This window comes from Ctenopharyngodon idella, chromosome 5 (assembly GCF_019924925.1).
Source record: "Ctenopharyngodon idella isolate HZGC_01 chromosome 5, HZGC01, whole genome shotgun sequence".
In the NCBI taxonomy this organism is placed as follows: domain Eukaryota; kingdom Metazoa; phylum Chordata; class Actinopteri; order Cypriniformes; family Xenocyprididae; genus Ctenopharyngodon; species Ctenopharyngodon idella.
In genome coordinates, this window is record NC_067224.1 from 22857501 (window position 1) to 22920858 (window position 63358).

The window sequence follows — 63358 nt, forward strand, 5'->3', positions numbered from 1 at the left end:
CTTGCTTAATAAAAGTATTTATTTCTTTCAAAAAATAAATCTTGCTGACCCCAAACTTTTGAACTCCAGTGTATAATGTTACAAAAGCTCAGATAAATGCTGTTCTTTTGCACTTTCTATTTGTCAAAGAATCCTTTTTTTTTTTTTTTTATAAACACAACTGTTGTCAACATTGATAATATATGTGTGCCACAGAGTGTATTTTCAGTGCAACAACAGTCCAACCCATTCCTGAAGTTACTGGTGTTGATGCTATTGAAGTTCATCAAGAACTAAAAACTGATAATCACACTTTAAATTGTTTGTTTGGTTGGTTTGTTTGTTTTTTTAACTTTTTAATCTGATGTATAATGATGAAATCAAGCACATTTTTATCTTAAAACTCGGCAAAATTCATTTCTTTTATATAGGTAATCAAGATCTGGTCCAGACAATTAGATTTTGTTGCAGTCCTACAGTGCTTTTTTTGTCTGTTAATGTTTGTTTAATGTTTGTCTGTCTCTAAACATATACATATTATTGGAGAAATACACATCTCTTTCCGTTCTAAACAACATTCACAAGCGATGTTTTCTCTTCTGTTACCGGGAATTATTTAAGAACAAAAATACCGACAGAAGGTCCACCTGGAACCTAGACAGTAAATAACCAAATTGGTCAGTTAAATTTAGGTGAGGGGTGCAAGTAGTCATTTTTCTGACGCACATGCCTTGTTCAAGGGTACAACGGTAATGGCTCATGATTGATGGAACTAAAGAGTTTGAACCTAGAACCTTTTGGTTCCCAGCCCAGATCTTTAACCACCACACCAGAGGAACTCTGCTCAGAAATAATGCAAAGCAGGGATGCTGAAACACAATCACAGGGGTCACTGTGTGCTACACAACAGCACCTTCCTCCCTCTCCCTTCCTCCCTCACTCTCTCTCACTTTCCCTCCTGCTCTCTCTTAATATTAAGAGGCTGTGTTCAAATTGTATGAGGAATTCTTAAATACATAATGTTAACATGTTGATAGGGTTTACTACTATTTACCATTTTTAACATGTTTGCAGATTGTGTAGAATTTGTTGGTACTTTTTTAATCCCATGAGAAACTTTGCAGAAAGTGAGTGTGTGTAGTGTTTGAGTAGTGTGTAAGTTCTGAGAAACTCAGGAAAATATTGTGACACATCTGGATGGGAGCTTCCATTACATGAACTTAAAAACTGCTAACGTCTTCAAAGAACACACACATGCACACATACATATGCTGTTAATGCACTCCGCTCACCGGAATACTGAACAATGAAAATGCAACAAGGCAAAGTCATTTAAGACAGACCTGATGAAGGCGGTTTAAACAGGTTTCAGCTATGGTTACATTTAAGCAGGACACATGGTGGACTATGGACATGCTTAGTGACATGATGACACAATATACAAGAAAATCTTGCAAATTGGAATGAATTATAACTTGGATGCATTTAACAAATAATTAAAAATGTAATACATTAAAATGTAAATACATTTCATTTAAAATATCAATTAAAATTGGAGTTACTTCTGCAGATGTGTGACAAACTGTTTGAAAAAACCTGTAATGTGAGATCTTTAGAATATATAATGCAAATGTATTTCAGTGAAATCAGAAATTTTAAGCAGATATTTAATTCTGACCCATACGATGTCCATTTTGTCTTCTAGTTAACCAGTGCCAGAATGCCCATCCTCAAGAGGCTGCCCAGGAGGTTCAAGAGTAACCACAGCAATAGTGATCTCCAAAAGAGTAACCTATCTAACGGAGAACTCATCCTGAAGAGCAACCATAGCAACGGGGAACTCATTCTGCTACCATCCGATCTGAATCCGTTTGAAGGGGCGTGGGCAGGCATGGGGTGGAATAATGAAGAGGATGGGGTCTGGAAGAATGGACAGGACTACCAAATGTCATCTCAGGTGAGCGAAGCACTAGAGAATGAGGCAAACGCAGAGCAGCATGGAGGGTCAAAGGTCACTGAGGGATCAAAAGAAAAAAGAGGAACTTTGGAACGAATCTGTGGCTCATCACCACTGAAGACCCTTGGCAAATTAGGCAAGGGGCTGCGTATGACTGGAAGAAATGTGTGGGGTGCCACTCCTTCACTACGGAGTGCCACTCTCCCGGCAACACCCTCCTCAGGAAAGAAAAAAAAGAACTATCGACGAGCCTCTGAGGAGATCATGACATTACTGAGGTGAGAATACGAATGTGATGTGTATTAGGATGTGCATATTATATAGCAGTGGATCTCAAACAAAATTAAATTCAAATATGATTAAAATCATAGCAGATCTGATTTTAAGAAAGTTGGAGGGTTTAAGTGGACTACATGATTTGAGAAGTCCAATCAGCAGTAGGCCTATACTAATACAAAATACTGAGTGTGATTGGTTGCGCAGCCCTTGACATCAACAACAAAAAATGGACATTTACTGTAATTTTTTATTGTATTTATGCAGTTATTGCAAAAATATCATTTGCACGCCATTTTTTTGCCTTTTTTCAGATCAGACCTGCAACCCAGCAGATGAGAATCACTGTTATATAGATCATTATTTCTGAGACTAGATATTTTCTACAGCTGTTGTTGTAAAGGTATTTAAAGGGAGTGTTTCTTAACACATTTTTAACCCTCAGGTTTGCAGGCCGTCGTAAGGAAAGTGAGCGCAGAGATAGTCTACCTACAGGTGATCTGACCACTGAAAACGATGAAGACAGTCGCAGACGTCCTTCATTCCTACGCATGGTCAGTCTTAGCAAACTCAGAGGAGACTCGCTAACAAACCGCAGCTCGCAGGAAGATGAGCAAGAGTTAGTAGAAGAAGAACCGCCGGTTAAACGCAGGGAGCCATTATCAGGTACAACCGTGTTTTTATCTGTACTTGTTTGTACACTTTACGGGATGTACAAAGTGTAACTATTATGTTCACAGTCAGTCAGAGGTCTCCATGATTGACCTATAACACCTTCTTTTTAATGAGAAGTAACAAGGTCCAAAAGTCCCTGTGAGTCATTGGCCAATTAACAAACACTTTCACAGAGACAGGAAATGACATACTTTCTTTGTGCAGAAGATCCTACCTGATAAGCTCACCACAAGGAGAAAAAATCTGAACTGTGTCAATGTACAGCCTGTTCCAAAGGCAACAACACACCAAGTGAATAAACACATGGCTGTAAATGAAAATTAACACTACTCAATCTTTCTCTCTCACTCAGTGTTGGAAATCCTACAATTAGTTAATCAGAGAGACCTTCTGCTTGCTGACACGCACATCCAAGAGCTTGAGAGGGAGTGTGAACTTGACCCCTCCCTCTGGACACAAACCACACCACTCCAACCACGCCCAGCAATATTACTTCTCACACACTCACCTCGCCTTCATGGCTCCCCTTTTTGGGTGGTTCGGGCAATGAGGATTCTGGCCCAAGCATGTGGGATGCTGGGCTGCGCAAAGTGAAAGATGTAGAGCTGCTTTATGAGGCTCTTCAGAGAGAAATGTGGGATGTGGTGAGGGAGTCGCTACGCCAGCCCTGCAGCGGGCCTCAGCTTGGCCTGGTGGTGCTGGTCATTCAACAGGAAGAGCAGGCTGACAAGGTTTGGGCCCTACGACAAGAGGCCCAGTCCAACGCCCAAGCCAGTGACCAATCTGAAGACCATTCCCGGCCCTCCAAGCGTCCAAGGAGACTGCGTCAAAGGTGGGTGGAGGCTGTGGGAGAGGCAGCTGACTGGTGTCTTCCACAACCAGGGGGCATCGCTGCAGGGCAGATGGGCATGTACTTGGAGCGTTTGAGAGGCAGGGTGGTGGAGGATATGGATGCGGCACGTCGGAATGTGGTGGCGGTTTATCCGGAGGAGTTTGCTGTGTTTCAGGTCTACATGCAGAGTTATCACAGGGCTGTTGCCAAACGACTGAAGACTGTCACTTGTGGCCCTATTCAGATCACAGATACATACTCTCTGCTTGACTGGATCTACAACATTTACAACAGGTATATGCACATGCATACATACACTGAGGTGTGTTTTCTATTTTTTCACACACCTTTCCTGCAATCACATTCCACAATGTTTTAATGACCCAGTGGAAGAATGAGCTCAGGTCTATTAATAACAGATGCATTGTTTATTAAAATGAACAACACCGGTACTAAATACCTGGGAGGATTACTGTACACATGCATTAGTCTGGTGGACTAAAAATAGCCACACTACCAACTTGATTTTTCAGTAGCATGACAGTAGTTGAGCTCTTAAAGTTGGTATAAAAACTCACCTTTTTTTTTTTTCTAAATGCTTGTTATAGATCATATTGTGAACGATTTATGCATTTCTCCATTTCTCCACTTTCAAAAAAATTTGACTTCATATTTTTTAATCAGAATGTAATAACTGGACCTTCTGATGAAAACTACAGAGTTCTTTCTGATGATGTATGCAGGACTTCTCCAATCATTTAGTCTGCTTAAACCCCACCCCTGCAAGCATGAGTGCAACACCCACATCTCAAAATCCAGTCAACAGCTAATGGATTGAACCCAGCCCTACATTTTTTTTTTTAATTTTTTGATAATCCATTACACTCTGATGTACGTCACAATATGCCATGAAAGTTGCTGGATCCGTTTCATCGTGACTTTAAGTAATTTATCCTTTAGAATTACTTTTCCTAATTAGTAACTGTATAGCATAACCATACAGTAAACTGCCATTTTTAATAATGTCTGAGTTGAGAGAATAATCAAATAGGCCCAACTAAAGGGTCATGCCTCTATCTTACGGAGCCCCTAAACCCCTGGTGGAAAAAAATATAGGATCGGTGGAAAAATAAGTCAATGCTTTTACGTTCTCTCACAAATGTTTTGTGTTCCCCTAAGAGACTTTGCGTTCGCTCATAAAATGTTTGCGTTCCCCTGAGAAACTTTGCATTCGCTCACAAAACCTTTGCGTTCCCTCGCAAAACATTTGTGTTCTTTGCGAGTGAACACAAAGTTTCTTGGGGGAACGCTAACATTTTGCGAGCTAAAGCAAAGTTTCTTGGGGGAATGCAAAACATTTGCAAGAGAACACAAAAGAATTGCCAAATAATTTTTCCTCTGATCTCATATTTTTTTTTCTTCACCATGTCTCTTTATGGGCTCCATACTGTCACTCATATGTAGCATAAAGATGCGATACATGGGGCAACTTTCTGAGCAATGTTCCTGGGCACTTTCCCAGTGAGAATGGGCAACAAATTTCTATCTGGATACTTTAGATCGAAATTGGTTGCCCATTCTCAATGGGAAAGTGCCCAAGCAATATCGCTCAGCAACGTTGCTCAAAAAGTTGCCACGTGTATCATCATCTCAAAAGTTAATTGTATGAAGAGCAAAATATATGAAAAGATTGTTTGTGTTGAGTAAATATTGCTGGAATTAAGTAAAGAAATGATCCTGTATTTCAGTAATGGAGGCACTTCTTGAAAAAAGTAGAGTTCTGAAAATGCAGTGGGCATCGAAGAGATTTAAAAAAGAAATAAAAACAGATTAAAGTATTAAAGAGCTTCTCACAGTGTCATTCAATTTTATGTGGGGCAATAAGCCCCTTAACACCCACATATGATTGTTATACTAGTGAATCAGTTAATGACCTTGTATAGCATTGGAAAGTCATATTTATTCTAGAGAATCTGTTTGTTCTAACCATTCATGTAAATGAATCCCTGTACTATATTTTTGAGTCAGTTAAAATAGAAAGTTGTTGTTGTGTTTAGTATAAGCTTACTTTTTCTAGTTTGATACTGTCACCCTAATTGAGATTGCACAATCATTTTAGTGCCAGCAAACATACAGCTCTGATTCAATTAAATGTTATATCATTACACCGTACAAAAAAGTTGCTGCCTTAAATTAAGTACAATCAACTTGGATGTTTAAGTAATTTTAACTTAAATTACATTAAACTGACTTTAAAAAATGAGTTGAATCTTGTATAACTTAAAAAAGTTGAAAATTGCTTAACTTATTTTGATGAGTTAAAGCGATGTAAAAACATATGTTGTCATAACTTATTGATCATATAATTTTTTACAGTGTACGTAATTTTTTATTTATAAAGCAAAATCAAAGTATATATATATATATATATATATGTCCTCATGCTTTAGCTTGCTTAGCTTTTTGTTTTGTTGTTTGTAGGGACGAACTACTTAAAAAAATTTAAAACAGTAGCTTGACGGTTGTCTAGTTGATGGTTCCCCAACACTGCACAACACAAATACACTATAACTTAGACACACACACCTAGACACTTATGGACACACAAACATGCACTAGTTCTGACTGTGAGTGTCCCATAGGGATGTCTTGGCTACAGTTGGAGCAATGGGCACTATAGTGTGTGAAGCGCTAGATCCTCTCCTGCCTGAAGATGTCATAGACCGGCTGGAACAGGACTGCGTCGAAACTGTTTGGGTAACACTTGATTATCAATAATATAAAGTATGCATTAATTATTAATCTCTGGAAACAAAGAGTTAAAATAATATCCACTTTGTGTGTGTTTGTGCAGGACAAGATGACTACGGAGCTCTCGCAAGTTTTGGATGATGAAGAAAAGCGATGGGCTCAGACGCTGCACATTGAAGAGTATCAGTCTGGCCTCGCCCGTTCTGTTATACAGGTATATATACCCACAATCCTACATGTGTACAGCTATTAACCTACTGCAATCTTCTGAATATGGTCTGACTGTATGCATTCCTTCATTTGGCAATATTGGTGTGAATATCTTTTTATATGTCTTTGTCTGTTTCAGAGGCTGAAAGTAGATTTGGACAGATCGACAGCTGTCAGTCAGCCACTAGGAGCTCGTGTTGCTCGCTGCACCTTGAATGGACTTGCCGATTTCCTGCACAGGTAAGATGGTGACATGGCTCATGAGAGTATAATCATAAAGATGCTGATGATGAAAAATGTCATGGCAAAAATTATGATCATGTTTAAAAAAAGATGTTTAAATAGGCTACTCAGATGATTAATCTTATTATATAAGTAAATGTTTAAAATAATATTTACATCATAAAGCTCCTAAAATCTATTTATGTTGGAATGCCTTATAGTCAAACCATTCACAGCTATTTCAGAAGAGATAATAACTAATAAACAACTAACTTACTAGGGTTGAGCAATTGTTATTTTTTTTGTTTTTTTAAGCATTCTTGTAGCTCAAACAGTACAGCATGTTGCTTATAATGCCAAAGTCATGGGTTTGACTACCAGGAAATGCCAGAAGTGATAGAAAATGCATAAAAGAGTCTGCCAAATGCATAAATGTTTTTAAATTGTGTCTCAGTTTAAAGGGTTAGTTCACCTAAAAATGAAAATTCTTTCATCATTTACTCAACCTCATGTCATTCCAAAACTGTAAGACATTTGTTCATCTTTAAAACTGAAATGAAGACATTTTTAATGAAATCTGAGAGATTTCTGTCCCTCCATTGACAGTCCGTGCAACTACCACTTTGATGCTTCAAGAAGTTCATAAAGAGTAAAATTAATCCATATGAATTGAGCGGTTTAGTCCAAATTTTCTTTAGAGACTTGATCACTTTATATGATGAACAGATTAAATTTAGGCTTTTATTCACATATAAACATTGATCAGCGAACATAAACAGAAGCTCAACCGAACTTGCTTGACAAGCTTAACCTCATTGGTTAAGCTCAAAAGTGCTGCGTGACACATGATAATGAATCTCATTGGTTCTCGCTCGCATCAAGCAAACATGCTTGAGCTTCCGTTTACCACAACTGATGTGTGAGCTGATCAATGTTTATATGTGAATAAAAGCCTAAATTAAATCTGTTCATCATATAAAACAATTGTGTCTCTTCAGAAAATTTGGACTAAACCACTCAATTTCATTTCTGTTTTAAATAGGGGAAATCTAAAATAATGGAAATTTGTGTGTGTTTGTGTGTCTGTGTGGTATTTAGTTTCCAGAGAAAGGTTGAGATGTTCCATGACACGCAGTCAGAGTTTGGGGATCGTGGGGATGGTTATGTCTCCAGGACCATCTCTCTTGTCAACTGTGTTCCACCATTCAGGTTTTTCATCTTATTCACCATATCTATTTATTCCAACCTCCCCCAACCAGTTTTTTTTGTTTGTTTTTGAGGACTGTAAGAAAAAGAAATTGTACAATTCTTTAGAACTGTATATTTTCTACATTTTATATTTTGAAAAAATTAGGTTCTTGAGAGAAATACAGGTCTTTTGGTAGGCTAGAAATCACTGGGCTAATATCACTTCACATATCAGTTTGATTTTACCAAAATACACTGTAAGAAAAACATCCATTGAAAAACAGAAAAGGTACTGGTAATTTTCTGCCAGGACATTTTATTCAACTGTCAAACACAATGCAATGCATAATTTAAAATACAGGCAAAACATCTGGCATCTTAGTTAATTTATTGGCATTCATTGTTCGTATACAGAGTATGCTATACTAAGATATTTTATAATAATGTGTATTTTATAACAAAAATGTAAAATAAAACAATAGAACATGATTCTGTTGATAGTCAGGACAGTCATAACTCAAATGATCAGCAAACCAAATGCACGTAAAAACTCATAAAAACACTTTTGTGAAAGATTTCAGTTTGTGAAAGATATTAATGAATAATACAAATACTATAGAAAGTATAATGCAATGAAATAGAACAGAGATAAAAAAAAAAAGAGAGAGAGAGAGAGAGAGAGAGACCTACTGTAACTGTGAAGCTTTAAATCCTCTGTTGAACTGTGTAGGAATTTTGTGGAGCGCTGTTGTCTGTGTGACCCCCTTGGCAGTGAAGACGCCTCCCAACGAGCTCAATCCTCTTTGGAGCGAATTGTTAACCAGTCAGTGCGCGTTCTTTCAGACATACTGTTTGAACACATCAGGGTGAGACACATTCACAGGTTCACATCTAGTCTAGGTATGTTTCCCAGTGCATTCATTGATGATTTTCTGGCATGATTCCAGCCATTCTTCGATAAGTTGGTGAAGAGGAAGTGGCTGGATAACAATGAGGCCTATGAGAGTATTGAGATGACCATTAAACAGCACTTTAAAAGGTTCCGCAGAATGGACTGCCCTCCATATCAGGTATGATGTACACACATGCCTGCATACGCGCATGCGCACGGACTGATTGGTTGGTCGGTTGATTGATTGATTGATTATCTGATTGGCTGACAGGCATTGGTGAATGAGGTGCACAGGCGGGTCCTGGTTGAATATGTTCGTGCCATCATGAGGGGGCGGGTCATCTGTACGTCGCTCAAAATGAGGAAGAGAGTGGCTTTCCGTCTGCAGGAAGAGGCCAAACAGCTGAAGGCTCTTTTTAAAGATCTGGTCAGTGCCACTAGCTTTCATATTATGCCTTACATTATCTTAAAGTTTTCACTCTGACCCCCAAATATGATGCAAGGGACCTTCTTCTCAGAATATAATGTATAAAGACACATTTATAGTGTAAAAAATAAAAATATTATGTGTAAAATGTTGTGTGGGAAATATTTACTTTCTATTACTATATCTTTTTTCATCCCAACATTAGAGTTCTGTTTGGTAAATAAACATTAAGCATAAAACCATGGCTGTGAATTGAATAAAATAATTCGTAATTTTTTTTTTTTTTTTTTTGACAAGCCATTACGAATCAGGCAGAACTATTTCGTTTTTCTTTTCTCAGGAGTCAACTTCCTCCTGGTTGGACAGTGTGATTGTTCACCTGGCTGACATCATAGCATTGGAGGACACTCCCTCTATTATGATGGAAGTCGGACTTTTGGTGAAGGAATTTCCAGATATAAGGTAAGACAGCCAGGGTGAAAGCATCAAAACCATTTTCAAAGGCCTGTGATGAAACTGCAGGAGTTTAAGCACCAGCAGGGATACCAAGAAATGGCAAGTTTATGATTTTGGTTCTAACATACTCACCTTTTAATCAGCTCCAACTCCAGACAGGGTTTTCCATGTCCTCATTAGTGACATAAATCCATTCAAAATGAATGTGGAGTGAGAGAAAATACAGATTTCCTATTTAATTTGAACTACTTTTAACTTGAGCACTGCATTTTTCGAACACTGTCATGTGCAGTATGCTGCAAAAAATGCAAACGCATTGGTCAAACTCATCCATCTAGTAAAACCGTGTACTGTGTGAATATCCCTTTAGAAAGCTTCTTGACCAATGAAATTTGAGGACCAGAACCAAGTGTTGTTTTAAAAACTGCTATAAAACTGAAGCCGAATGTAGAACCGGATGTAGATTTTATATAGCATAAAACCGGAAGGAAAGTGTTTTATTAGAGCACTTTAATTTGTAACTTTGTCAGTATACAGTTGCATTAATACAATTTTGCTGAACACTTTTAGACCTGCGGAAGGGTAGAACCTGAACTCTGTCGTCTTAAAGTGCTTTCATTCATGAAAAATCTGACATGTTCCTCTCTTACTTCCTTGAAAACTATTTTTCACAACACCTCTCCATTTCCTGAGGTCATTCTAAGAATGTCTGACTGAAAATAGTTACCGTGGTGCTCCATCTCAGTGCCAACTTTCCTTTATGTGGACGGGAGGGAACAGCAGACAGTAAACAGGGGAATGAGTGAGATGTGACCCCACTTTAGTCCAGTGTTTTTGTTTGGATGAAGAGAAATTGTGTGTGTGTGCGCGCTCTCTGGCTGGCAGTGCTCCTGCTTGCTGACGCACGACCCTCCTCAGCAGACAGGAAGTGGCTGTGGAGTACTTCCTGTTCCTGCCAGGTCACAGGAGACTGACTGGTGCCACACTCCAATCAAATACACACACACACCAACTAAAGATCAAAAGCCAAAAAAGTGGTCGCTACTTAACTTCTCTTTGTGCTTAGCAGTGTAGTTTCCTGTTTTTTTTACACCCTGTCTATGTTAAAGTTTGTCACAGATAACAAAGTTTGTCACATTGTTATCTATAGGCAGGACATGCCATCTTCTTAGTAAAGAGCACTCTGAGTTGGCTTTTTGAGCCATAAGTGCTGTCAAGGGATAATTACAAAGAAACACATTTGAACTTCATTGCTTAAATGACCTTTCCTATGAATTTGCTTTTAGTAATATTATCACTTATGTATATTGTTAAATCTTAAAGTTTCTTTTTGCCTCTTTATCTAAATAATGGAAACTGATTGGTATGAATGATTCTTTAAAAAATGGTAATTTGTTGAAAACTACTGACAAGCCAAACTGATCTTTTTTTTTTTTTTTTTTTTTTTTTTAAATATGATATCTGTTCCATATTTATCAGCCGACATTTTTTTGTATTTGTATAAATAAAATGAAATGGAAACTGTTTAATTAAAAACGTATTAACAAACTGAAATAAGGCTGTTCTACTAAAGTACTAAAATTACTAAAACTAAAATAAAAATGAATTAAAACTATAGAAAAAAAATGACAAAAGCACATTACTAAACATTACTAAAAAAAATTAAAATAAATGTTATTAAAATATTAATAAATACTGTAATAGTTAGAAATAACACTGGTTGTGATGCCCAAACTCACTTGTAACATTTTTACTGATTTTTGTTTTACTAGTAGTATATTTTACTATATTTATTTTATAGATAATAATATCAGCCAATTATAGCTGTAACATAATGATGATTATTATTGGTATGTTTTTCTTCCATATCTTGTGAGCTATCTAATTTAACTGACACTACTATTTTTTTTTTTATTATTATTATCTAGGTTCATATACTTTGTTTTCAACCACGAATAATGCATTTCTTGTTCTGTCCAAAAGCAGGGAGAGTGATATATGCTTTTCTGATTATGAAACATGAAATATGAACCATTATGCGCTCTCACCCTCGTTCTCTCCTCTCACAGGAGAAGACATATCTCTGCTGTGTTGAATGTCCGTGGGATGGTGCATCAGACAGACCGTCAGGAGATTCTAGCTGTTGTCCGAGACTTAGAAACCAGCGACAGCTCCATCAATCTCCCCCGAGATCATGCCCTCTTCTCTGAAATCGCAGTGGCCAAAGACATGTCCTGTCTTGGGCTGGTTCTGATCCGCTTCGGTCTGACTGTGTCATCGTGGGTCGCCAGTGCCCGGCCGCGCCGTAACCGGAGTAGAAGGAGCTTGAATGAAAAACATGCAGATAACAGACCAAGCCATGCAAAGCGCTTTACAGAACCTTAAAGATAATGAAATGCAACATAACTACAATGCATAGCATCCTGATATTTATAAACAACACAATAAATGATAAATACACAGCACCACAACAGATATTACATAATCAAATCAGTATAACATTAAGCAGAGATTGAAAAGATTAAAGATTGCGTAAAATGTGCTCAGTCTATTTTCACTCAGTCAGTTGTTTCAGACTAGATGAATGTGGTCAGAACCCAGTCAAAAGGGACGATAAGATGAGTTCATGACAGCAAAGTAAAATCACAACAATACTTGTCCTTCAAAACACAGCTGGAGCGGAATAAGTCAGTGGACACTTCAAAGGACGGGAAATAGTCTATAATTCTCTCTCACTTTAAACAGGCTGTTAGTGGACTGCTGTACTGACTAGCTGGACCTCTGTCGTGTAAACAGCCACATGATTTGAGAGGAGCGCCAGGAAACTCATCATCATAGAGTGAGGACTTGACGAAAATTTATTAGTGCAGGCTGTGTTCAGAACAATGATTTAACTTGACACTAAATTACACACAGAACAAATGCATGTACATGATGTATCAAACACCAGGTACAGTTCTACAATGCATAAACTACGTTTCAGATTATGTGTTTAGAGAAATGCATATGAAAATGGTGTAAACATGGTTGTCTGTGACATTTAAAGAATGTGAATGTTAATCCCTCTGATTTTGTTCTTGTATAATGTTTAGGATTCTGTTCATCTCATTTCTTATGTCTAATCACTGTTCAAATCTGAGCTACTGAGGAAAAAACTGACAGGAATTAAATGTGTGTGATATTGTTTCAGGTAAATAAGAAATAAAGCCCCATTGACTGGGAAATGAATTATATTGTAATCAAATTGCTGTTTTTTATATACACTACCATTCAAAATTTTGTAAAACTTTTTACATGTTTTTGAATGAAGTCTCATATGCTCACCAAGGCTGCATTTATTTAACCAAAAATTCAGTAATAACACTGAACCTTCATCATCATTACTCCAGTCTTCAGTGTCACGTGAGCCTTCAGAAATCATTCCAATATGCTGATTTGCTGCATATAAGAAACATTTCTTTTTAATCAATGTCGAAAAAAATTGTGCTGCTTTATATTGTTGTTTTTTATATTTTATTTTCAGGATTCTTTTGATGAATATAAAGTTCAAAAGAACAGCATTTGTTTGAAATACAGTTTTTTTAACATTATAAATGTCTTTACTGTCACTTTTGATCAATTTATTGTATTCTTGCAGGATAAAAGTATTAATTTCTTTCAAAAAAACAAACATACTGACCCCAAACTTTTGAACGGTAGTGTACATTTTACTCTACACTATTTTAATGTTAAATGTTACATTAACACTTCTAATTAAAGACTTGTAGTGCCAGGTTGGTTCAGCACAATCACCTGCTCCTCTCAGCTTTCGTGTAGTTGTGTGCATTTCTGTGGGTTCGGGTTGAGTTGCTGTCCATCAGCTGAGGGATGTTTTGGATAACTGGTCTATTCCTGTTGTTCTGAGAGGTGCCAAACGAGTCCTCTTATCAGAGCCAAGTATACACACCACCACAGGCGGCCACTTCCTTTTCAACACAACAACCCTGTTTTATCCCAAACATGCTTGCATGTAGAGAAATGAACACACACTCATGAAAAGGATTTTCAGCAGGATTTTACTCTAATGCATTTTATGTAGTTAAATATAAAATATCATAGATCACTTTTCTTTGATTTTCTTTGACTTTTGATTTCTATGATTTCTTTTTTGTAAATCCAACTATTTAGATCGATATCTCAATCAGTGAATGTTATTTGAAGAGTAGCCTACTGAGGCTCCCTAATGAAAACATATTTCAAATTAAATTGTCAATTCAAATTTCATTTTTTTTTTTTTTTTTTTTTTTACAAAAATAAGGAGACCTCAGACACACAATTTGTCTATTTTTAACTTCAGTCCCATAAAAATGATCATAAATGCTACATTTGTACATTTATGAGGGACACATAAGAAGTAGGTAGATGTTTGTTTTATAACAAGTTTTGTGTAAAATCCTTTTTAAACCAATTCCATTTTTTCCGTTTGGGTTGAGAATAAAAGGTGTTTTAATTTGAAAAAAAAAAATAAAAAATGAAAATAATAAAAGGTCTTTAATGCCTGAGGTGGGAAAATATGATTTGTTAGAGGTTTGATATGTGCCTAATGGTATTTAGAAAATTAATTATATATAGTTTACCTTTATACGCACCTTTGCGCTCATGTAGGCTATACCAGGCTTGAACAGACTTTCCTTGAAAGGGACTTTGGTTCGTAAACGATTTCATAATTCTTTGTCTGTAAATGACGGTTTTATATGTATAATGTTTTCAAAAAACTTACTCATGTACAATAGAGAGTGGGCGTTGATACTGTTTCCTATTGTTACTGACAAGCCTTAAAGGATAATAAAAATAAATGTAAATAAAATTTAAAAGTTAATATAAATAAAATATGTCCCTGCTCCTGGGGCCCCACTGTCCTGCAGAATTTAGCTCCAACTCTATTCAAACACAACTGAAGCAGCTAATCAAGCTGAAAATACACAGGAAGGTGTGCTGAAGCAGGTTGGAAATAAACTTTGCAGGGCAGTGGGTCCCCAGAAGAGAGAAAGTCGGTTCAGTGTATATTAAAACTACTTGAACGCTAGCAGACCATAATATAATTCTTACAGAATCACACAACAATATGTCAGGAATTATGCTGTCAGCTGGTCATTATCTTAAAATAAGGTATGATCAGGATTCAGGACCTTGACACAAACTGGCCAACACATTAGTTAAAATACAGAATGTATACAAAGAACAGATACAATACAGATCATTTTATAATAGTTTAAATCAATATAAATGCTGTTACCTGAAGTAAAGCATTGATTCTCAACCTTCATCATGATTCACCATTCAAATGACTTTTCCAATTGTTTATGATTTACTGGATAAGGATAATACTGTAGATTTTAAAAATATTTTTACTCATAATTTCTATTCAATAAAATATATTAGGATTAAAGTTGAAGAACTCTGATCTAGACTATCCAGCATCAGGGGTAAATTTTTTGTTTTGTTTTTGTCGTGATGCTGTTTAAACTATAGAAACCTTTCGTCCTTAAAGTGTTAAGCCCCGCCCTCTGTAATGAATCCCTGCCTTTGGTTCCAGCTGACAACAAGTTAATTAGCCTACTTCATCTGACATTTTAATCAGTGGCTGTTAGCGGCAACGGAATATAGGAATATTACAATGGATTTCCCAGAAGCAGCGTTCCTTTCATTACGAATGGCTTTGGAGGAACTGTCAGTACCTAACGTGTTTGTTTTGGGAGTGCTGCTCACCTTCAGGCTTGGTCATGAACTCTCCTTCCCTTCTACCCAAAGGTACACACACATATTTAGCTGTTTGTTTGAGTGTTTTGGAAAGATCTGTATCAGAGTCCTATAGGCATACATGCAGATACAAAAGAACACCCAAACAAGCTTGTTGAATAAAAGACATGATATAACCAATTGCACATGCATGCACACGCGAGCGCGCGCACGCACACACACACACAGACACACACACATAAACGTGCATTCCACTCTCCTGAGGATAAAAAGTCAGTCAGTTGTTCACCTCTGTGCCACCACTTATGTTGAACAATGGAGGTGTGTATTCAAGCAAACAGGACATCCTTATTTATCAGTAAAAAATTCACTTGCACACACACATACACACGTTGTGTATTATGTACGGCATACTGCTGTACAAAGTATTTATAAAAAAAAAAATCAATGCTTTTTACATTTGCACATACATCAGACAGCAAATATTTACCTACAATTAAGAAGTCCCAGTTGTATATTGTCTAATATTTTGCTTTGTAATATCAGCACTGATTCTACATCTGTTTCGTACAGTTTATCTTGATATTTCTGGATTATATAACCAAGTAAATGTGTAAAGGATGTACTCATACCACATTATCATAAAAATATGGTAATTAGAGATGCACCGACACTAAATTTATCTACCGATTATTCAGAGTGATATCTGCCGATACCGATAACGATACCGATAGTTTGGGGTTCTGCCTTTTATATTTTCTTTTAAATTAATGATAATTTACATTATAATTAATCATTATATTTTTAATGATTATATTTTGAAAGAAATGCAAATAAAAACTTTATTCTCTCCATTTCATCAACTTGTTTCAGAGTAACTGGTGTAAGTTATAAGCAAACACATTACTCAAATTAATATTAACACATTAACTAAATTCTGAAGATTGAATTATTATTTCTTAACTTTCTGAATGTTATTAATTCATATAATTACTATTAATATTGAACATCAAACTGGTTTCTTAAAATTTTCTTTACACAAAGCACAAAATAAGTGCATTTTCCTGAACTTTTTTGATTGACAGGATATATTGGCCCTGACTATCGGCTGTTTTTAAGTGTGAAAATTCGCTTTTATTGGCCGATATATCGGTGCATCTCTAATAATAATCATAATAAACAACAATTACTGTTTAATTAGAAAATAAATATTGTATAATAAATAAATAAATGAATATAACAAAGAAATAATAAAACTGAATAAAAAAATAAATTAGTTAGAAGTAATTTATATTGTTTCGTTTTCTGATTTGAAAACCACTTGAATCTGATTCATTCTCCAGGACTTCCTTTACTTTTCATCTATTACGTTTGAATGAGACACGCATCCCTTTCTGATGCATTAGATTTGAAAGACAGGAATAATAGTGACTAACGCAGGTTGTCTGGGCGTACAACAGACAAGAGCTCCATAAATACTGATGGTGATGTCAGAGACACCATAAACAGACGGTGAGGTGGCTGATGTGTCTCTTCCTTTGAATAAACAGTGGTGACATCTGAATAACCATGGGAATACAGCACACAAATGGTTTATGTCTCTGTGTGCGCACAAAGAGCTTTATTTATGACAACACATCCCCTAAGCCAACCTGGCGGGCAACAAACTTATATACACACAGGACGTAAAACACCCGCATCTGAAATATGCCAAGTACTATTTTAATAAACACACCAACTGTACAACAATGAACAAACACTATAGGTATAGGATGTCACAGTGTATGACTTATTGCAAAACAACACAAGAGCTCCAAGAAAAATGACTTGAAGATCCTATAAATAGGGGATGTAGCTGCAGAAAGGTAAGGGTTTGTGTGTTTATAACGGTGGACAGAATTTCCCACTGTAGAGATTTCTTAGAATAGACACATGGGAGAATGCCAAATGGCATAATCTCTCTCTTCCTTTTAAGAGTGAATACTCTTAACATTATATAACTGAGTAATAGATCATCTTAAATGTATTGCCCTAAAGTCAGTTTCACATTAGTTTAAGTCAACAGGAAATTATAGAGGTCAATTGTGTGAGGACAGCTCTGTTCTCTCAAACTCTATCTATATCACTCTTTCTCTCACACACACACACAGAACACCGGTACAACTTCCCTTCTTTTCTCTCAGTCTCAAGACAACATACACCTCTCTTATCTCCCTTTCCTTTCTGTGCTCTGACCTTTGCCCCTTTTACACCTGTAGGCAGATGAATGTGTGTAGTGTTTGTCTTAGGCTGTCAATCTACAGGAAGACAGACCGCGTCATCAGCACATCTCAAAAACACAGAAAACACCCAAACCCACTGAACTCCTGCAAGAAGAGAGACAGACGGCTCGGTGTATATACTTGAACGCTAGCAGACCGTAATATCATTTTTACAGAATTATACAACATGTCAGGAATCAAGACTGTGGGCATCCTGGTTCTTCAAAGACAAAACACATTATTTTTTTCATTATTTTGGTTTATTGTTTTTGGTTTATTGTTTGTTTTATCATATTTTAAATAACTCGAAGTCATCTTGAGGCCCCTTTGAAAGTTTAAGGCCCTCTAGTAGTCCCCAGTGTGCTGGTAGAGGCAGATAAATTCAAAGGAATAAAATATAATGAAATTAAAGGTTATTAAGGTTTGAAGATTGGGCTAAAAGACTAAAGTCAATTACTTCAGTACATAAACATGAATGCTTACAGGAAACTAATGGTAAGAAGATACTGATGACAGTAAGCTTGTTAAGTCCTTATGGAGCTTAATGGAGCAATCCAATTGGTTAATATGGTCCATTTTGATGTGATTTTATATAGTTGGTCATTAAGAAGAGCGAGGTCAGCTGGAGGTTTGTGTTTTGGGTGGTTCTTTTTTACTGTACTTAGAACATTCTAGGACCTATTATTTAAATATACAAGAATAAACTTGGAAGAGCTCTTATCTTGACAAAGACCTTTTGTTTAGTAGCCTTGGATGAATTCAAGAGGCTGAAAAATTGCAAGTAAACAGACACTAATTCAAACACATACGCCATTTTCATGACCTTTGACAGTCCACCTGAGAGCTGAGCACAGCCAAAAACATGTCTGTGACTTAGAGTCATGCATTAATTTATAGTGTCTCTAGGGTAGAAGGAGAAGGAAAGCCTTCCTGAAAAGAAGTGAGAGGAGAGAGGAACAGGGAGGACAGGGGAGAATGAGAGAGAGCAAACGAGAAAAAGAAACAATAGCATGCATTCTGAAATATTGCATTGGGCGGTTGACCTCTGCCCCCTTCACACAGGACTTCATGGATATTTACGCAAATGGGCCCTTGCTTCATCATCCAGCCAGTCAGGAGGACGTCCCGCAGGAAACAGTAGCGTGGGTCTGAAACAGGACAAAACTCAAGATATTAGGCACACACACCCAAACATACACTCATTTACACATCACCTCATTACACTTAGCAATATACAATACATAAACTGCCACTACACACAGAATAACTAATACAAACAGACATGCCATGCACACATGTAAAGAGACAGTTGATTACACAAAAGTAGGGCGGACACAATTACACACGTCATTCTCTCATTCTTTATCTAGTCTAACACACTCACTGTTAACCTCAAAGCATACAGTTCACAGCAGAGGCTACTAGTTTGAGTCCCAAATGAGCACTCTGAGGATGTTGACATTGTGTGCCCATAAAGATGTGGGATCTGCAGGCGAGAACGGCTGGTTCTCTAATGTTACTGGCCTTCCTTTGTTCACTGTCATCGTGACCTAGAGCAAGGCACTTAACAGAGGGCTTCCTGCAGGCTAGTCCTGCCATTACTCATGCAAGGAGCCTATCAAGGCAAGTGGATCAAAATATGTTTGTTACTGAGCACAAACAAATAGGTTTAGTTTTCTCCTCTTTTTACATTTATTGTGAAGATATGGAGTTTAGATTGTCTCAAAACTGTACTTGCTAATGTTTTGGTCCAATTTAAAGTGCCTCTATGAAGTGTTCACTATACACAGTGAACACGTGATATATAAGTTTACTTAATTTGATCAAAATTGTTTGCAATTCCTTGCAATATTATCAAACACAGGCAATAAGACAAGAATTAAGTATGAGTATGGTTTTGAGTATGATACCAATGTACCAATAACAATGAGTGTGTGTGTGTGTATATATATATATATATATATATATATATATGTAAACATACTGTATAAGGTGCAATTTGCTGAGTCTAAATATCTAAATGTCCCCCTCTGGTCTAAATATCCTTGCCTCTGCTGAATTATTTTTATTCCCCCCTCAACAGTGATCAATGCTGCTTCACCAATAGACCATATAAAATATCTAAAATAAAGAGGAGGCTCGGCTTTGGGCGGTGATTTGCAGGGAGGGTGGGATCGTATGCTTTCAGTAGAGTATGCACGTGACGTCACTGTCAGCTGGAGTGACTGCGGTTACGCCGACTGAGTGGCAAAAAGTCTTTGTTGCAGTGTTCGTTCTCAGATGAAGGCCGCAAAAAACACACAAAATACATCTAAAACAGGAAAGAGCTTTGCGATTGATTGTACAAATAGATTTGACAAAAAACTAATCAAAAACAAATTTGCCTGTTAACGCTTTATATAAATACAATATAGGTAGGTCTAAATCCGGGTGATCACTTATATCAATGTTATATATATATATCATCCAGTCCTAAAACTTGTATAGTTTTTGTCAGTGTTTATTTAAAAACGCCCAATTATGCAGAATATAAGATGGTAAATATTCAGTTGATGAGTTGTCAATACAATATATAACAATACAATATATAGGGTATGATTTAACCCCAAAATCCAACATACTGACAAAATGATAACTGCAAATCCACATTTCGCAGCCTGGAGTCCAGCTGTTTCTCTGAATTGCAGCGATCCATTTGCTTCTCTTTTCTTTAGCTTTCAGCAGTCTCTAAAAATATACCTCAGATTTCTTGTCAAATCTATTTGTACCGTCAGTCACAAAGCTCTTTCTCATTTTGGGGCGGCATTCACGCTGAAAACCAATGCTACCACTCAGTATTTTTGCCACTCTGTGGGCGTAACCTCAGTCACTCTGGCTGACTGTGACGTTAAGTGCATACCCTCTATGCTAGCAGGCTAAAGTTATCATTTCCTAGATCACCTACTACACCTTTAAGAAAAATGTGCTTTTCACTAGGCTACTCCCATAGTATGATTGCAGGAAAAAAAATATATATATATGTTTTTATTGAACATTGATGGAGCAATATATTTTGTGTTAAAATAAATCATAAAAATTATTTGTTCTTCATAAATCATAAAAGTGATTCGAAATCTTATAAATGTAGAGGTGACAAGGTGGGCCTTTGTCTTTTATCCCCCACACAGGGTAAAAGGCTCACCAGCATGGGGCAAAAGGCACAAATTATTTATACAAATACTTTAGCTAAAATAATGTTATTTTTTATAATGTCCAATACTTGTTCAAAACAGTCACTTTAGCAAAGTTTGTAATATTTTCAGTTTATTTTGATAAATAAAATAATTTATTTTTGTTCAGAATTCATATTTTTGTTCATTAAAATATGTAAATATATTTTTTTATTTATTTTTTTAAAGTAAACACTCTGAAAGCATTGAAGGAGATCCCACAATAATTTCATATAGATTTACAGTAGTAACAATAAATGATCTTTTATTATATGATATTATTAATATAATATTTTTAAATGAGGATTTCATCATTAATATGGTGATTATCTCTAAGATGGACACTCAATATATGATATTACCATCTGAATCTAACCATGTCATGTCAACAAATGAAAAATTCAGCCAGCTTTTTAATATCATGTCAACAGTAATATAATAATTTAATATAATATCAACAGCAGGGGCGCTTTTTACCCCAAATACCATACTTTTACATATTCTTCCGTTAGAAAAACTGTTTTTTAATCACCTAAAAGGGTTAGTTCACCCAAAAATGAAAATTCTGTCATTTTCTTCGGAACACAAATTGAGATATTTTTTGTTTAAATCCGATGGCTCCGTGAGGCCTGCATAGGGAGCAATGACATTTCCTCTCTCAAGATCCATAAAGGTACTAAAAACATATTTAAATCAGTTCATGTGAGTACAGTGGTTCAATATTAATATTATAAAGCGACGAGAATATTTTTGGTGCGCCAAAAAAAAAACAAAATTATATAGTGATGGCCGATTTCAAAACACTGCTTCAGGAAGCTTCGGAGCGTAATAAATCAGCGTGTCGAATCCGCAGTTCGGAGCGCCAAAGTCACGTGATTTTGGCGGTTTGACACGCGACCCGATTCATGATTCGACACGCTGATTCATTACGCTCCGAATCTTCCGGAAGCAGTGTTTTGAAATAGGCCATCACTAAATAAGTCGGGTTTTTTTTTTTTTTTTTTTTTTTGGCGCACCAAAAATATTCTCGTCTCTTTATAATATTAATATTGAACCACTGTACTCACATGAACTGATTTAAATATGTTTTTTGTACCTTTATGGATCTTGAGAGAGGAAATGTCATTGCTCCCTATGTAGGCCTCATGGAGCCATCGGATTTCAACAAAAATATCTCAATTTGTGTTCCGAAGATCAACGAAGGTCTTACGGGTGTAAAACGGAACGAGGGTGAGTAATTAATGACAGAATTTTCATTTTTGGGTGAATAACAAAAATCTTGAAAATCTTTAACAAGACCTTTGTCTCAAAATATATTCAATAATTTTAGCGATTCTCATTAGCTACATAAATCTACATTTTTTAAAAACATCAAATATTAAATCAAATTAGCACAGAATCAACTTTGTGCTGTTGTCCGCAATCCCGTCAACGATCGGCCAAATTTCCATATGCATCTTAAAAAGGGGATGTTTAGGAAAGTGCTGCGGCAGGTTTTTGTGCCATCTAGTGGTTTAGAGAAAAATAAAATCAAATGCGCCTTTTACCCCGATGCGCCTTTAGCCTCGTTGTACCCTATAATTGGGGAAATTATTTGTAAATGACAAGGAAAGACAACTAAAACTTTGAAATTATTGGTAATACATAATTACAACTAATAGCTTTGTTTTCTGCTTGTGATGAGAGTGTTTTCATCATTATGTGAATTGTTTGTTTATTTGTTTTTAATATACTTATTTTAAGCAAATATAAAAATGGTCCAGACTTCATAAGTTTTACATACTTTAAGACTATGACGTCACGGAAGCATAGGCTATGACTTGATGTATTAAACATTTTCATACTTTTATTTAACTTCATTTCTGCCTTTTAAGTTTGTCACTGTTTTATTTTATTTATGTATTTGTCTTATTTTTGTTTATTCAATGTGGGGTACATTGCCAAGGAATAATAACCTAACTGTAATTGTAATTCTTTTTAAAAAGAGAGAGAGAGAGAGAGAGAGAGAGAGAAAGGATTTAATTAAATGTATTGCATGCATTTTTTATCTTTATATGTGCTTTAGACAGTTCACTGGGGCTTTTTGTGTGGTCACGCAATCAGAATCACTCTTCAAATGTCAGGAATTTGCTGAATGTAATTTGAGTTTAGCACAATGAGCACTGCTGATTCTACAAACATAAAGTGACAGTCTTTAGCTCTTATTTCTCTATGAACATAAGCCATAAAGAGCCTCCATGGACAAAAATCACCTTATGGGATTAATTACATAATGTTAGAACTCCATCTAGTGGTGTTTTGATGGTCTAAACCTACTATCAAAACTAATGGAACATTCAGTTGCCTATTATACTGTATATATACCATGTCATTTTGTCCCTTCCTGGTGGTCTATATCATATGAGCCATGTCTCTAACTAGACCGAGCTAATAAGAAAATATCTCTGCAATCATGGCAATAGGTGTCAGTTTAAAAAACCACTGCCATATTGGTTGTTTAGGAAAATTATCTTAAAGTAAAAAGCATAAATAAGTGCAGCAGCACATCATGCAAAAACATGTGGTTCAGTCCATCTAATGAGGTCTAATGGAGGTTACTTGACCATTTTTAAATGCCCTCTGTGTATGTAATGACACCAGTTTTTTTCTTTATTTTACTTATTTATGGTTGTCTTTGTGTCATGACACAACTAATTGTGGTTATTTAGGGAAAACTCAATATGTCGGCTGTAATCAGTGGGAAGGGTTTCCTAGGTTAGGTAATGAGTGCACATGCAGAACATGTCAGGGTTGAGACTGTTCTTTTTTATGGCGACAAGAATGTGCAATTTAAAAAAAAATAATCTCACATTCATGTTGATTATCTCTGGTGTTAGGAACTAGATAGGAAGCTGATATTTTCACAGATATAAATCCTCTATGGCTGCATTAATGTAAAAAGTATGGTTACAGATCTAGGGATAGTAGAAAACTGGGGAAAAGCCTACTTAATTCATGTCTATTCAATTCATTCATTCAAAGATGTACTGTACTACCTAACAAATAATAAAGATGAATAGTGTATTTTACAGTAATTATGTTTATCAATGAGGTCTAGAAGTGTTTTTTTAAAACTAGGTGGATGGTGCCCACTAGGGGGCCCCGGCAAGCTTCCAATGGGTACTTAATATGTCTTAAAATGACGTAGCAAGTGGAACACTTGTAGTGGACTGACTCTTGTGTAAGTAAGTTTAAAATTTCCAAGACATAAATGTGCAAAAACGAATTAGCATTGATTTGTGTTAAAAAGATATTGGGTATAATTGTGTTAAATATATTGGATTGTATGTTCTTATAAATTTTGTTGCAGGATCCTCATTAAACTCCTGAGCCACTCTTGAGGTGATTTTAGTGCAGCAGTGAAGAGACCTTAATGTTTGGATAGTTTAGGTCCTTAATGATTTTCCTGGTTCTTGTCCTGGACCTCTTGAATTATATGTCCTGTAAGGTGGGAGAACATCCCTGATGATTCACTCAGTGGAGCGTTTCGATCTCTGCAGGGCTTTGCAGTCCTGAGATGTGCTGTTTCTAACCTAGGCTGTGATGCTGCTACGTAAGAAAGTGCTTGTGGTGTAAAAATGACCTTAGTTTCTGAAGGGGAATCCTGAACTTCCTCAGAAGTCTGAGGTGGTGGAGGTGCTGCTGTGGTGGATAAGATGTGTGGCTGTGATGTGAATAGAGGTCAGGGTTGGGTTGTGTGGCTTGATGAAGCATTCAGGGTAGTGAAGGGCAAGGCTTTTGGCAGCTGTGTAAACAGTGTCTTGAACTTGAACTTAATTCTAAAGAAATCGCAGCAAGTGGATAAAACTGGAGCAATAATTTGACATAATTTTTTTTTTTTAAATCTTTAAAAAGGATATTTTTCCTAAGGAGGCTTTGCTCCTTTTGTGCTTGTTGTAGGGTGCTCAAAATGGATTTTCCTGTCTGTGGTATCTTTGTGGGCTTTCTAATGGCTGTGATCTGCTCTTTGCTCTCCATACTGTCCTGTAAAAATAAAATAAAGAAAAACCTACATGTAAAAAAGGCAATATTTACTTTTTAGCAGCAAATATTACTAGTCTTGTAGTTAACAATTAATCAAAATATCCTTAACCACCCAACTGCCAGTTTGCTGTGAGGTAGAGATGCTGAGGAGGTGCATTTTTTTTTTTCAATATTCCGTTTCAATCGTAATACTGAAGTAAAGTCGGTCATAACTTTTGTTTTATATGGACATAATGGCTTAACAGGAAGCGTATTTGTCTTAAGGAAAAAGACAAGGTGTCTTTCTGTCATTCCACCTCAGGATATACCTGATAAGGTTTCAGACATAGTCATGCCTCAGGCAGCATACCCATGTTTGGTGTATATTGCTCACAAAAATAGCAAAAGTTTTTCCAAATCACCAAGTCCTACATATATGATTGAATATACGCTATTTCCAGGTGCACAGGTTTTATGCTGGGGAAATGTGGTGGTTTAAGCTCCTACAGTGAGGGCACTGAAAAATTAATTGGACTTGGCAAAAGTTGGTTATGATTGCGTCATCGGATTTAAATGAAATCCATGTTTAATAGCAAGTCAATGGAATATCCTGAGCACAGCTGTGTATTCCTCTTTGTTATGTCTGTGACATAATCACTACTTTTAACTTTTGGATGGACTGTAATTCTGGCCACAAAGTTTACAAATATTTTCCACACATTTCTTTATTGTTGTCTGTGCAATAGTTCCCTGGACCTGTTACATTATTTGAGTTATCAGTTAAATTTTTTACATTATAGTACATTAATTTCATCCAGTTGCCCCTTACTATCCTTAAAAGTTTGACAAAATAGCTAAATGTACGATAGTTTGGGCCAGTGAGATTTTTAAAAAATAAACTAATACTTTTATTCAGCAAGGACATATTAAATTGACAGTAAAGACTATTGCATTGTTACAAAAAATGTTTTAGTTTCAAATGCTGTTTTGTTTAACCTTCTATTTGTCAAAGAATCCTGAAAAAATGTATCACCATTTCCACAAAAATATTAGGCAGCACAACTGTGTCTAACATTGATAATAATAAATGTTTGTTGATCACTAAATCAGTAAATTAGAATAATCCTTCAGAAATCATGTGACACTGAAGACTGGAGTATTGGCTGCTGAAAATTCAGCTTTGCCATCACAGGAATAAATAAAATCTTTAAAAAAAAATCAAACAAACCCCAAACTCAAACAACAGCGTAGATGATATGGCCCCTTTTTGCCTTGGGCAGTTTTTAGCCACTAATGTGTAGAGACCTCACAACAAACTGCCAGGTACATTACCTGGGCAGAACTTTGGGAGACAGAACCAGCTATAGACTCAAGTTTCTGATCCAGTCAGTTGGATCCAAGCCCATCCAACCTGCATTGGTGGGGTTTAGCTAATACACCAGCATGCCCACTGTGCCTAGCAGAGGTATTTATATAGCGCTTTTTACAATGCAGATTGTTTCAAAGCAACTTTACAGCGATAACAGGAAAATTACGCAGACAAAGTTTGTTTCGGCTGTACAGCAACTCTAAAAGAAAACAGGGCTGGGGGAAAAATCGATTCACCTCCATCTATTCATCTATTGCAATGTTTTTTTTTTTTTTTTTTTTTCATATTAAATTGCTTTATTTTAGTCCTTGCTTTTAGATGAGGCAGAGGAAAGTTACCTCTTTTATTTTAGCAGAGGCAACTCAGCCCGAAAGTAGACATACACAGTTAGACTGAGTATGCATCTGCCACAAGTACAACTGCTTTCAGCCAAGATTGGCCCATACAGTAAAAGTTGTCTGTCAGCAAGAAGTGTTGTGTACACTCAGCATGGCTCTGGCCCATTATCTTTTCACTGATGACGAAATTGAGCCAACAGTGCCACATCTCAGCCAGAATCGGGCCAAATGTGCTTGTTATTTTGGTTGACGCAACTGTCACTTGCCCGATCTGGCCAGTGCTGCATCACAAAAGTTTATCATTTGCACATTTTTTTAAGCCTTGTCAATTTAAATATTCAAGCACAAAAGACGTGAAAGAGAACTCAATTCAAAAGCGTGAGAAGCTTAGTGTGCATGCACATCCGAAGTGCAAGCCCAGAAAGCCGCTTCTCAGACAGCGTGCGAATGCTGAATTGAGCTCATATTCTTACAATTGAACGGACATATTCACACAAAATTACGTCAAAAAATGCCGGTCTCGGTGAGGATCCTAGTAAACATAATCTGTTATATCTTAAGTGAACATAGTTGAGAAATAAAACGCATGTGTAACAGTATATTGGATCTGTGCAGCCCTTAAAGTGACAGCAGCCTAATAAACCTGCTGCTGTCTTTGTTTTAATGTTATTCAAACAATAAAGGACAAAGAAAAAAATCACTCACTGCTCTTGACTAAATAACTTTTGTAACTTTAATAAGGATTAATCTATATTTAATTTATACATTGAAGACTATGCAGTGCTATTTTACCTTTGATTATTCATTTTCTCTGCCTGAAAATTACTTTTAGATTTATCTGAAAAACATGAAAAGCATATTTTATTTATATGTATATTCTATTGTATTTGTGCTGTTGCTCGTAACTTTATGATTTGTTCTTATTTTATTATTGACAGTTTAATTGTCTTTAACAATATTTGAAATTTATATGAATTAGGCTAGTAGTTTTTGGTGTCACAACCTTATTTATTAAGGTTATGTGTAAAAAACAACAAACTTTTTTTTTGTGGTGGAGCCTGTGAAAATCTTGGCAGGGCAAGTAAAAATTTGAACCACTGGCCCAACCAGGCCAGTAGAAAAAATCCTTAGCGTTGAGCCCTGAGAGGGCGATATGTGTTGTATCGGGGAGTATTACATGACGTCATGTGTATTACTAGTGAACACGAGAAAGTGAAAAATGGAGGACGGAGAGACATCTACGGATATAAAAAAAGCAAACAAAAATCACAATACATATTAATATCGAATCGCAATACTTAAAAATCACAATACATATCGTATCGGCACCCAAGTATCGTGATAGTGTCAAATCAGGAGATAGGTGTATTTTCCCAGCCCTAGAAGAAAATAGTGTCATTGTCCAGCTTAAGTAAGTTCAGTGTTGATTCATTTCTGTTGTAAAAGTCATTAGTTATTAATTTAGTTCAATTATATATACAGCAGCTCTGGAGAAAACAGTGATGTCATCATCCAGCTCAGTTCAGTTCTCATACAATAGTGTCAGTGCAGTCAGATCAGTAATATTGTTGAATATTAAGTGTCCCCAACTGAGCAAGCCAGAGGCGACAGTGGCAAGGAACCCAAACTCCGTCAGGTGACAGAATGGAGAAACCAGGCTCAGTCAGGAGCCATTTCTCCTCTGGCTAATGAACGAACACTGTATGATTATGATTTAGGCGGCATCTATGTCTGGTGATCTAAGACCCGAAACACCATACGACCCTGGGGTCATCACTGATGATGTGTCCAAGTGTGTGTCCACCCTTGGGTGTTTCAGAAACCAATTACTAAAATGGAGATACTTGATTGACAGCATTTAATCACATTGCTTTTATTCAGTCAAATGCTCAGCTATACAGAAACAGAAAACAGTCATCTAGGTCTGTTACATCCTTTAGTTTTTTATAATCTTGTCTTTTGCCACTGGCCTGTAAATATACAGTTTTGCGCTCTGTCATTTATTTTCATTACAATTTCACTGTTTATAAGAAGATTGATAGCTCCAACAGCTTTAGCTATTCCCCTTTAGCTCTTAATAGACATTTAAATAAGTAATGCTTATATATTAAATGAAAAATAACGATTACGAGTTTAAAGATTAATACAGTCACGGAGAATTTGGACATAAGTAAGGTCTCTATCAGTCTGCTTGTGTGGAGCTCTTTAAATTGTCCATCAGTGCGCGCGCGTGTGCGTCCGCGCGCTTGTGTCAGTACCGAGACGAGCGCTAGCGGAGGCAGCAGTGGCGCATCTCGCATATCTGCCGCTGGAATATAACGGCTGCTTTAGGATGTGAACGGGTTTCGGCCTCGTCACCGGCCAAAGCTTCTGTTTTCCCATGACAAACAGATGCGACAAGAGAGCGAGCGCGCGCAAGAGTGTGCGGTACAGGGGAGCGGATAGATAATCGGTATTATTATGAGAAAAGAGGACGGGGTTGTCGGAGCCGTATTTGTTTTGCTCGCGGAGATGAGGCGGGGGGTAGCGAGTCGCTACAAAATCGTTGGGCTCCGGCCAAGCATTACTCTGTTTTAGCACATATATACCGCCGCGCTTGCGTTTACATCGTCAACAGACGCGTTTGATCGTCACGGTTTGCATCGCAGAAAAATAATGCAGCTGTCTCGAGGACATCTGTGAGATTTGCGGACTGCTGTTGCCGCTGCCATGACAGACGCAGGCTTTACCGAGCAGGCGGTGTGAGACAAGCACGGCCCCAGCTGCAGCAGCACGGCCGATGTGGGCAGCGTTTACCGGGGGAGATTAAATCTGTAAATACTGTTCGCGCTATTCCTCTTTAATCGTTTGCAATCTCAGGGAAAATGTCCTCTCGGTCTGCTTTACCTTCTGCGAACGACCGGAGCACAGATCATGTAAGTATCTTCATTACAAATGAATTATTATTGTTGTAATATATCATCTCTGCGCTCCGTTCATACACATATTCTACAACGCCCAGTACCTATATAACGTCAGGTGCACGGTCATTTTTGCAGCCGGGATTGAATATGAATTTATTGCCTGATATCGTTCATGGGAGGATGGAGAGGCAGGATACAGTGGCCCATGTACGCGTAGCAGGTTCTTTGGCAAAATGGGCCGCATCCTTGAATGTGCAAAGCAGCAAAAGAGGCGCTGCGAAACGCTCTGGCAGTAGAGCGCAGGCCATCCGCATAGTGTACACATCAGCGCATCATCTGCGCACGAGCGCCATGCTCTCTCAGCGCGCGCTCCTCTCCCAGAGAGCGGTTTTGCTTCATTGGCAGAATTTGCGGGAGAATAGCAAGGAACTCTAAGCACTCTGTCTCTGCATATTAGAAAATGAATATAACCATTTGGGGCACCAGAGTCATCTAGGGAGGGTGGAGTGAGGTTTTAGCGTTAGCTGTGATCAGCCGTCTCCGTTCGTCTACAGTCGCTTGCTCCATGATCAGACGCACTGGCTGGTGTAGTGGCCTAGTGGTTCTGCGCCATCACATTACAGTGTGGTTAACTGACCTAGACTTCTGTTGGCTAATGTATTTAGTGTTTCTTCAGTAACTTAGTAAACTAAATCTAAAACAGCTATGGTTTTACTTAATTAATTTACTTATTAAAAGAGTGTTGTTGATGTAAAATAAGCAGGGATTCAATTTATCTGATGTTTGACTGCTTGATTGAAACAGTCTGAAACCTTATTAAAATGATAATAAACAAACTCAGCTGATGTTAATGCTTAATGAATATAATTTTACTTGCTGTAAATTTTAAAGCAAGCACCAAGGTAAACGTTTTAAGTAATTCATTAAAGTAATTCATGAAAGTAACCACATTTTATGTAAAGAATCAGGTTGTTGATGGAACTGAGAACATTTTTGCATTTGGACTGTGTCTGCCTCTCAATAAAAATATCATTAGCCCCAGTCTTGATTGTCATTGATCCTTCAGAAATCATTGTAATCAAGACACATTTCTTATTATTATCAATGTGCTACTTAATATTTTTGTGGAAACAGTGGTGATACATTTTTGATAAATAGAAAGTTCAAAAGAACAGAATTTATTTGAAATGGAAATCAGTTGTTACATTATACATGTCTTTGCTGTTTGATCTGTTTGATTATCCTTTTGCTAAATGAAAGTATTAATTTTTTTAGGAAGTCTTACTGACCCCAAAAGTTTTGAACGGTAGAGTATATAAAAATTACTCCTTTCTTTCAAATTCTCCCTCAGTCGCTATTGTTATTCTTTAGACCAACTGCTGAAACATGCACAGGATTCTAGACAGCAAAGGATAAATCTATGTCATCAAAAACCAACCAGATGAAGACATTTTAGTAAATAGTATGTGACACAGATGTTGAATATGGATGTTGACTTCTTACCTTTGTGTATAAACTGCAAAGGCAGAGCATTTTTCAGTTTTCAAACAGTCTTAGAGGACAATAATCTGGTGGTTATTACAGGTAACTCTAGCAGATAATGCTTCCTTTGACATGGAACGGGGACACAGTTTTAGGATACAAAGCTAAGATAATGTGCATGGTACATTTTATTGAGCAAATATATTCTGACCATAATATACCATATATTATGGAAAGATGGGGCATTTAAAGATCTTTGTACAGGATGATAAAACAACCAGATCAGAAATATAGTGAAAATGTGAGTCAGAACTGGACTACACTTGCTTAACACCCACCCAAGTGCCGACACATGCTCTCTCACAGTTGGGATTCTCCCAACAGACTCTTTTCAAATAGGACCAGTCTATGCTATTTTTATTTGGTTAGAATTTTTCAAAAATAAGAGTGAGTGAGACCTGTGTGTGTGAGGTAGAGTCCAGTAAGAATATGGCAGGGTATCGTTAGTAATTTATTCAATCCCTGAGCTGTAATCTTATGGTCGGCGGTGCAGATGGGGACCTGGGCATGTTTTGATTTCTGTGTGAGCTCCTTCCTCTCCCCTCTTAAGGGGGGCAGTTGGAGCCGTTTAGTAAACTTTACCAGATGTTAGTTTAAGTGTTCAGGGCTCAGTCAGGTTTAAATGTGCTAATCTAAATAGAAAGTTTAGTTTCAGCTGCGACAGACTAAAACCTCCATGGCAAAGTAAGTTAATCCTGTATTAAAGGGCAGAATTACTCACACACCAATGCTGACCTCCGTTTTCCTGCACGCTCTCGTATACCATCATCACATCAGCGATCTAAATGATAATTCATATGATTTCAGTCACCATTTATTAAGGTTGTGCATGTGTTTGTATGTGTACAGCTCTGTGTGTTTGTGTTTCGCTGTGAATTTTTAAAATTATTTTTTATTATGACAAGCAAGCTAAATTATCTAAATGTCCATTCATATTAACATATTTCTAAATAATTTCAGACACTTAAAAACAGACATAGGAAGGCTTAGAAAGTTATTTATTTCTTTTTTAAATTCTGTTTTAATTCTATTATTGTAGCACTAACTGTTTGCGTTTCAATGTGTGTATAATCAAAGCTGTGAGGACTCAACTTTTTTTTTTTTTTGTCTTTAAAAGCAGTTACTAATCTTCTCTGTAACTGTGTGAACTAGTGATGCACTGAAATGAATTTTTTACCAAAACATTGAAACCAAAATTAAGGTTTTCATTTAGCCTAAAAACTAAACCTGAACATGAAGTTTGAGTAATTAAATTTAGCAAATTGGGTAATTGAACTTAGTATGCAGTCCAGGGTGTCGTGTTTTCATGTGATAAATTAAACCAGTCATACTATAGTAAAGTTGCTATAGCATCCTTTCTGGTCGCGAGTGCGTCCACACTGCTAACATGTTTACCTGTTGTAGGTTTTTCATGTTGTGTGCACGAAATGTTATTGACCCACCAAAACTATTTCCGCCGAATAATTTCGTAATTGTTCACACTATAGTAAAATTAATCAATCGATAAAAAAATAAGCGTTGCAGTGACCAAAGAAAGCAAAACATGGGTATAATAAAACACTAATTACTAGCTACTACAACAGTTGTGTGGCCATCTGCATCAGTGTAGACTGATTTTTGTGTGTGTAGTAAGAGGCTTAATCAGTAAATGAGGATTTAATTCAGAAATCTGGTGCAGTCGGTCAATGCTGTAGCATTAGTCTGTTTCACTACAGTTTCCTTCCTAAAACTTTCCTATTCCTCAATTAAATTCTGCTTCTGAATTTCTACATGCAATTTCTGTGATCTGAGCTAACTACTTGTCTTTTTTAGTGGCTAGAAGCACAGGCAGGTTTCCTTCTTTGAGGCCATGTTCTTTCTGTTTGCTTCAACATCAACATGTATCCCCAGTTTAATCCAGTCTAATTGTTACAACTTGAATTGAATTCATCTTAATAAATTTTCTCTGTGTCTGTCTCTCCGTTCAGCATGCGTCTCTGGTGGCGAGTCGTTCAGAGAAGGGGACGAATGTGTCAAGTCGTTCACTGGGTGCCAGATGTCGTAACTCCATGGCCTCCTGCTCAGACGAGTTGCCACACATCGGAAACTACCGGCTCCTTAAAACCATCGGCAAGGGCAACTTTGCTAAAGTCAAACTAGCCCGCCACATCCTCACAGGCAAAGAGGTGAGAGACAAAGAGAGAGAGTTTACATAGGTAAAACCAGAAGGGTGTGATAAGATGAAGGTACAAGAGCTGTTCTCATCAGAACACTTGTGAGCTGTAATTCTTTGGGTAGTATATTTTTAAAGTGGTCCAACTTAAGTGTGAAAATTTCCTTGCCCACGTTTACTTTTTATAAACCAAAGCTGATATAGTGTGATTTAGGTGGACTTGTTAGTGGGCAGCAAAGAGCTTTAATAATCTTCGATAATAATAGAATGTGATGTTTAAAGAATTGTTCCTGCATACAGTGTTAAAATATTTAAAGTTCTACAATTTTTCTAAATGCCATAATAGAAAGTTTAAAAACTCGTGCACAATTAATAGTGAACTTATGTGTGGCAGTCTGGAGCCACGTATACACTTTTGGGAGTGACAGCTGCATTTAAATACCCTAATTATGGTTTCGTGTGTGTGTACGGAATACAATTGTCACTCCCAGACTTACAATGGTTGACATAACCACTATTGTGGCTATAAATTAGGTAACATGAATGGTAAAAGTTTTGTGCTCTTTTTGATCAAAGTAATGTTCAGATGCAGTTTTTAATAAAATACCAATTAACTGTGTGCTTTGTTTATACTCTTTAAGTTGCTACTAACAGCATGTGCTCTGTCTGAAGTGTACAATATGAGTTACTCCTAGACCACATGGCTGGTGGGAGCAGCTACGGAAGAGACAGACTGGCATGAGAATTTGCGAATGAGTCAAGACACATGGCTCTGTCTCTGAATTGCACCACACAAGAAGAAAAGAGACATAGACACACACAATACATCACTGCATTAACTAGTTTTACAGTTGGGTGCTGTACACACTACAAATTTAATGAGTAAATTTCGTTATCACTATCGGGATTTTTTTAATTTATTCAGTATGGTTGTCACTCCTGAAAATGACCAAAACTCTGAACCTTTAAAACCTTGACACAGATTTCTCTTCATATATTATATTATTATGATTTTTCTTATCTATCTTCTGTAGTATTCTAATAATAGAGTCAAATACATACAGTACTGTTCAAACGTTTGGGTGTAGTAAGATATTTCTTTAAAAGAATCCAAAATGGATTAAAAGTGACAGTAAAGACATTTATAATGTTACAAAAGATTTATATTTCAAATAAATGCTTTCTATTCATTAAAGAATCGAGAAAAAATGTTATCATGGTTTCCACAAAAATATTAAGCAGCACAACTGTTTCAACATTGATAATAATAATAATAATAATAATAATAATACTAAATGTTTCTTGAGCACCAAATAAGCATTTCTGAAGGATCATGTGACACTGAAGACTAGAGTAATGATGCTGAAAATTCAGCTTTGGAATAAATTACAGTAACAATGTTTAAAGTTCAGGGAAGAAGGAGGTGGGAACCGGCAAATGTTCAACATAATTTTATAAAAAAATAAACAAACAACAAAGGGAAAGTAAAGCAGCAGCCCCTCACCGATGAATGCCGCATGCAAACATAATAAAACACAACATAAAGTCCAGGCCTGGTCCTCTCTTGTCCTTCACTGTCATCACTCCTTCAGGAGCTCCTCCGCGAGACTTGAGACTGGTGTGGCGTGCAGGTGACGCTCATTAGCAATCGCGTCAGTGGCCTCACTCCTTCCCATGGCTCTTGTGCTGCATTTACGCAACCGCGTAATTACCGTAATCTTGAGATGACAACACGTGATGCTATATTCGGAGCTGTTCACGTCCTCGGACTGAGAATATGCGTTTCTATGGCACCACTATCAACGCCTAAATTAATCTACAACAGTCAGGTGGTACAGCGGCCACGTGGTACACGTGGGAGCTTTCAGAAAACTCCCAGCTTACAAAATGTAATTACGAGCTCTACAAGGACATGAATGCTTTTTACGCGCCAGAATCACGTAGTTACACTAATTACGATATGGTGTGAACGCACCTTTGGCCCTGCCCTGCTTGCCACAATTACATTTTAAAATATATCGAAAACTGTTATCTTAAATTGTAATAATTTTTCAGAATATTACTGTTTTTACTGTGTTTTTGATCAAATAAATGCAGCCTGCTGAGCATAAGAGACTTCTTTAAGTATTAAAAAAAATCTTACCGACCCCAAACTTTTGAATGGTAGTGTACATATTGTCATTTTTCATAAACAAGAATTGTTTAAACTGGTTTCCAGTCCCTCTACCAAGTCTTTAATAAAAGCATTTACTAATGAATGTCAAATGATACTACAACAGGTTTGATCACAAACAATCTCAAGCTTTTCTGTCTACCTGGCATAGAGAAAAATTTATGTTTTGGAGCTCAAATCACTAATTGTGCAATGTTTATTTAGGTTGCAATAAAGATTATCGACAAGACACAGTTGAACCCAACCAGCCTACAAAAGGTAAGACAGTTATGTAAATTTTTATGTTTTCAAGACATTTTCATTATTAAGACAACTGTCGCAATGCCAAACAATGATGTCATTTTAACACTTTTAATACAGAAATGGGAAAAATATCCACACCCTATATAAATACCACCAAGTGTCCAGAAAATCCATGTATCACAAATAAAGTGCCTCAAGTGAACAGTGTATATATAACTATATATGCTGATCTAGAAAGGTGCGAGGCTCCTGAAAGTATTGCAGTAATGTGTGTGTGGTGTTAGTGTTTAGTGTCTCTGTTGAGTCTGTGCTCTCTCCTGTATGCCAGTGACTCATCTGTCTCGTAATAGATTATCTCCGGCCTTCATTCCTCCCATTGAAGCCCACCACTCCAACACTGCTCTGAGTTTGAGCATACAACAAGATTTTTATTGATTATTGACAAACCTATGCTTGATATGCTTCTGTCTTTGAACACACTTGTGAAATCAGTGGTTTTCAATCATCTGGATGGATCTTACATTAAATGTCAGCTCAGACAACTGTGTTTAATTCAAGGGCTCCGCCTTTGTTTGCAAAATTTGAAATGTAGCAACGGACATCAGTGATACTGCATGAACTATCTTTTTTTATGGGAAGCATTGGTGTGTGAGATCATTAAATATTTTTCTCTAAATATCAACTGTATTTCCATGCACTGTTTAGTTATGTATATTTTATTCCCAAGTCCTTTGGCTTATCTTATTAAATCTGGCCATAGGCAGTCTTGTTTACAAAGTGCATCATTTGTTCGTGTGCTTAGTGTATGTGTTGGAGAGGAGAGGTCGACAGCTGCGGTTCTCCACAGGCCCAGAATGCCCCACCGTGATTCAGGCTCAGCTCTGTAACACACACAGTTAAACTGTACACAAACCGTGAACCACTCTTATTGAACATAAGTCACATTTGGTTTTCTAATCACTCATATGGCTGATATGAGCTGTTATAATGCTGGAATCACTGTTCAGCTGAGCATTTGCCAGTTGTCATATTAAGTGTTTGTCCCATCCGTCTTTTTTTGCCCTTTAGTGTTGCACATAAAGAAAAGCTTAGAGATTTGTCCTGTGTCATATTGTGTCATGATGTGTCTGCACCAGGTCAAACTTGCGTTGTTGAGAGAAAAAAAAAAAAAGGTAATTTGCATCGGTGTTTAAGTCACATTTTATTATTAGATTCAGAAATAATGTAAAATACTGGTATAAGATGAAATGATAACAAACTCTAAACACTATAAACATGTATTTTACTTACCCTCTCTCTAAATCCTTTAAATTTAATGGTAGGCCTATTCAGAAAAAGAGAAAAAATGTAAAATAATATGTATAAAATAAAAATCCCAATGTCCACATAAAACAGCATCCTTCACATATGCAAAAAATATGTTCGGAATAACACCACGGCATCCTCACGCTGAGCGACACAGCTTTCATATTGTACAACAGACCAATTAAATTGAGTAACTGAATAACTTTTCTGTTTAGTTTAGTTCCTATGTTTAGTTTAGGCTGCGATGTCAAGTTAGCAATGCGAGAAGAACTGATGTTGTGTCAGTGCGCGTGAGGCACTGGCACAATCATTTAGATTCCTTATATCAGCGGAAACCATTTAAAATACCCCATCAGATAAGACATCATTCAATATGGTAAAGGGTCTATTTTAATTTGTGTACCTTCAAAATAACAGCAAAACGTCATACTTATATAAAATAAAGAAAACAAACAAAATGCTCTTTTCATTTCGGTCTCCGTTAACTTTTTCCTGAAGCACATAACAAAAATGAACCAAGACTCAGCAGCGAATACTGCCTACTTTTCACACAGACATGAGAAATATATAGAATATAGAAAGTGTCCATGTTTTACTGATTTGACGTTAAATGCATTATATAAGTCACTTTGGAATATAAATCTTAGCACGTCTCAGATAATATAAAAAAAAAAAAAAACGTGACTTGTAATCCGGAAATACAGTATAGCAAATTATTTCACGGACCCCACTTTGAAATCCCTTGTGCTAGATGATAGTTTCTGTTTTATCTCCCATAAAATAAGTAATAAAAAGTATGTTTACATGTGATATGGCTCACTGCAGCATTCATTTACAGTATGTGGCTGTCTGCAAAAGAGGCATTTTCTAATCTTCTTCTGGTCTTCTGATTTGTATATTTTTTCAGGTAATTCAAACATCTTTGAGCTTTTATGTCAACAAGACAGTTTTAAACTTTAAACTTTTTTATTTTATGTCAAGTTGCAATATAACAAGAGTATCTAAAAGAAAAAAATAGGGCTAAGACTTTTTCCTATGCGCTGTTTGTTGATTGGATGATTGGATTGAGGCAGATCTAATATGAGCTTGCCGTCGATAACGGGGTGGGTTTAAGTGGACCAAATGATTGGAGAAGTCCAGCATACGTCACCAGAAAGAAATTTGTCGTTTCACGGTGCTATTGAGTTATGACATTTTGATTGAAAAAAATTACAAGGTCAAAAAAAACAAAACAAAAAAAACAAAACATGGATGAGTCGTTCACGATAAGATCAATAACAAACATTAAGAAAATATATAGGGTGAATTTCCATTTTTAATGCCAACTTTAAACTGACAGTAGTGGTTATTAAATAGATTTAGTGAATTTTTTGTTTTAACACAATACTGTGCTTAGTCATTATGAGAGAATGAGGCAATGTGATAAAAAAAGAGAAGAGTATTGTGATAGTTGACAAGTCTCAGTAAGTCACAGAAGTGAGGAAAACAGCTGATATGATCATTCTTGTGATATGATTGACAGGATTAGATATACAAGCTCCTCCTAGATGTTTGATTAGACCTCTGTATTGACTAGCAAACAGACTGAATTTATTTAATCTGTTACATTTTCACTTGTGCATGTGTGTGTGTGTGTGTGTGTGTGTGTGTGTGTGTGTGCCTTCATGTACATATATATGTATTATCTAATAGCGTGAATTAGAGAAATTAGGGGTGTATCAAAGCAATTACTTCTGAACACACATCTGTGAGATGTATTATGGGAAAGATGCAGATTGGTGCAGGTGCATCCTGGGGCTTCCACAGCAACAGGAATGGTACATTGGGTACTCCCTTCATAATGAGAGACAGCAAAATGCCGAAGTATATATTCTATCTGGATTTTACTGTCATACCTGAAGGCTTCAAGTTGATGATGATAAGAATATCAGTAAATTCTGGGAACAGAATTTAAATGGCATTTTGTTTTATTGATAATCACTGAAGAATCACACCACCCTCTCTTTCCTACTTTCTTTCTCTTTTCTCTTGCAGCTGTTCAGAGAAGTGCGGATCATGAAGACTCTCCGTCACCCCAACATTGGTAAGATGCACTAAAATGCAACAAATGCATGCATGCATGAATGCTGCTTTTATAATACTGACTGTGCAAAATAATTAGCTAATGCTGTTTAAATATAAGCTTTCCAAAAATATTTAATCTCTGCTACTCTTGTATATTACAGTGCAACTCTTTGAGGTCATTGAAACAGAGAAGACGCTTTATCTTGTAATGGAATATGCAAGTGGAGGTGAGCTCTGAAGTACATACTGAAGTATAGGGTATACTACATTGTGTAACTGTAAACTAGTACATACTAGAGTGGCCATGAAAGTACTTTATGAGGTGTGTGTTTACTATAGGGTGGTTTATTTGGTTTTTCTCCAGAGCTGAAACATAATGCAAAAAGACCTTTGATACTCATAACATTTATAGGTACATCTGTGATATTTTGGGACATTATTCATGTGTGATTTGGTCTTCCAGGTGAGGTGTTTGATTACCTGGTGTCTCATGGGAGAATGAAAGAAATTGAGGCTAGAGCCAAATTCAGACAGGTGAGACATTTACCTAATCACTACAGCACATACAGTTTAAGATCAAGTTGTTGCATCACATTAAGCCCCTGGTTTACAGTTTCAGCTCCAGTTTCATGTGTTTTACCTGGGTTGTAATATTTTTTTTATTATGTTTCAGATTGTGTCAGCTGTTCATTACTGTCATCAGAAGAATATAGTTCACAGAGATCTGAAGGTATGAACTGGATTTTCATTTTACTTGAGAAGCAAAATTGTGTGAGAGAATATATCTTGGATTATGCAGATTTTTCAACCCCCCATTAAATCTTATTAAGTTTTGATACTAATGAATCATTTTAAATATACAAAAAAAAAAAAAAAAGCAACTGGACAAGTACTATAATCTAAAAGTATAAAGTAGTATTAGTGTTTGTAGTATGTGTTTGTTTCTCTTTGTTTTCCTCTCCTTCACACAGTTCATCTGTTTTTTTGCCTCCTTCACTCTTTCATGTCTTTCTGTATTTGTAGGCAGAGAATTTGCTTTTGGATGCAGATGCTAACATAAAGATAGCAGACTTTGGCTTTAGTAATGAGTTTACGCTGGGGAATAAGTTGGACACCTTCTGCGGTTCCCCGCCATATGCAGCTCCAGAGTTGTTTCAAGGAAAAAAGTATGATGGGCCAGAGGTGGACATTTGGAGCCTGGGTGTCATCCTGTATACGCTGGTCAGCGGGTCTCTTCCTTTTGATGGACAGAACCTCAAGGTACAGTTACTTTGTTCCTACACTCACAATGATCCATTCCTGCCACTTTACATCCTACGGGGAAAGAATTGATACAGTGTCTTATTGCAATATTCTGTGATTGTGAGATTGATAAACTGACACCAGTTACATTGGTATTTACAACAAAATGCACTACCATTCGATAGTTTGAGGTTGGTAAGATTTTTTTGTTTTGTTTTCTGAAAGACATCTCTTTTACTCACCAAGCCTGCATTTGTTTAAAATGTAATATATTCCTGTGTTGGCAAAGCTGAATTTTCAGCATCATTATCCCAGTCTTCAGTGTCACATGATCCTTCAGAAATCACTCTAAATTGCTGATTTGCTGCTCAAGAAACATTTCTTATTATTATCATTGTCAAACAGTTGTGCTTCTTAATATTTTTGTGGAAAATACGATCTTTTCCAGGATTCTTTGATAAATAGAAAGTAATAAAAAACACATTTATTTGAAATACATTTTTTGTAACAAAGAAATTAAGTCTTTATTGTCACTTTTTAATAAATTTAATGCTCCCTTGCTGAATAAAAGTATTAATAATAATTAAAAAAAAATCTTACTGAGTCCAAACTTTTGGATGGTAGAGTACATTGAGGGAAAATAATTTCAAATTGTGTGGGTTTTTTACGGAACTTTGAATGTGTCTTAACTTTGGTTTTAAACATTTTAATTTAAAGTTCTTTAAAGCCTTATTTCTAAATTCTTTAGTATCTTACTGTCTAAAGGCTGTGACATACCAAGCCGAAGTCAGAACTAAACTAGCGGCGACTAAAGCTGACTGTGTTTTCACCTTTCGGCTGTGTCTCAAACAAAAAGCTGTGCTTGAACACACTGCAACTACTACAGGCGACTGTCAACTAGCACATGCGTTCTGCGCCTGCATGTAAGGAAATAACTGTCTACCTCAGCAGGTATCAATAGTCTGTATTCGTCATTCAAAAAGAGAAACTGAAACTAGGACTGCAGATATCAAACTGTCAAAGCAGCTCTTGTTTACCATTTTGAATATCAGTCATGCTGATCACTTTCTTTATTCCATGTTGCTCATGTTGTTATGAAAATATTTGCACACTAGAATGGAAAATTTAGAATAGCCTTTTGCCTGTGCCGTCTTGACATCTTCGCTCACTTTTTCATCACTTTCATTTTTATTCTTGTGCACTGACACATTCGCTAAACTGAACAGCTAATCAGAGCAGTCTCTCTCACCGACGGCCCAGATACCGATTCAATATGCTGAATAAGCCAAAAACTAGCCCGACAGATGCTCACTGATGGCCCGACGTTGGTCGATGGCCAACCGTCGGCTTGGTGTGTCACGACCCTTAAAGACTGCACTGATATCTCTTTGTCATACTGTTTGCTGATGCATGTGTTTTCCAGGAGCTGCGTGAGCGAGTGTTGAGGGGGAAGTACCGTGTACCCTTCTACATGTCTACAGACTGTGAGGGGATTCTGCGCAGGTTTCTTGTGCTTAATCCCAGCAAACGTTGCACTCTAGAGGTCAGTGGCAGCTGGTGATAAAAACATTTTAATAAAAAATATACAAGGGGGGAACAAACCGAATTAGTAATGCAGGATTGAATGTGATTTTTAAATAACCATTTAACAAATGATATAATAATGTATCATTACTGCTTAGTTAAAACATGGAAAATTCAGCATTTAAAGCATGCCATAATGTAAGGCTGGGTGATATGTCCAAAAAATCATATCTCTGTATTTTTAGGCTGAATGGCGATGTACGTTATAGTCTCAATATTTTCTATATTTTTCTATTTTAATAAAAAAAAACTGTATTTAATTTAAAAAATGTTATTTCACATCCTGCCCAATATTGTCATACAAACAATGTTCATAATGTACATAATGAATGTAACCGGTGTAGTCTATACTATATATTATGTGCAAAAAGAGGGGTCAAATCACATTACATTCTAATATTGTAACATTACAATCTAAAAACAAAATAATGCTTTTTAAAGCAGAAGTTAAATTTACTAAACTAAATATGAAAATAAATAAAAACAAAAGCACAGACTAATTATTAGGCAATTTTGATTACACTGCAATAGTCACTTTAAAGTTACTGCTATCATAAAAATACACTTAGCCTAGTTGTAGGTTTGAAATTCTACATATGGCACATTTATGTTCACCACCAACAATAAATATTCAACAACAAATAATTTAGCAAAATGTGTATTTTAGTCAGAATTATTGTGTTCGTCTGTTTTGCGTGCATGTGCGCGGCGGCGCTGGTTCACGGAAGTTTGTGCTAGCAGAAGGCTTGTCCACTCCTGACAGCAAAATGGAAATATCTCTTGACATTCTAACATTTACAGATTGAGAATATGTCTGTGAAATGTAATGGAAATTATTGGATGTCACTTCAGCTTAAAGATTATTAATAGAGGTATGTTTGTTCCCACCAGTCGCTGCACAAGTTAAGGTTACATATGATGACGAAAGCACGTTGGTGCTAGCCCTCTCAGAACCCACAGAAATTGTATTGCAGTGCGTCCAGTTTGAAAAAAAATCTTTATGTAAGTCTATGAGAACACTCTGGGTGATTCTCAGCCAGAGTGAAATCGCCCAAAAAGGGGCGGTACACCACAGAACTTGACTTTATGCTAATTGGACTATATATCCAGAGGCAGAACAAAGAGTCTAGAACAGGTGAAAGCTAGTGTAACTCTGTTGTTGAATGTGATTGAAAAAATCTGTCCATTTCACACTTTTGGTGGTGCATCACCCTATCGCTCTAATGAAGAAACCGCCCCTGCTAGAGGTGCCTACTTTGACATTCATTGATACACTCTACCATACCAAATCCTAAAGATGATACCAGATACATTATATGATCGCTCTCTACTGAGCTATATCTCTGTAAAATGTCTGTGCTGTGGGATGTACAGCATGCATTTGGTGGAAGTCGCTAAAATCTATTATTAGTGTATGAAGTCAATGCAAATAAATGACTGAGCTAAGAAGTTTCTGTGTAGTCAGGATACTGGTATTTCCTCCACAGCAAGTGATGAAGGATAAGTGGATGAATGCAGGGTATGAGGGCGATGAGCTGAAGCCCCACATTGAGCCAGCAGAGGACTACAGTGACCCCAACCGCATTGGTGAGCATGTAGACCAGTAAGAAACTGATTAAAGTATTTTGCTACTGTTACTAACTGTTCTGTTACAGTGATGCATAGAATAAAGAGACTGATTGTGTCTGGAAATATTTATTTCTGTTCTCACTGATTTCTTTGTCTTTCCAGAGATTATGGTCGGGATGGGTTTTACTACAGAAGAAATTAAGGACTCTTTACTCAATCAGAAATACAATGAAGTCACGGCTACATATCTACTGTTGGGACTGAAGACTGAGGTAATGCATAATACATGAGGTAACCAAAGACTTGGATTCTGAGAGTTTATTTTTTATTTAATTCTTTTTATTGCCGTTTGGTCATAGGATGGTGCTGAGTCACGAGTTAGCGGCAGTATGACATTGCCACGGGTGCGTCCAAGCCCAATGACCAATGGAACCAACAAACACTCCTCTTCATCATCTTCCTCTTCCTCACATAGCAAGACTCAGCGCAGCGCCTCTACCTACCACCGCCAGCGACGGCACAGTGACTTCTGTAAGAGACACTTGACCTTCAACTCTAAACACAAACGAACTCTTAATAGTTAATGATTATAATCATTACTAGTTTGTTCTGCAGGTGGTCCTAGCATGCCCGTGATGCACCCTAAGCGTAGCCCGACCAGTGGTGGAGATCGTGAGCTGCGTGAGAGCCGCATGCCACCGAGGAAGGCCAGCTGTAGTGTAATGGGCAGCCGAACCCTACCACCATCTAGTCCAATGGTCAGCACCGCCAACAACCCCAACAAGGCAGAGATACCTGATCGGCGCAAGGAGATGACCGCCACCACAGTGAGAGAAATTTCTCTCATTTAATCATTATTTTATTATATACACACAAAACGTTTCTTGAGCACCAATAATAATAATAATAATAATAATAATATAGTAAAATAGAAAAGTTATTTTAAATTGTAATAATATTTGTCCATTTTTATTGTATTTTTGTGCAAATAATTGCTGCCTTGATGAGCGTAATAGACTCAATTCTAAATATAAAAAATAATAATTTTGCATCATAATTCTTTTTTTTTTTTTTTTTTAATATTAAAACTTTGTTCATTTTAATTACATTTTGATTCCCTGATTTTCAATATGGTCTCAGACTGTTGGATCCTATTTTATGTGTATATGTGTAGCATTTTGTTTTGTATTGATATTCTTTATTTTATTTAATGAAATATTGTGTGCCGTCTTCCTTGCAGAACAATATCCCAGGAAGTACGATGACCCGCAGAAACACGTACGTATGTACAGATCGTTCCACCACTGACCGACACTCGCTGCTGCAGAACGGCAAAGACAACAGGTGACAAACATACACATTCACAAACGCAGTCACACTCTGTCACTGTGCTGCATATTGCAGTGAACTGTCTGGCTCTCATTCACTGTCTGTGTCTGTCTCTCCTCAGCTCTCTGTCTCACCGCCTCCCTCCCACCTCTCCCTCCACTCTCAGTATTGTTGGAGCGGGAGCATCCTCCTCCTCTTCCTCAGGTGAGCGCTGTCGGCTGACACGTGGATCCACCATCCGGAGCACCTTTCACGGGGGTCAGCTCCGTGACCGTGTACCGCCCACCTATGGACCTCCGCCCACGTCGCCCACCCTCAGTCATGACGCTGGAGCCCTGCCACCCAATGCTCGCAGCCGGGCCACCTCTAACTTGTTCAGCAAACTCACCTCCAAACTCACACGCAGGTAAGAGAAGCTCTCATCATACAAAGAAAATAAAAACTCTGATCCAGAGAGAAGTGATTATAAAGCTGTTTACACTGACAAAGATTTTATTGGTTGAGGTCGGTAGTTCACTGTACTTTTGTTTACTACCTGGCATTTGTGCTGCTGGATGCAACAGTGTGTAGTGCATTATATCATAACCAAACCAAAAATATTCAACCCGAAACAAAACTGTTCAGCCAAAACCATTTTGGAGGGCCGAAACCATTGATCATAACAGTGACATTTAACTAGCGTTTTTTCGTGCATACAGTGTGGACAAGCTGCAACAGATAAGCAGTGTGGACACATTTCACCGTGACTAAAAAGGATGCTAAAATACAAATATTAGGGCACAACCACTGGCCCAGTCTGGCCAGTGGTTAAAATTTTTAATTTTCGCTGGCCCTACCAAAAAAAATGTATAATAAAAAAAGGCCTGGTTATTGTTTTCATTGTTTTTGACCCATGTAACCTTAAAGGGTTAGTTCACCCAAAAATGAAATTTCTGTCATTAATTACTCACTCTCATGTCCTTACAAACCTGTAAGACCTTCGTTCATCTTCGGAACACAAATTAAGATATTTTTGATGAAATCCGAGAGCTTTCTGTCCTCACCATAGACTGCAACATAATTACCACTTTCAAGGTCCAGAAAAGTAGTAAAGACATTGTTAAAATAGTCCATGTGACTACAGTGGTGCAACCTTAATGTTATGAAGTGACAAGAATACTTTTTGTGTGCAAAAAAACAAAACAAAAATAACGACTTTATTCACAACAGAACTCAGTATTGCTCAGTATTGGCCGGCTCATGTGTCAGCATCATCGTGCTCGTGAACATTTGTTGAATAAAGTTTTTTGCATATAAAAAGTATTCTCATCGCTTCATAACATTAACCCTTTCACGCATAAGTTTAAAATATTCTAGCTGACCCCCCAGAGTGAGTTTTTTTAAGGCGACCATTATTTTAGAATGTTTGCCCTTATTGTTTCCATGGCAACGTGTCATTCTTGTCACGTGACACACCGCAGCCACAATTAAACTGTATTACAGATGTATCGCTTTAATTTTGTTTTTCCTTTTTTATTTAAAATATTCACAAACTTGATTACCATGTCATCAACTATCTGATATTCTAATTCTCACATATGTGTAAGTGAGTGTGTTTTGTCATTTAAAAACCTTGATCTTGAATGATTTTGATCTAAATGATCTTGATCTTGATCTATGACGCGAGATGGGCGCCGCCATCTTAGTTTGCTCCGCAGTTCAGAGAGTCCTGTCAGTCGGATTTACAGCACGTGAATTCATCAGTTTCTCCCAAAATACATGTAAGTAAGTGACCGGTGAGCTGGAAGAATAATAGAGTAAGCTTTATAGTTACTTAGGCCCACTATGTGTGTCTGATATGAATAACGTTGGCAAATTATATTTGAATGGATTGTTATTGCTGCTTCCGCTGATGTCTGACATCAATGTGTATTACAAACTGTAAATGTATTGTTTTACTAGTGCTTATGTGTATTTAAATGTCTGAATCCTAAAAAAAAAAAAACATTATGTGGTTGAAAACACTGCATAGTTGTGATATATGACAAGCACTGAGCGCGTCCGTCTCTGGCTCAGCGCCAGCCAAAGCACGAAAGCAGCTTGAATCTGTCAGTGATGTGACGTCACTGAACATTCTTAATCCCATATGTGGGACCATACTGCTCAAAAGGTTAAGGCTGAACTACTGTTGTCACATGGACTATTTTAATGATGGGGGATTAAATATCTTAATTTGTGTTCCAAAGATGAATGAAGGTCTTACGGGTTTGGAACGTATTTAATTACAGGAGTAATTAATTACAGAACTAATCCTGTAATAAATAAGGTTATGACACCAAAAGCTATTAATCTAACTCATAAGTTTTATATACTGTTCAAGACAAGTGAACGGCAATAAAATAAGAACAATTAATCAAATTACGAGCAAGCATATAAATGAAATAAAGGTGCATTGGTTTTTCAGGTAGGTTTAACAGTTGTTTTCAGGTACAGAAATTGTATAAAGTAATCAAATATAAAATAACACTTCATAGTCTTCACTGTAACATTAACTGATTAACATTAGTGACAGACAGCTGCAGATTTATTAGGCTGCTGTCATTTTGCTGCACAGATCCAATATATTGTTACACATGCATTTTATTTCTGTACTTTTTATGTTCACTTAAAGGTAGAGTAGGCAATTTCAGAGAGGCTAGAAATAGCAAGCTAGCTTTTAAAGCATAAGATCCCACCCTCCCTTCAGAGCGCTCTCCGCCTCCTTCAAAACACATACGCACAGCGGAGTCTGGAAAGCATAACGAGAAACAGCATTAAATTACATCATGTCTCAAAGTACATAACATTACAATACTAATCATCGTAAACGACTCAGACCTCTTACTTGTACCTGACTGTTGCAGATTCATTTCAGTGTTGATAGTGTTGGCATTGTACGAATGTCACGGGTTGCCATCTCTTAATTGCGGTAATTATGACATGGCATGAACACAGCATAAGCTTGTTGTTTTGGTTCAGTAGGAACTATAAAAGGTGGCTGCGGTTTGTTGTCTGTGCAAGCAGGGTACGCGGAAGTATTGTAATACGTAGGTTGATGGGCAGGTAAGACATTCTATCATTGCACTCGGACCGAATGATTTTTTTGGTCCTGAGACATCCACAGAAGATACATGTACATGTTTTAATATTTAGACCACTTCTATTATTGATTGCGATCAGGATGTGTAGAGAGTTTTAACCAGTATAAGAAAAAGTGTTTTTGAAAATCATTGCCTACCCTACCTTTAACACATAACTGACTATGTTTACTAGGATATTCTCCAATACGGGCATTTTCATACAATTTTGTGTGAATCTGTCTGTTCAAGTTTAAGCAGATGTGAAAGATAATTCAATTCAGTATTTGTGCGCTGTCTGAGGTGTGGCTTCGGATGTGTGTTGTGCACACAAAACTTCTCACACAGTGTGTGAGTACAGATTGTGTTCTCCTTCGGGTCTTGTTGCACTTGAATATTTAAATGGGCAATGCTTAAAAACACATGCAAATGATAAACTTTCGTAACGATGCAGCACTGGCCCGATCGGGCAAGTGACAGTTCCATGTTCTGTCCCGATCGTCGTTCCCGATCGTTGTCCTTATTGTCGAGCCCTGGATATGTAAAATTTTATTTTTGGTTTTGGGTTTCTGCTAAATGAAAATTTTAATTGATTTTAAAAAGTGCTGGAGTGCTACTTGTCCAATAACACTGGGGAATTCTTTCCACTTAAAAGTTGGTTTTACACTCACACTTCAAGCCTTCATCATTCCTTGGCATATTGCCTGTTTTTCAAACTTTCCAAGCTTACAAATGTGTACCTTTCCTAATCTCTCCCTCTTTGTTCTTATTTCCCTGTTACCTTTCTTTCTCCCCATTTGCTCTTACTATCTCTCAATCCTTCTGTCTTTGACTTTCTTTCTCTCTTTCTCTTGCTCTCCTCATTGTGTTTCTCTCTCCTAGGGTCAATCTTGACCCCTCTAAACGCCAGGGCTCTAATAAATCAGTGTCGGGTTGCACTCTTCCACAGGGATCCAAAACAGTTAGTAAGTTTCCCTGTCTGCCTCTGTTTGCCTGTCTGTTGCCGCTGCACGTCCGTCTGTCTCTGCACATGGCATGCTCGTCTGCATGCAATGTCCTTTGCAGAATTGTGCGAGTCTGATAAATATGTGGGGGTGAGGAAAGTCTGGAGGATGCTGCATGGAGGTTTTGTCCCTAATCAGTTTGCATGCATCCAGGAACATGCAAAAAAAATTATACTTAGCTCAGGTCAACAGTGGGTTAGTTATATTGACCTAATTGCAGATTAAATTGCTGGGTCATCTTCATACAGGACTGAGAGATCCAGATACGCATGTTCGTCTTTTTGTTAGTTATGTTGGAATTGTGTTGCATGGTTCGTACACTGTTGGGATAATGCAGATCATCTCAAGATGTGTGCTTCTTTGCAGGGTCACAAATGAATCTGAGGGAGTCAGCAGATCTTCGATCACAGGGTGAGTCCTCATATGATACTTTACGTTAAGATCAAGAAATATCTGTATACTATAATTGAATTTTCATTTCATGCTGACTTTAAGAACAGACTTTGTCAACAGATTGCAATGAATAGAATAATATAAACTTCAGCTGTGGATATTTTATAACATAATTGTTATACATTTAAATAATGCCTAAGTATCGATACACACACAAAGTGACAAGAAAAAAAATCTGCCAATAATTAACATAAAAATAATATTAATAAGTAGTAATATTAAATAATTTTAATAGTAATAAGAAATAACATTATACAATTACATAAAAAAATAAAATAAACCAGAATAAAACAATGGTGATGAAAGCATTGACTTCTTTCTGAATATGTGAATCTCAAGTATGAGTTTTGCAGCAACTTTTTTTGTAAATCTATATCGGTCTCTCTAGTTCTCATGCTCTCTTTCTCTCTATTTCCCAGTGGCCATTTATCTGGGGATCAGAAAGCGTCCGAGCCCTGGGGCGGGGGAGGGGGGTGGGATGTAAGGGGTCGTCTCTCCCGTCCCCCCCGGGCCCCTGCAGAAGTGGTACTGGCCTTGCGTGAGGCAGCGAGGGGATGCGGCTGCCAGGTCCGGCACGCTGGCCCGTTTCTGCTGTGCTGCAGTCATGGGTCGGCAGGGTCAAAAGTCGCATTCCAAGCTGAGGTGTGCCAACTGAGTGTGGGTCCCACAGAGGCAAATGGAGTACGCTACACACGCCTGTGGGGGGCCCCCCTCGCCTTCAGGCACATCGCATCGCAGATCTCTAAAGAGGTGGAGCTCTGAGGGGACGGGGGAGGAGACTTGTAGACGTCCCCTCACTATATCCGTTGTTATAGCGAACTGACGTTGACCCACCCCACCTATGTGTTATAGACTTAAAGCAAAATCTGATCCCTCCTTCAATCAACACTGAACACACATACATGTAAACAAACACAGTCACCTTAAAAGCACGGGACACTCAATCCTGACAATATGGAAATCTAAAGTACAAAAACAAGCACACCCCTACCATGAACAACATAAACCTGAGCGCTTCTTAACACGGATACACATACACACACGCACACACTCTCTGAACAGCCTCATTCACTGGATCTGGATTGAATCCAGTTTAGTATTTTTATTCTCATTCTAGTCATGAAATTCTTACTTCAATAATTGATGTCATTCTTTTTTTTAACCACTTTTGTATGTTTTCAACAAGTCTTGACATTTTAAACGGGTCATCATTTTTATGTTTTTGTGATTTGATGTGTCTTACATTTCTTAATACTGAGTCGAACATTGAATCATTTACAATGTAGGACTGTAGCTGCCAATGAACTATATGCACAAATGTGAAGTTGGCAAACGTATCCTAACTTCATCATAGCTCACGGTGCCCACCCAAATCTACATCACATTCGCTGGCGACCACAAATTTGATCAGGCTGCAAGCCAACCATCTACACTTTGTTTTTGAGATTGTCCAAGCTAAATTTTGTTCCCTAGAAAATCTGTTTTTCTGATGTATAGTGCCAGTTTACTTACTTCCTACCATTTTTTAATTTAGAAGAGACATTTAATGCCAAATGACTTTCCCTGACCCTTTTCGAACAGGCTCGTTGATTGGTTGGTTGTTAATCCTTCATTTCAACTCCTATTTAGGGATCCTTTGCAAATAGTCACCTCTCCTTTTACCCAGTCTGAGTGGAGCTGAGGTTATCACACGAGTGATTTTACAAAGACAGATGATTTTAGTGTTCAGTGTTATAAAGAAGCCACTCTTTCTGCATTGTAGATATCTGATTAATTTGTATGTCTAGAAAAACACCTTTCCTATTTAATTGTCAATCTAGGTACTGACTAGAAAAATTTAAAATAGATTCTCTACCACCTCGAGTATTAATCAAATACAGAAATGGTGTTTGCATTGCAAAATATGTTGTGGCTTCGTAATTGCCGACATTAAATTGATTTTAATTGGTTTGAATTTAAATTGGTATTGAAAAAAATCTTTTGATCCCTTACCCAATCATTTTGGCACCAGATATCTAAAATGCAGGACATTTTCATGCAGGAAGAAGTTCAGTGCTCTTACTAACGAAATATGTTTTTTGGGGCGAATGCACCAACAGGGCTTTGAAAAAAGTGATTTTTTGATTGAAAATCAGTTGTACTTGCAATCTTGTAATAATATGGCATCTATATGGCTCTGTTTTCATTGCAAAATCTTAACAATGCTGTGTAACACAAACAGAAATGTAGTTTAAAAATGGACATTGCGTCATGGACTGGCCATGTTTTCGCTGTAACTCGTGTTGGTTTTTAGCCATACACAAGTTTGTCTCTTTAACAGATTGTAAGAATGTTATTATCAATTTAGCAGAGATTTAATTTGCAGGTTTGAGACCTGAATCGAAGATATATGCTGCTTCAGATTGTTTTTATGGGTAGAAATAGGTTTGTTTGGAGCTTATCCGTTTTTTCAAATAATACTCTTGGCTTGCTTTTTGACCAAACCAGTTCTGGTTTTTGTTGTATAACAAGGCCTAGTTTTGCAATAGTTGTCAATTTGCCAAGCACAAAATGAACAGCAATTCACAACCGAGGGTGATCAAAATGTAATTGTGAGTGGTGATAATTGTGCAATAGCAATAGATGTTACTGTCATGTCTAGAAGTTGTTTCTACCTTAGTGTAAAGCCATGCTTTGGCCCTGTTGGTGCTGCCAGCCTGTAGACAGTGAGATATTGAGCAAGTACATGGGTTTAAACAATGAGTTTTTTTAGTAGGGAAGGTGTATAGGACACTTGCTAGTTCAGTTTGGATAAACACGTTGATTTAATATGGTTGGTCTGTTACTTTTTGATCGAGGAGTCATTGTGCTGTCATGTGTGAAATATGTTGTAGATACTGAAGGGTTATATGCCATTTTCTCCATGTTTGTGATGGCATTTCCCTCTGTTCATGAGAGGGTGTTGGATTATGGTACAGAAAACTTGATTTCGATTTTGTCTGCTGTAAGTATGTCAAATGCTTTGAGATGCTTGAAAGTTCACTTGTGATGACTGACTCCACAGGTATCGCTGTGGTGCTTCACCTTTGACCTTTAGCCAGACAGTGAGCCTCCCAGCCCACCTTGCAAGTCTGCCATCTCATCGTCCATCCACTTTTTGTTGTTCACTTTATTTTCTGCCTTTGTGCCACACATTCACAAAGACACCCAGTTTCTCCTCGTCCGACTGCTGAGTCACTGGAAATCCTTGTGTCATTGTTCTGTCTGCTCTGTGACTGGACTCCTGTTGTGGAGATGCTTCCTGTTTCAAACTGAACAGGGTAAAGACTGCACGTCCTGGACCAGTCTGACCCGGTCTCCGCATCAGACCGGCTCTGTCTGGTTTGGACTGCTGAGATCTGTATCTGTTCAACATCCATTAAGACCTCTGTGCACTCATGTTGACTTGAATCAGCTGCATCCTACGGCTCTGTGGGTTTGTACCCATGTTTGGCCACCGGAAGGCGCCAATGTCTTAAATGTGAACACTTCGATTTGTGTATATTTGCACAGGTACTTAATTTATTTTCTAGAATAATTATCTTGGGAGAAAAAATACATGGTTTATATCAGTCAGACTCTGGCTGTATATAAAGATTATGATACTGATGATAATATTGTGAGTATAGTATATACAGTATTTTAGAATTCCAGGTTAATTCATAGCTAGAGCAGAGACCCTCTGCTAGCTCTCCAGACGTTTCTATGTGTGCTGAAGTGAAACACTAACCTGCAATCCTGCATGATTCAGAGCAAGGATGGAGAAAGAGAGACTACATATGTGAAATAACAGAATGGGCAAAAGCAAAAGAATTTGAGGGAGAGAGAGAGCGTGTATGCGTGTGCATGTATGTGTGAATGTGTGCGTCTGTGTATTGCGCTACTCTTTTGCCCTGCCTCCCTCTCTCTCTCTCTCTCTCTCTGCTGGTAGGAAATGTTTGTGTGAGAGGATTATGGCAGACTTTTGCTCTGGCAGCCATACTTGACCTGGAGTGAAAGTGTGTCCGTATGAATGAGCTTTTCTTAATGTCATTTAAAGGCATTAAAAAGAGTATTAGGGAGAATTGTAAACTGGTGTGCCGGGCGCGTCACGTCTGAATGGCAAATCCCTCCAGTTCAGTGTTGTGCTGTCTGTGACGTAAACTGTCTGCTGTGACATTGGGTTTCTCATGATGCATTTAGCTAATATGCAATATGACAAGACAGAAGTCAGGTGGACAAACTATATACATATGAGAGAGCAAGAGAGAGACAGAGAGATTAAAACCTTGATGCTGTTTGCAGAAAGTAATTTTTTTCCCCCAGAGGTGTTTGCACCTCTGGCCAAATATTAAAATGGAAACAAAAGATCTTGAGAGAAAATAAACTTCACTGATGTTGGCATCTTTGCTTGTGTTCAATTATTGTTTGGTATTTGTGTTTTATTCAGATTTATGGGAAATTATATCCCTTTTCTATGGGTACTTTATTTGGTACCTGATTAGAAGAGACAGAATTATTTTTATCATGAATATGTTAAATTCAATTTGATTATTTTTAACTTTCATCTAAACTGAACTCTCATTAAAAAATCAGATTATAAAAAAGGTTATAAAGAAATATATATATGCTCACAAATATGATAAAATACAAAATGTGCATGTGTTTTATGGGGTAAGTTTATTTTAAATACAACTTGATTGATTCACTTTTTACAACCAAGGTTGAAATTGAGGTGAAGCCTCGACGACAGGCACTCGCACCTTCGCCGGGAATCTGATCCCAGGATGTTACCGACCGAACAGGAAACAAAGTGGAAAAAAATGATGGCAAAATTTCATTGAAAATAAAGAAGAAGGAAAAAAGGAAAGCAAGACAGATGCAAAGGCTAGACTGTCTTTTTGAGCAGCAGTTTCCTCTGCATTGATGTCAGGTCGCATGATGGACTGTAAAAAAAAAAAAAAATACAAAGACGAGGAAAAAAATCAAAGGATTCCCGCTTTACTTCTGGGCAGGGATCATGCTGTCGATAGACTCGCCCTTCTCCAGCTTCTTCTCCATCTCGACCATCAGCTTGACGCCATCAACCACACACTGCACCTGCTCAACCTCTGAAGAGCCCAGACGGTCAGCATTGGAAATGTCAAACACTCCACCAACGGAAGCGGTGTCCACACCACCTGAGAGAAATGAATGAAGATCGAACAAGTCAACAAATGGCACAGATGTTAACTACACGTCTTCATGACGTTCAATAAATATTTCTTTGCCTTTGCATTTGTGTATTATGTTCTGTGTGTGCATACCTGTGCCACGCTTCTGCAGGCGCAGTCTGGTCAGGATCTCCTCAAATTTGGGGTGTGTGCTCAGCTTGGGCAGCTTGACGTGGACACCACCACGCAGTCCTGTGCCCAGGTTGGAGGGGCATGTCAGAATGAAACCAAGATGCTCGTTCCACATGAATCCATGGTTGTGCTTCTTGAAAATTTCCTCGATCTGTCAAAGCAGAATGCACAAATGCTCACAATCTGCAGGTGACAACAGGTTTATGCGTTTCTTTATAGGTTTCTCCATACCCTCTGAAGACCAACGCAGAAGCGCCTGAACACTTCCTTCATGTTGCCACCCTGCTGCATGGAAATGACACGCAGATGATCCTCCTCGTTCACCCAGACCAGGAAGGTCTTGTTCTCATTGTGCCTGTAATTAAAGCATATCCATTTACAATACAAAACCTAATTTATATCACCCTGCTAATATAAATGGCCTTCTACCTAAATAATATATTACCTTTGTCTAGTCATTTGACTAATATCATGTCTCATTTCGAAGGTCACATTTATCGTAAGGCCTCATTTCAGTAAAGTAACCATTATAAAATCGACTGTTATTTCTTTCTTGGTTACATTTCTAATGCGAGGCAGCCTCAAAATAATAAAGAAATATGTCATTTTTATAATGGTTACTTTCCTGAAATAATAAAACCTAAACAATGTATAGGGCTGACAATGGAGAGTGCAACCTTTGAAATGAAATACAGCAGTACATATATGATTCGACTCACCAAATGCCTCTGGCATCGGGCCAGTCACGGGCCATACCAGCAGCCAGCAGCAGGGGGGAGACGGGTTTGTCAAAGAGGAAGTGGTCAGCGATCAGCTGCTCCTGCTCGGCATCAGTCATGGACTTCAGGGGGTAATACTTGCCCTTGAACTCTCCATCCAAGCTGTTCAGAGCTAGAGAAGTAAAGAGTGCCTAAACTTATACTGATTCTTTTGCACACTCTTCTTCAGATTTCATTGTTATATTCAATGCTATTCAGTACTATAATGGTATATAATAATACTGAAGTAACACCGGTATGTGCACACGTGTACTGTAATGATGGCACACCTTCAACAGACAGTCTCTCCACAGCTCTGCGCTCTCCACGGCTGTTGTGGGGGGGCAGGGCGTATCCCTTGATGCTGCGGCCGGTACGCACACGGCTGCTCAGAACGTAGTTGGGGTCCAGGTCATCACCACCCTACAAATAGAGATTTAATTCATTTCAGAACAGTCCCAATTATTGTTAAATAATAGATTCTGATTAGTTTAGCATACCCATGTGGTTTGAGATTGATTTTCATATTTATTTACTAGCTCACATTTCAAATTATTCAAGTAAATGAACAATTGAGGTTAAGGATCATCTGTATAGCCTATGTATGATATTAACTTCTGTTTTGTACCTTCAGGTTCTCAAAGTTGAGGTCGGTCTTGTGCTTGTCAGTTGCCTTGTATCCACTGTGGCGGTCGGAAATGATGGGGTCAAGGAGATCCTTGAACACTTCGTAGGACTCCTCATCACCAGCAACACAGCCGACGGTCATGATGAAGGGGTGACCTGGAGAAAAATGTCATCTCATCAGTATATAGACAGAAGAAAACATGCTGTCCTTCTTGAACAAATCCAGATTTGATTGGGGTAAGCACTGTATGTGGTAAGGATGTGAAACTGATGTGTTTGCTCACCTGGGTTGTCAACACCAGTCTGGATGACATCATCCACTGTGTACCCAGTGGGGGTCTGCTTGTCCCTAAGCTTGGCATACATTTCCTTAGTCAGCACCTTGGCCATGTGGTTGTTATGCTTGGTAAGGTCTGGATACTCATCTTCAACTGAATAGTTCAACTTGAAGTTGTTGTGGGTGTTTCCGAAAGGCATGATTGCGTTTCTAACACTGCGCATTGGACAAAGAGAAAGTGAGAAAGATTTGCATTTGATTTCTTGAATTTTCATATATTACTTCCAAACATGCATGTCTCACTTGTCCGACTTTGTCTCTGACCTCAACTTAATTTTACTAATTCTGCTTAGTCAGTTTGGATGAAAAGTTTCCTCAACCAAGCGTGTTAAACCTTGCTGCCTGATTGCTGCAAACACTACAGATTCATGTTTATATGTATAAAAAAGTAATAAAGTTTCTATTTTAGTATACCCAAATGGTTTCAAAATCTGTTTACAGCATTCAGAGCAGAACCATAACTGCCTAAACATTAGCTTCCATTGGATTGGGAAGAATGAGACACCTGTGAAAAACAGCTGCACACATTAAAACAGTCTGTCTGGTGTCCTGGCAACCTCCACTTGAGCCCTCACTTGTTATATGATATATCTGATTGTACCAGGAATGGGAGAGATGCTCTCCGGTCTAAATCTAGGCAGATCTATTTTTACTATGGTGTTCACTCCCTCCCATTACTTTCACATAATCTCGAACCTCTGCAAAAAACATTGCAATGTATTCCACATAAATAGTCACATAAGTTTTGTATGTGTTATTAAAGAATTCCTACATAGTCTGAACAGAGTTTCCTCATGTTAATCACGTCATGGTTGAGTAATAATAACATTTAGATCAAATAAAGTTCTGTGTAACACATACAAAACATAACATTGTCATTTGAATTCTTTTTAATTAATTTCTGTTCTGTGGAATACAACTATCAGAATATTCTCGCATGATTACCACGAGATTTTGTTTTAAAAATAGCCAGCAGAGGGAACCTATCCCATATGTGTCAGTAAGAGAAACAGAAGCACATCCCATTTTTTTTATGGCTGTATCCGATCCGAGCTGCTGCGTATCACAAGTTTGACATCTGCTCCCACATTTAAGCACAGGTCAATCAAACTAAGATCCCTCACCCAAATTATTTAAACATGCACAAAATTAAAAATATATTAACATTTTCATAGTAAATCCAGATGCCTTTGAAAAAGAGCATGCATCTGCTGTCATGTTGGTGTGTATCGTAACAGTAAATAGGCTACATTTTAATCAAAGAGCATCTGACTATGAAGATTTTAAAAGGATTTATAAATTTTATGCAGCCCCATATATCACTTACATTTTGCTTTTTTTATTTTATGTAGTATTCCACTAGAATAGTTCTTACATTTTTCTCTCAGTCATTTTATCTTGTTTAATTTAATTATTATTATTATTTTAAGATTCGTCTCTCCTTGCAGTGAATGATGGTTATTCAAGAATGTCTTTACCTGCACAGTAGACAAAAAAAGTGGTAACAGTCCTTGGGATCAGATCCTGTTCACCAAAGCCGAAATAGGGGTCACCCAAGCAAGAACAGTCAGATTAGGGTTTATATACCACCAAACCCTGCAAGCCATTGGCTGGCCCATTTTAGAGCTCGCTGAAGTGTGATTGGCTGGCCCCGGTCTCCTATGCCCTGTTTAGTGTAAGAAAGGCTTCAATTTAGATCCCATGCATCTTAGATGAGGTGGCAGCTGTGGGTTGTGTCCCCCTCCACTCGCATATCCATTTACACTTCCCACCCCATACATAGCTTTCCAGTAGGGTTTAGGTTGGAGGAGGGGTGATGGGACATGAAGGGTCTGCCATGCTAAAAAGGCTGAGCAGCACTTTTGCCAAACATACCATGGATATCAGAAGTGCTCACGTCAGGCCGATGGCTTTGGAAAAAATCACCTGGTAGGCTCAGTTCATCACATGATTCTTGGTGCAAATTCACTTAGCAGTTTTGCAGGTGAAGTTTGCTGCAGTGTCACATTTGATTTACTTATCTGTTCATGTTGGATGCTATATGTATGCACTGGGGGTAAAAGGTCATCATCTGACACATTAAAATGAACTAAAAGTGTATTAAGGAATTAAGTCAATTTGACACAGTCCAGACCTAAACACAATAAAGCCCAACCCCTAACCATAACCATGATTGTAAATTGGGAAAAAAAAAACTATAAAATGTTCGTATGATCAGACGAAATCATACGATTGTGCCACATCGTGCAAATTATTACAGATCTAATTGTTGCAGAGAGAGTGTTTTTATGAGATCCAAAGGTATCATAAAATATCTTTAACTCTTAGGGTTTGTTTTATTCAGACACTGTTGTGTCTTTTTTGAGTAACTGTAATTCAAAGAGAGGTATTTCCATCTCTCAAGTTTCTGTCACTCGCACACATACAGTGTCCCCAGTACTAGAGTCTTACTGGATATTATGGGTAAACCCTTCCCCCGGTGTATCTGTCTAGTAATCCATTCAGCTGCAACTTGTTTAATGATACAATGTAATTCATTGTAAAGATTAACAGCATTGTTTCATTTTATCTTTGCGTCATTGCTTTAGGTTACACAGGACTCTAATGCTAGTCTAAGTGTCTCCAACATGGCACCAGTTGTGAATAACAGGCCTGTCATGGCTCACATGCTCCCCAGCAGCTGTCAAGCATGCAACACACACAAATATCAGCACAGCTTATTATACAGAGATGAACGTTTTAAAGTTTTTTATTTGCTCCTCATGCTTAATTCATGACTCTGACTTTAAGATATAAAGTCGGCATGAGACAGAAGTTGCGATAGTCCCGTATATAGGGTGGTAATTGATTGGATTTGTTGGAAATATTGCTATTGCTGTGATCTCATGTGAGTGACAGGTTGTCCTGCCCTCACACCAGTAAACACGTCATCAGAGAGGAGAAGAAATGTCTCTGCAAGAGGGAGGGGAATTTATTTTGATTAAACAGTAAAGACACATGAATTAAAAAAATAATGACATGCATTGATAAATCATTAATAATAAACACTGTAATATTCCATAAAAAATAATTATTGATTTTGATTTCATGGTAACTTTAATGTGACTCCAGACATATTTTTGAAAAAGAGATTCAAGGGATAAATATACTTGAAGACTGGTTGGTTGGGGAGGATCGTTCACCGTGGCCTTGCCCTCTGGTGTCACCCCATGTCCCCTTACTCACACAGCTGTCTTCTGTTTGTCCTGCACAAATCGATCTATCTATCTATCTATCTATCTATCTATCTATCTATCTATCTATCTATCTATCTATCGTCTGTCTGTCTTGTCTAATCATATTAAAGTTACATTTGTTACATTAAAACACTTTTTTTAGAAGTATTAAGAAGTATTTTTAGAGGTACACTGACATTCAAGATGTTTTTTGAAGGAAGTCTTGTATGCTCTCCAAGGCTGCATTTATTTAATCGAAAATACAGTAAAAACAGTTACATGGTGAAATATTGTTACAATTCAAAATAACTTTTTTATTTTAATGTATTTTATGTATATTAAATGTAATTTATTTCTGTGATGGCATGATTTTTCAGCAGCCCTTACTTCTTCAGTGTCACGTGATCCTTCAGAAATCATTCTAATATAGGCTACTGATTTATTAATAGAAGGTTCAAAACAGCATTTATTTGAAATATAATCTTTTGTTACATAAAATCTCTACTCTACTCACTTTTGATCAATGTAATTCTTGCTGAATAAAAGTGTTAATTTCCTAAAAAAAAATGTGTGTATATACACACATGTGTGTTTTGTGTGTATAGTCATGTCTTCTCTTTCTAGGTCTGTGAGGTGGTGTCAGAATGGTGTGCATGTGGGAGAGGGGGTAGGTTGTGTAACATTAGTGTGCTTGCGTATACAGTGAAAGAACAGACCCTCATTATAGCTTCAGCTACTACAGGACAGTTACACAACAAAAAGTGAGGACAGAGAGAGTTTTTTTCTCATTTATATTTCTTGCATATGTACTGGAACATGGTATAAAATCCTAGTGAGGCACTATCAGGTTTTACTTTTTTCTAAAGGTAACTGAGAAACGGAGAACCACACTAAAGCCTCAAATTATCTGTGTAAAACATTGGCCTATTAAGAAATGTTGTCACTAAGTGGTGTAAGATGCATGGTTAGGTAACGAGCTAGAATGTCATTTAGGACACATACTTATTACACATACAGAATGTGGAAGTGGAAGTGAGACTTGGACTTGAGAATGTCTTGCAAGGAATCTGCATGGAGAATTATATGTTGTGTATATGTGTCTATGGGTCCGGGGAGGCCATGTCATCATCATGTTCTGTAGTCTCTCTTAACAAGCAGTGGTGGCTAATAATATACTTGGCCTTTGGAAGGGCAGCAGGTAACCTGAGTCTAAACACTCCATATGACCTTCAGCCAAGGCTGGTTTTTAAGGTAGAGCATGTATGCACGTCTGTTCTAACATATGCACAATTTTGCTTTATCTCTTTAGGATGAATCACTTACTGCATACTTCATTTGTTGCATAATTATAATGAATATGTGTAAATGCATGTGTACTTGTACATGCTTGTACAGAAGGTCGGGTGCTGAATGAGCTGAAGGTCTCACAGGTCACCTGGAATGGAGTGGAATTTAATTTTCAATTCATATAATAATCTGACACAGATTATATTTGGTAGGAATAAAATATGCACAATGGTACACACTAATAGTGTTTATTTATGATCAGTTTTTAAAAAAATAGATGACTAACATGTAACACTAGTCTAGGCTGTGTATACAACCGGCCATGGAACTGCAGCAATATCTGAGAAATAGTAAAGCGTTCATATTTATTTTGTGACTGTTTCAAGCATGTGGCGTCAGAAGGGTGTTTCTCTCTCTCTCTCTCTCTCTCTCTTTCTTTACAACCCCCTTCCATCTCATCCTCCGTCTCTCTGGGTTGTATTGCATTGACTCAGCAAAGGACTCGATCAGTGAAGTTGATATAAATCAGAATTTGATGCTTATGATTAATGGCACTAGCATGATGCATATGAACATATGCAGTTTAAGTAAATTAGTATAAAAAAAAATGCAGAATGACTGCACACTATGAAACTGAGTTTTTAATAATTGTATAAACGTATAACTGTATTTGAGTGCTTTGAATGACTTGCACTCTACACATGTGCAGGTGATAGTTCATGAACTTGCAAACAGCAAAGTCGGTCTGAAAATGTCTAATACATTACAAGAATATACTCACATACAGAGAGAGAGAGAGAGAGAGAGAGAGATTCCCCTTTCATATCCATAGTAGTGTGAGTCTGCTAATGGACCCACAGATAATTATTCTGACACCTGGTTCATACTGTTTCACATCTCTAAGTGTGTGACTGCAGTCTAGCCACTTACATAAGTACATAAGGAGTGTATCGTGTGTACATTTGGCATGTGTTGTATGAAATGCAATATGACTGAGTGTATTAATGTGCAACTCCGTGAGGCCACCAGTACACAGTGTGCTTGACCAACTTTACATATTATTTACATAATTACGCAGGATTTCTCTAAATAATTGCATATGAAATACTATAATTGTAGAATTTGAAAAAAAATTTTTACAGCTTTATTTGTGGATTTATTAAGCTTAGTTTACTAAGCTTTACTTTTCATTTACTTTCAAAGATAGAAAATTACTGAAATGTGTTGTATATATTGCTGGATGGGAAAAAAAATAGCCTATTGAAATCATAATTATTTTTAACCAATATCCCAAATTAAAAAATGACTAAAAAGTCTATTGCAAAAGAAAAAAATATTTAACCTGAAATTATTTTATTGCAATTTTATTTTAAAATCATTTGTTTGATGTGTATGCTTATTTATTTTGTGACATTCTTTTGCTCACTTTCTGATTACAGTGTTTGTAACTGCTGGACTTTCCTCATGAAATGAGGAAATTACTTAATAGCAAATGCTATTATTCATGTGATTTTACTGATGTTTGTGTGGCTTCAGGTGCATTTGGAGGTTGAAGGTTGAAGGCATGAAGGTTGTTCTGAGCTCAGACAGCAAATGAGTGCAAATTAAACCACATGAAGTGATGTGTTGTTATTTTTTGTGTTTCAGACCCTGTAGATAGAGAATCCTACAGCTGCCAATCCTCAAAGACAGAACAAACACCATCTCTCCCTGATGGCCACCTGCTGCCACTGCAATCTGAAAACAAGAAAGGAGAGAGATGTGAGGATTATGAGAATGTGATAAGATAATCAATAAGATGAAAGAGTGCATCATTAATCATTTATTAATCAATAATTAACTACTGATTTATGAATTAAATAATGAGGAAGTTTTGTTTCTGGAGGTTTTTTGTTTAAATGCACTGAGTATAATGCATTCCTATTATCCAGATCTTTTCTCAATACATTGTTTTTAAATCGCTGTTTATGTATTTAATTTGAGGTCTATATAAGCTATAGTTTAAATTCTATTCCAACAATACCAGTAGAGTGTAATTGGTTTTTGTGTCAGTTATTGCTCAAAGAGCAGATTAGTTTGTTTCCACTTGAGGCACTGTTGTGTTCTGAGTTGGCTATCGCAACATGGACACCAAAACATGTCTGTGGTTCAGATGATTTTTGTCCCTTTTGCTCTATAGAAGCTCCCTTTAGCTTTTGCTCTAGAAAATGCACCAACACTTTTCATTAAATACAGCCTGCAAAACTAACCTCGACTCTGCTGAGTTGTGACATCTTTAAGCAACACAGGAAACTGACTAAACTGTTTAATGAAGGTGTTGTGAGAATGTTTTATTCTCTGTAATGCTTGTT

The 63358-nt window shown here is 37.3% G+C and overlaps 3 protein-coding genes across 4 annotated transcripts in view; 2 read left to right on the plus strand and 1 right to left on the minus strand.

Annotated features, from left to right (window-relative positions):
- exoc3l2a (exocyst complex component 3-like 2a) overlaps nt 1-13096 on the plus strand; it is a 13659-nt gene extending 563 nt beyond the window's left edge. Inside the window, exons 2-14 of the mRNA XM_051894995.1 lie at nt 1685-2214; nt 2658-2878; nt 3240-3333; nt 3411-4013; nt 6362-6476; nt 6574-6684; nt 6820-6920; nt 8001-8111; nt 8821-8956; nt 9038-9160; nt 9254-9409; nt 9750-9871; nt 11935-13096. Coding sequence (XP_051750955.1) covers nt 1700-2214; nt 2658-2878; nt 3240-3333; nt 3411-4013; nt 6362-6476; nt 6574-6684; nt 6820-6920; nt 8001-8111; nt 8821-8956; nt 9038-9160; nt 9254-9409; nt 9750-9871; nt 11935-12250 — 2724 coding nt within the window. The 5' untranslated portion in view covers nt 1685-1699 and the 3' untranslated portion in view covers nt 12251-13096. The remainder of the gene's footprint in view (nt 1-1684; nt 2215-2657; nt 2879-3239; nt 3334-3410; nt 4014-6361; nt 6477-6573; nt 6685-6819; nt 6921-8000; nt 8112-8820; nt 8957-9037; nt 9161-9253; nt 9410-9749; nt 9872-11934) is intronic.
- A 15913-nt stretch (nt 13097-29009) lies between these two features.
- mark4a (MAP/microtubule affinity-regulating kinase 4a) lies at nt 29010-53842 on the plus strand. 2 transcript variants are annotated; one of them, XM_051894811.1, is made up of 18 exons: nt 29011-29698; nt 33196-33393; nt 35758-35811; nt 39136-39184; nt 39327-39392; nt 39629-39699; nt 39839-39895; nt 40189-40425; nt 41831-41950; nt 43479-43578; nt 43723-43832; nt 43920-44091; nt 44176-44387; nt 44801-44904; nt 45011-45295; nt 48867-48949; nt 49355-49399; nt 49861-50067. In XM_051894811.1, the coding sequence occupies exons 1-18, from the start codon at nt 29648-29650 to the stop codon at nt 49923-49925; spliced, it is 2079 nt and encodes a 692-aa protein (XP_051750771.1). In that variant the 5' UTR covers nt 29011-29647; the 3' UTR covers nt 49926-50067. The 2 variants fall into 2 exon arrangements, with proteins under 2 accessions (XP_051750770.1, XP_051750771.1); XM_051894810.1 differs by lacking the exon at nt 48867-48949 and having other exon boundaries at nt 29010-29698; nt 49861-53842.
- A 257-nt stretch (nt 53843-54099) lies between these two features.
- On the minus strand, nt 54100-58150 carry ckma (creatine kinase, muscle a). Its single transcript, XM_051894812.1, has 8 exons — nt 57984-58150; nt 56453-56661; nt 56170-56324; nt 55832-55964; nt 55503-55674; nt 55015-55138; nt 54745-54934; nt 54100-54618 (listed from the first exon to the last, which is right to left on the minus strand). The coding sequence occupies exons 2-8, from the start codon at nt 56643-56645 to the stop codon at nt 54440-54442; spliced, it is 1146 nt and encodes a 381-aa protein (XP_051750772.1). The 5' UTR covers nt 56646-56661; nt 57984-58150; the 3' UTR covers nt 54100-54439.
- Between the last annotated feature and the right edge of the window lie 5208 nt (nt 58151-63358).

Coding starts and splice junctions, on each gene's coding strand:
- mark4a (XM_051894810.1), top strand. CDS start 29,648: ATGTCCTCTCGGTCTGCTTTACCTTCTGCGAACGACCGGAGCACAGAT. Junction 35,812..39,135: donor ACCCAACCAGCCTACAAAAG/GTAAGACAGTTA, acceptor TTTCTCTTGCAG/CTGTTCAGAGAAGTGCGGAT. Junction 43,579..43,722: donor CAGTGACCCCAACCGCATTG/GTGAGCATGTAG, acceptor TTGTCTTTCCAG/AGATTATGGTCGGGATGGGT.
- ckma (XM_051894812.1), bottom strand. CDS start 56,645: ATGCCTTTCGGAAACACCCACAACAACTTCAAGTTGAACTATTCAGTT. Junction 56,325..56,452: donor GACTGGTGTTGACAACCCAG/GTGAGCAAACAC, acceptor ATTTTTCTCCAG/GTCACCCCTTCATCATGACC. Junction 55,965..56,169: donor TCAACTTTGAGAACCTGAAG/GTACAAAACAGA, acceptor CTCTATTTGTAG/GGTGGTGATGACCTGGACCC.